This window comes from Lucilia cuprina, chromosome 4 (genome assembly GCF_022045245.1).
Source record: "Lucilia cuprina isolate Lc7/37 chromosome 4, ASM2204524v1, whole genome shotgun sequence".
Lineage (NCBI taxonomy): Eukaryota > Metazoa > Arthropoda > Insecta > Diptera > Calliphoridae > Lucilia > Lucilia cuprina.
In genome coordinates, this window is record NC_060952.1 from 42,394,457 (window position 1) to 42,466,545 (window position 72,089).

Genomic DNA, 72,089 nt, shown 5'->3' on the forward strand with positions numbered 1-72,089 from the left:
AAAGTCAAGTAAGCGCATTTGTAACTAGTTATTTTTTTAATAATGGTCAAACAAAAATAAGTAGTTATTCACCCAAAAAGTAAGTACTTACACTTTGCTATAACATTACTTGCTTACTTACTGGATATGTAAACATTTTGCTGGATTGTTTTAAATATTTAGAAATCGTTTCAAACACGACTTTGAGTTCTTGTTGTTAGAGTTTGGGAAGATCTTTAAGATTTATTCTAAGTTTTCGCGGTTTTGTACACACACAGAAAGAAAATTGCTTTTCAGTGTGAAAAACTAAATGTATGCTTTCTTTGGTAAAAAGCTTTAGTTTTCTGTTCCTAAGGCGTTGGATCAAAAACTTGGCTTTAATTCGGACAGTAATATACCCTGTAGAATTTTCTTGATTGTTGTATTGTAATCATTTTGAAAATCATCTAATATTCCTATTTTCTTAAATTTTAAAACCGAAATGATTCGGATTTTTTCATATTTTCTATTATAACTACTTGTTTGAGGACATTTACACTTTTACACAAAATAAACATCACCCTAATGTTGTAAACGTTAGCTTGAGTGTTTTCCATTTAGCTTGGCTTATTTCCGTTTAATACTGTGTACAACTATAACAACCCTTTCTACGAAAATTTATTTATTTTACCTCTTTGTCTCACGTGTGCAATTTTTTAAAACTTTTTTTTTAGTGTAAATCTCCCCAAAGATGATGAAGATTTTTTTGTGTTTGTGGTTGTTAAAGTTTTGCCATTTCCTCAATTTCCTTTTTCAAGCATTTGATGTTTTTGAATATTTCAAAAGCGTCCATTTTTTGACTAAACTTATAAGTCAATGAGCTGTTGTTGTTAATATTGATAATACATACTTTTTTGTCTGTGTTTTTAAAGCGTTTACAAACATTTTGCGATTATTTAGACCCGGTGTCGTCGTTACAAAAAGAAACTGTTATTTTTACATAGCTCTCAATTTGAGAGAATTTAAAAATCCTTCTAGCTGCTAACATAACTGTTGCGTCAAATGTATGTACGAAATAAAAAAAGAATATAGCAATAAAAAATAAACTTAAATAATAACGAAATCTATATGTACATGTAACAATCTTTTATAAGGATAACAAAAATAAATAAAATAGAATCTGAAACTAAGTAAATCGTAGCAAAACAAAAGAAATGATAACAAATCAATTTGTTAACAAGAAACAAATCCATCAAAGTGTGACAAATGAAAACTAATCAATATAAATAAAAGAAAAACTTTTTTTATATTTGTAAAGCAACAAAACTGTCAACTGTCAATTCAATTATGTTAATGGCAACGTTATTGTCAGTAGTACCAACTAACCATTCACTCAACCAAACATCCATCCATCCATCCATCCATCCGTTCACCAATAGAAAATATACATAAATTTAACCTTACTTCAAGTATATTCATTTATAGCTTAATGCTAAATAAATAAAGAAGCTTGTTGTCGTACTTCAAAGTATGTAAACCATTGCTTTTCATAAAATAATCCACTTTGACCCAGGAAACTGCTGTGTTGTTTTATGGTAATAGTCTTGTCAATTGTGACACATTGTCTTCTATATTTTTAGCCATAAGAAAAGGGTAAAAGCGTTTTTAGTGTTGAAAAGAAAATTATATTTATGTTTTGTATACACTTATAAATAAATCATTTTAGTTAATTAAATGTTTAGATGATATTGTCAATTTTTCCAAAATATTATAATTAAAATTTCTGCGCATCGTCGCTCTTATCGTAATGTTGTAAAAAAGTAGCATATAAGTGGAACTATTCGTTTGTTAACTTTGAAAAATATGCACGCAGAGAACAAACATGGTTCGGCATAGTTAGAACAACTATCATATGTTTTTGTAACAATATTTTGTTGCCATAACCTAATAATTGTTATTTTTGTTAAATTTCATCAATATTTTAGTAACTGAAAACATTTATATGTTTATAACAGTTATAAATTTGAGAATGATTCTCTGAAAAATAATTATTTCTACAACAAATAAATAATGATACTTATGTAAACATATTATATTATTTATAAAATTTTAAACTATCAAATAACCATTAAATGGTAGGTTTTTACATGTTTACCATATAATGTTTAAGATATATGTAAAATATGTTTACTATTAAAAATATTTTGGTATCGCCATTTTTATATCAGTTGTATGGTTTATCCGTACTAAATCGGATTAAATAAATTGTTAAACAAACGCAGTGTTAAAATAATTGTGAAAAATAAATAATATCTAAAAATATAATAGTAAACAATGTAAAATTAAATAGAAATATAAAATACATAAAATAGGGTACATAAAAATTAATAATTAAAAAAACATAATTATGTTTATATTGGCATGTGTGGATATATATTTTTCTTGGGAATATCAGTGCTTTGAAGTTTTGTGTTTGTTGAAAAGAAAACTAAAAAATAATTTGAATTTATGCCCAGTACATTAGATTAACAATATTTTGTTTCATATGTAACCATAATATGGTTACTTAAAGCCATGTGACTACTTGAAACCATAAAATGGTTACTTGAAACTACAATATGATGCTAAAATATCCCATTATGATTAATAAAACTATATTATGATGAAATATTCGGACTATACTTAATCATAAAATGGTTACTTGAAATTACAATATGATGCAAAAATTTCACATTATGATTAATAAAACTATATTATGATGAAATATTCGGACTATACTTAATCACAATATGATATCTTATTATACTAATAATGATCATAATATGATATTTCTTGATAGTAAAAATGATCAAAATATGTTTTAACTTTAACCATAATTCTAACCATAATATGTTGCTCTTAGATTATAGGTACCACAACTATAATTTTTCTCTGCGTGTACATACATATGTACATAAATACATACATACATACATACATACATACATACATACATACATACATACATACATACATACATACATATATATACATACATACATACATACATACATACATACATACATACATACATACATACATACATACATATACATACATACATACATACATACATACATACATACATACATACATACATACATACATACATACATACATACATACATACATACATACATACATACATACATACATACATACATACATGAATACTAGGGGTCAAATCAGGCCCGATCATTGTCAGTAGCTACTTGAACTTTTAACATAATTAATAGCCCTAGAAGTAGAGGTACAAAAAAGATATAAATTTCCTTCAGATTAAGCTAAATTTTTTATATGAGTCTGATAAACTCATGTAAAATGTCAGTCCAGTCCTGCTGGAAATCTCTCAGATTCTTACTTTTAATAATTTTAAACTAATCGAAAACTATACTTTTTCAAGGACTTATAGGTCCTTCTACAGTGGTGCATTACGGCCTTTAAGATATTACTTATGGTCGATTTACTGGAAATGTAAGACCATCATAGAGAGACTTAAATATTATATAACGAAGAAAACAACCTTGTTACCTTCTATGGGAGTGATTTTTAATGACTTCCGAAGAACGAAAATAGAAAAAATGTTTCTACACTTTTGTAAAATGTGTTTATTTCCCCTTATTGATCTTAATATTATTTAAGTTAAATTAGTTGCATTTTATAATACTACAATTTTACTTTCAAATATGTAACTTCTAAAAAGAACATATAAATTACTTCTCAAGAATAATCTCAGACATACCTCCTATGACACATGGAAAAGTTGATATAACTTAAAAATATAAGGACTTACAATTTCAAACGAATACTTAAAATATTTTTATGTATTGTATGATGCTAATATGGAAGGTGGGAATCTGTACATTCTGTCTATATTACTTTCTTGACTTACTTAGAGAAAAAACGAAAAGAACTTTAAAAAGAAGAACAGAGGTTCTCAGTTTCATTAATATCAACTTTTTTATATAAATTTGAAATTTATATTATTTTGAAGCAGAGGCTCTCAGTTTCATTTGATATTAATATCAACTTTTTTATATAAATTTGAAATTTAAAATCCTTTTACAGGAGAATAAGAGCTTTTAGAGGAGAATAAGAACTGAGTACACCGAGTAAATGCTATAGTTTATAGTTCACAGTACCAATAGATTTTTCACGTGTGAAAATTACTGTTGCACGATGTGTTAAGCCTGTGTTAAAATAGTCACTTCTGCAGGTATTTTCCTGTACTTCCATATAAATACTTACAGAAGAGGAGAGAGGTACATATCGATGTTAGTGGAAAATCCAACACGATATTACAATTAAATGTTTTCCTTCGAAATTTCGAAGAAGCACTAGCTCTTAAATTCGTAGTTTTGTAGTCGATAAAACAGAACAACGCTCACCGCATTACAGGGAAAACAAGTAGGAAAGTATAGTCGGGCATGGCCGACCAAATTTTTAAATTTTTACTTTTTATAAAGAAACTTTTATGTTGAATATTTTTCCAAAATATTTAAGCAATTTATTGATAAAAAAACTAAAATTTCTAAATGAGGCTTTATATAGGTCAAATTGGGCCTATCCTCGGTAAATTTGGGAAATGGATATATTTTTAAATAACAGTTAGTTTTGTTGAGTTTCATTACGATACAAATGGTTACAAGTCAATTTTAGACGTTTAAGACATTTTTTGAAGGGGGGTTTGTATGGGGGCTAGGGTCAAATAAGGGCCGATCCTTACGAAAATCTGCAGTGTCATAAATACTTATGTAAAACTTATTTATGCCAATTTTTAGAGAGATAATAGAATATTTGACGTAATTATGGCATAAAAAGTTCAAATCGGGAGGTACGGTTGTATGGGGGCTACCTGAAATAATGGACCGATTTCAACCATTTTCAATAGGATTCGTCCCTGTGCCAAAAAACCTGCTTGGTCCAAATTTCATCAAATTATCTTGAAAAATGCGGCCTGTACCTTGCTCACAAGGTTTACATGGACAGCCAGCCAGCCGGACAGACGGACGGACGGACATGTCTTAATCGACTCAGAAAATGATTCTGAATCGATCGGTATACTTTAAGGTGGGTATTGGACCAATATTTTTGTATGTTACAAACATCAGCACAAACGTATAATACCCTCCCCACTATAGTGGTGTAGGGTATAAATATTAAGCCGTAAAATCTGTAAGTAAAACAGACCTCTATACTGCCAGTTATGTTGTTATACATAACCATTATATATTTTGTTGTTCTATGTCTGTTGTTACAACAACAAAACAACTTTAGCCACACACCTCACACATATTATTTTGTGTGTGTGCGACAATAAAAAGAGTTGAAATAATTCTCATTTGGTTTATAACATTATATGTATAAGTATTTCACGTTGCATAGAATAATGCAGTTATGTTTTTGCGAATCAAATTGAAATTTGTAAATCGTGTCGCTTAATGTAGGTTTTTACTTTTTTAAAAACTGTAATTTTAATGGTTCAGACATTGAAACATATCTGTTGTTTGGATCATAATATAGTCATGTTTAACAAACAATATTATGATACAATATTTTAGCTCATTTTAATCATGACATGGTATTTTAAAATTGTTACCATAACCATGATATATTTAGACTACAATCATAATTTTAACCATAATATGTTGCTCTTAAAAAATGGTTACCACAACCATGTTTTTTCTCTGCGTGCAGTATTACTTGTAATTGCACTATAACTAGATTTTAATCGAATGTTTGCAAACACTACTATCTCTATTATCCACCAAAACTGTTTGTCCTAGTTCCAATGCAATTCACAGTTATACACACAGATACGCCAAAAGTCAAATTTTAGAAGTGTCATGTCATCCAATTTTAAATATCGATGCCTTCCGATTTTATGAAATTTGCACCAAGGTTAGTACTATTGGCTCTATCAGTTATCTGCCGGACTTAGATGGGGTCAAAGTTAGACATTTTGTTTGTACAGGGTTTTATTTATCTTTTCACTTATTGGCCCTAGCAAAAATTGCATATAGAGGTTTAGATAGAATTTTCAAATTTTGTCTATTTGTTTCCCCTATTTTTTCAAAATGTACATTATTGTTAATTTTTTGGCTTAAAGGAAAGCTTAGATCATTTTATAAAATTTCGACCGGTATATTTAAAATTATGTAAAAATAGCAAGCATTTTTATTACATATTTCAAAACCATAGTTATGGTTTTGAAATATGTATTTAGTTCAATGCCATTCAGTCATTAAACAACCAACTTTTCATAACATCAACCCAGTACTTTAAATGGCATTAATTTTATAGACCTGCTAGCAAAATAAGATTTGTTTATTAACTCTTATCAACTTTCTTATCATCCAATACGAATATGCTGAAATGAAAATATAATAATAAAAAGTTATGACATTTTTATGTCAGCTTATTTTATATATATTTTTCTTCTTTTAATTAAAAATCTAAGTCATAACAGAAAACACACTCTATCAAATGTCCCCACATAAATATGGTCGTAAATCATAATTCAAAAACAGTTATTAAAACTTAATATCGATTTGACAACACTTATTGATTAATTATCATTTGCTGCTATTCCTGACCTAATTTATCATATTCTTTGCCTTACTTTGCTTTACTTTAATGTTTTCTCTGTCTCTCTCTCTCTGTCTTTTGTTCTTGTTTTTCTCGTAATCCTTGGCAACCTGTTAACACAGCAATTTGCAGCATCTTTTGTGTTCTGTTGTGTGTAAAGGGGGGAAAGATTAATAAATCGTCCTTTAACTGAATATTTAAAGTTAATGAGTATTTTACTGTTAGTGATTTTGTACTCTCTGAAACTGTTACTCTCAACTGTTAACTTAAGAGGTTGCCAAAGGACTTCGCTTTTATTGAGAAATAAAGTTGAAAAGAAAAAATAAAAAAGCGGTTGTGCTATATAATTTACAGCAACTTATAGGAATATTTTACATGTTTTCTATGGGGTACATACTTACTTAGGTATATCTCAGGTAAGCTGGTGGTAGTTTTTACAATGGCAACACGTTGTTGCAATAGAATACCTTATTTTCATAGTTAACATTTTATGTGGCCATATTTTAAAATTTGAAATATTTATTTTCAATATTTTTGTTGATTTGGTTGTAAAATCTTAACTTTTGCGTTCCCCAATGATCATTTAGAATACATTTTTTTCATTTCAGCGAGTTTAGTATATTAGTCCTAGAAGGTTGTAAACTTTATTTCAAACTTTCCTAAAAGTTGTTAAAAATAGTTATTGATTTTATCTCAGCAATGATTCGGACTGGATTGTCTACATACCATTGGGGTCTAATAGCTTAAGGAGTCCAAATACATATAAAACGATTATGTAACTTAATATTCAAAATATATACATATTAAATGATATGCATCCACCCCGCTGAAACCGAAGTTATCAAAGTTTATTTTAATCTATAATCTGTCACCTTTCGCTAAGCGAAAACAATTCAAAATCCCTACCACACTGTAAGTTTTTGTCGATGCATCGGGCAAACCTGCCTTCCCGAGGGATACAAATGTATGCAAAAGTCTTTAAATTTTTATTTTTGGAATGAGAATATCAAAAATTATTTGGGGACATCCGCTTTGTTATGAGATTAATTGGGGACATCCGGTTGTGTAATTGGTTGGTTGGTTGATTAGTTAGTTAGTTAGTTAGTCAGTCAGTCAGTCAGTTAGTTAGTTAGTTAGTTAGTTAGTTATTTAGTTAGTTAGTTTGTTAGTTTGTTAGTTTGTTAGTTTGTTAGTTTGTTAGTTTGTTAGTTTGTTAGTTTGTTAGTTTGTTAGTTTGTTAGTTTGTTAGTTTGTTAGTTTGTTAGTTTGTTAGTTTGTTAGTTTGTTAGTTAGTTAGTTAGTTCAGTTGATTTTAAAATTCCTTAGAAAACGTTGATAAATTTCTACAATTTTTAGAGGCAACTGTGGAATGTTAAAATATCATGTGTATGTATGTGTAACATTAACATAACTGTTACTGTATTGTTGTTGTATTTTTATTTACATCTTTTCACTTCTTTATTCTCCCTTGACACATTGAGCCAATAAACTTGAATGTTACGAGTAAGTAACATTAGGAAAATACATTCTAAAAGGAAACACGAAGAGAAGAGACAAAAAGAACAACAACAATAGCTGTAGTTGAACATAAATGAGCAACAGTTGCTTTAATAAAACCAAACACCAGCAACATGTTTCACATAACGTTTTTATCCTTTGGCCAAAACAGCCACACAGTTTTTTCATTCAAAATAGCGCGCTTACGTTGTTGTTAGAAAATTGAAATATTAGCAAATAATTTAAAGAGTTGTTAAGTTAAAAATAATTAATTACAATAAATAAATTAAAACGAAGAGTGTAAGCTAACTTTTTGCAAGCAGTGTTGAAAAATCAAAAAATCTAGCAGAACAATTGAAATCAAACATGTTTACAATTGTTAAATAATTACGAGTCCTTATCACGTACTCTGTACAAATATTAGAAAAAAAATAACAAGAAAAACAAACAGAAAAAACAGTGTAAATTTGTATTAAAACATGTTATCATACTATTATTTCCGTTTTTCTACCCGGATAAGAAATAAAAAAAATGTGCTTATGTATGTATTATCTATTGTAGTGTTTGTTTTTATATCTTTACGTTTTTCTCTAGGTTCTTTTGAACATTCAACATCATTTGCAACTGGTGTTAGTTTAGTTGTTTCTCTTGGTTTTAAAGTAAAAAGTTAAAAGAATTTGAATAACAGCAACAACAAATAATCAGCAAACAAAGCCATTGTATTCAGCCATAATAATTATCAAGTTAATACACACATACAGACACAATTGCAAATTTATATATATACAGATTGCTTTACATTTCCCAGCAGTTCTATTCATTTTATTTTACATACTGTTTAGCTACTCGGTTAACTACTATACTAAAGCACTACACAATACAACAATAATACGACAATTTGTTAAAAAAATAAAAAATGCGCCATCATAAGCTCACGATTTTTTCAGCAAATTGTAACATTTTTGTTGACATGTGGAAGTCTTTATTATTTATTCAATCATATGATTGGTATCGGCCATTGCCCAAATGAAAATGAAATTTGTTGGAATATAATGAAATCTTGTTATACACAACTAAACTTTACATATATATAATGTAAAATATCATTAAATTAATGACAAAATTTCGTCATCGTGGTATGAAATTGTTTCATTAAGTGCACACTGAAAAAAATCCATGCTTAATATATACGAAAAATGTCGTACATTGTACGAATCGTTCGTTGTTTCGCACCACGAAATTCTTTCGTAGTATATACGAAATTGTACGAAATATTTTAGTATAATGCAAAATATTCTTGAAAAAATTAATTTACATAAATTGAAAAAAAGGAATTTTGAATAAATATGGTAAAATTTACGAAATATTAATTTATTCAAACATTTTTGTTCATTTTAAAATAAATTTTCTAATTTTAGTTCAAAATTATTCTCCACACGAATTTTCATTATTTTTTTATGAAAATAATTCGTGAATAATATTATACTTTTTCTTAAATTTTATAAAAATGTTGTAGTTTTATTTAATCATAATATAAGTAATATCATTATGTTTAATTTCGCTAATATTTAAGAAAAAAATATTACGAAAGGTTTTCGTACTTTCGTAAAAATAGAAAAGGGTTTTGTGAAATAATATTTCGTATTATACACGAATTTTTTGTAAATATTACGAAAATAGAAGTTACGAAATTTTTTTCGTAAAGTTGAGCATGGATTATTTTCAGTGTATCAATGAAACTTTAGAATATATGTAATAAATTGTTTCATTGCTTAAATGATATGCCTTCATTAATCCAATTATATATTTCATTAATGTAATGAAGATTTTATATTTTTACAATAAATTTTGTTTGTTAGTTATTCTATTCACTTATATATAATCTATTCTAAACGAAGTGAATGGCATCAATTACCTTTTAGTAATTTAAAACATGAACCATGAACCGTAGGGATTCACTTAGATATTTATGACCAACAACCACAATAAACAACTCTACAAATTGTAAGTTTGTTTATGAGTGCATTTAAAATTAACAAAGTTACCCATAAAAGTATAAATAAAATTATAAAAAAATATATTATAGGAGCTGAAAAGTTAAAAGCAAATACATAACTTAGGATAAGTAAAACATAATCCTAAATAAAAATACATAAAATAAATTATAAATATTAGTTTAATTTTTGTAAAGTCTTTAGCCCAACATAAATTTTCGGTATATAAACACCATTTTTTATTTGTGTTTTTTTTTTGTTTTTTTGGTATAAGAACCTGCCAGTTTTAATCAACACAATTTGTAAGGGCACTTTGTAAATATCTCTTTATACTTTGGTGAACAATTTCTGAGAATTTTTGCTAATTTTAGAAATTATTTACATTCTCAAGTGCTTTATAGGAAGTTTTTTTTTCTGTATTAAAACAAATGTTGTAAATATTAATTTATATAATAAGGAATACTTTAACATTAGATGTTTAGCTTTAAAGATTATTTTTTGAATAAACGTATAAGATAAGTTCTTAAGTGCCTTTGTCGAATCGGAAGTTAAGAATTTCCATCGGAAAATTTTCGGAATAATTCCCTGCGTACGTTCTTACTACTTACATCACTGTAGGGGAAGGGTATTTTGCGTTTTTGCTGATGTTTGCAACAACCAAAAATATTGGTCCTACACCTTAGCCTACAATCAGTTTTTGAGTCGATTTAGCTATGTCCGTCCGTACGTGTGTCCAAGTTAACCTTGTGCGTACCCTTAAATAGGGCTCTTGAACTCATAAATATTTTAAATGTTATTGTATCTCTCCGAAATCGGAAAACATTGTTTTGTAATGATCGGGATTTATTTGACCCATACATACAGATGGACAGACAGACAGACAGACAGACAGACAGACAGACAGACAGACAGACGAATATAGCTTAATTGACTGATGCTGTTATTGTAACTATAGACTATAAACTAGTGATGATCAAATGTATCGTCCTTGGAATGATTTTACATAGGTTGCAGCTGAAAAACACACAACCACGGCACCGGTATCACGTAGGATTGAATTTTAGGCTTTATGTATATGATGTTGGATGGTTGTACGGTTATGCGGGCTTTACCCATCTGATAAATTAGCAGTGTAATATAGATTGAATGTGCTATTTATCTCTTATAATTTGCAAGTTTTATACCTTTGTCCATTTCTTTTAATATTGGATGTAATTTTAAACTTAAGACTTAATCTTTCTTTAGAGCAATAAAATCATAAATTTGCACAAAAAAGTCCAACATTTTCTTAATATTTTAAATATTTCTTTTTGAAATGTCAAACTTTAGTCTACTATAATATAGAAAGTTCTTGACTGATCTTATTTAATTATTTATAAACTACTATAGAATAGGACTGGTGAAAATTTCATCCCATCCCTTTCAAAGTTGTTTCATCTGACAGGAAATAATTGGTAATCCTTCAGGAGCATTCATAGTTCTCATATGCATACATATATGCATTATTTGCTATAAACATTTAAAAATTAAGAAAATATTTTAACATCATTATTTTATCTTTACTTTAAAGCAAAGTATTTTTTCACAGTAAAATATTAAATGTATACAACTGGCCAATATCAATAATCCCTTTATTTATATTGTAATTGTTTACCGCAAGTTTTCAAAAGAATAAAATGAATTCATGGAAATCTGATATAAAGGAAAGTATTTTCCAGGAAATTTAACTTTAAGATTTTGCAACAAAGATAAGCAAATTTTATAATGTTTGTTGATAAATACATATAAATTAGTTGGTCAGCAGTTAAATTTTATTTAAATATTTAATATATTTAATATATTTTCTAATTCAATTTTCTTTGTTAAAAACAAAAATTTTCCATATTTTTTTGTTTTATACATATTTTTATTAAAAAATAAATTTAATTTCTCATACGCTATGTAAAACCTATGCGTGAGATTAATTATTAATCATACGCTTGTTTAACATTTGTTTTCTTCCATTTTTTTTATTACTCATACGCAGTTTTTATCATTTGGTTGATTAATTATAATTAATTACTTTGAAAAAAAATTGTAATTATTTCGTGTTGTTTAATTATATATTACGACTACAAACCATATGACAACTTAACTTCCCTTTAATTGTATTTAGAATATTAAATATTTAAATACTTATGTATATGTGGTTGTTTGTGTTTTTGTCCTATATTTGTTTTATTACTGATTAATTTCATAATTCTAGTTTTTTGTTTTGTTTCAATTGAAAGTATGAGGGTCATCGTGATATGAATATTTCAAACAATTAGTCGTACATTCATAAGTATTTTGTTTGTTCAAGGGTTAAAATAAATGTATTTTAAAACCTTTTATAAAAAAATAATAATTTGAATAATGGATTTGTATAACTTTAGGTATTCAAAGACTTTCTTTACTGTAGGAAAAGTATTAAACTTTTTTAAAAAGTTTTTTTTTACTTAAATAGTTTAACAGTTTAAGTGGTATTCATAACCTATTACCCTTCACCTTCGTGAGAAAGGTATATACATATAATTTGTCATTATCATCATTCCGAGTCCTTATAGATAGCGTTGTCATTTAAGCTATGTTCTTCTGTTTGTGTGTTTGTTAAAATACATTTTTGTAGAACAAAAGTATTTTTGGCATCCAAATTTCCAGCAATTATTTTAGATATGCTTTCAAATTTTTTTTTTGTTTAATCAGCAAAATTGTTCTATAAATAATGGATGTATAAGAAAAAATCTGTTACAACCTCTGTATATTTTTTTACAAAGAAAAGGGATGCATAACTACTTCTTTCGTAATATTTATGAAAGTTTCTTGCATAATACGAAATATTAGCTTTGTTCCTTTACTTGTCAAGTTTGCAGGTTTTTACCAGAAATTGTAAAAAAGAACTAATTTGAGCAATTAAAATTATTTTCTCTTTGCCAGAACTTGCAGGTTTTAGCCTGAACTTTTTTCCTGGCAAATAGAAAAAAATTGTCAAATAAAAGCAAAAAATCTTCGGGTTATTTGAAGAAATCGTACTTCAGTCTACCAGTATTATTTTTGCATCTCGGAAGTTAAGCGGTGGTCGAGATTAGATAGCTCAAGTACGTGAGCAAAGTGCAAGTATACTGATCCGAAAATTCCATATTCATAAATTGCCACTTGCTCATCGGAAGAACGTGCAGGTAATGAGTTGTTTCAAAAGCTCACCCAGTGGTTAAAAAATATCACCGGAAAATCCATATACCAGGAAGCACGGGTAGATGGTGAGTTGACACATAAACTTACCCAATGATTAGAAATAAAGCCAATATGGCAGGTATTCATGTAAAGTACTTCGTCATTCATTTGGGACTCAAATATACAGTCAGAACGACTAAAAGAACAAACAATTGGTGGATGCTGCGACTTTTTTATTTCCATATTCTTAATCAGCATAACAAATTATAGTGAGCTTAGTAAAAATTATTTAAAAGATCGTAGGCCTGTGTAATTTTGTTGGCTTAATGTTCAGATTTTAACAGACATTTCAAAATAACTAATTTATATTAAAAAAAAAAACAAAGAAAATATAAATAATTTACTATTTTATGACATACTTTAACACATAATAATATTGGTCTTACACTTTAAAGTATACCAATCTTCTCAGAATCATTTTCTAAGTCGATTTAGCTATGTCCGTCCGTCTGTCCGTTCATGTAAACCTTGTAATCAAACTACAGGTCGCAATTTTGAAGATAGTTCAATGATATTCTTGATCTTCTATTGTCTCAGGAATGAAGCCTATTGAAAATGATTAAGATCGGTTCATTATTTTACCTAGCCCCCATACAACTGAACTCCCCAATAGGGCTTGTAAACCTTGTAATCAAACTACAGGTCGCAATTTTGGAGATAATTCAATGGAATTTGGAACATGATCTTTAATGGTACCATAGACGAAGCCTATTGAAAATGTTTAACATCGGCCCATTATTTCACCTAGCCCCCATACAACTGAACCCCCGAATAGGGCTTAAAAACTACAATTCGCAATTTTGGAGATAATTCAATGAAATTTGGCACATGATCGTCTATGATAACGTTGAACCTGTTGAAAATGGTTTACATCGGTCCATTATTTCACATAGCCCCCATACAGGCCCAAATTTCACAAATGTCCATAATTTTATTCAACAATAAACGTCTTAAGTATTTATATCTGGGGCAAGATACAATTCAACTTAAATGCTTTATTATGGCAACTAAATCACATAATATTTTTGTAAAAGATGTAGGGTATTATATGGTCGGCCTCGTCCGACTATAATTTCTTACTAGTTTTCATTATTTTTTACAAAAATTAAGTTTTTCCCAAAACTGTAAAGCCTCTTAAAAACTACAAAAATGAAATACATACATATATTTTGTATTTTATTTAAAATGTTGTTTTCATAGTTAAATAGCTATTTATTTGTCTATGTATGTGATGATGACTATGTATGAATTCTATATTTTTATACTCTACACCGACATAGAAGGAATGCAATACGATTGTGCTGAATTTTGTAAATATTGGTTCTACACCTTAAATGTCCTTCCGTCCGGCTGGCTGTCCATGTAAACCTTATGTGCAAGGAACAGGTCGCAATTTCCAAGATATTTCGATGGAATTGGGAGCATACATTTTTTTTCGTCCCAACGACAAAGTCTTAATGGTTGAAACTGGTCCATTATTTCACCTAGCCCCCATACAACCCAAACTTCCGATACTTTCGATTTTCGTAATTATCGGACATTATTTGACATACAAAGTCCCCTTTAGAAAATGACTTGAAGGTCAAAAATTCACTTAAACACTAGTATCACAATGAAATCCAGCATACGGATAGACCCATTATCGCCTCCTTATAACCCCTCTTATAGAAAATCACTTTTTTCAATAAATTGTTAAAATATTTCGGAATTAAAGTAAACACATTTTTAACATACTCAATGGTGTAGGGTATCATAACGTCGGCCATACCCGACTATTCTCCAATACTTGTTTATGTACATATAAGTATTTCCTTTTCCTAATACAAACAAATATTAAATGTAAATCCTATTATAAATATTAAAAATATATTTTTTGAGTTATTATAACAATGAACGGATGTAGAATTACATACATACAGACATTTATAAATTCAAGAAACTAAATTTGTAGGTACATACATTTGCACATTGGATATATATTTCTATTTACGTTTTTTTTTTTAAATCTTATACTATTTAAATATTACAATCACAAACAAAATTTTATGTGACATATGTCATATGACACATGTTTATACATACATATATGAATACAAACATATTTTCAAGTATAGAAATGTATGTATGCGTAACAATGTTAAAATTTCTGTGGTAATTTGTAATTTTTAAATCTTTTTTGCAAATTCCTTTTACATATCTTTGTAATTCAACATGAAACATTTTGTAAAGACAAAAGTCGAAATATTGGAAGCATGAACGAAGTAAAATGTTATAATAAATTTAAAAAGAACAATGAACCTAATTTTTAAGGTTTTAGTTAGGAATTTGTTTTTTTTGTCATGCTTTGTTGTAGTAAAACAATATAAAGTTGTTGGAAATGAAAATTGATAATCATGGTCCTTAATATACAAATATTTCAATACAAGAATATTTGTATATTTTGGCCTATTAAAAAAAGTAAATTTAAATACATGAAAATCAAAGGGCTGTTTTTCTTTAACCTTTTTTTGGAAGGAAAATATTTTTAATTTATTATCCAATTAGCAAAAGGGTGACTTTTTTTAATAAAAATATTAAATTTTAGATATTTTGCTAAATATACATTTCTCAGTATTTAATTGTTTAAATTAGTTTAATATTAAAAATACATTAAATTTGTTTTTTTTCAACTAAAAAATACCATGCTTAGTATAACGAAAAATTTTGCACATTGTATGAAATGCTTCATTATTCCATTGTATATACATATGCAAATGAAATTGTACGAAATATTTTAGTAAAGTTAAGCATGGATTACTTTCTCTGTAGTTGCATCCATAGTGTGTCAGAATTGTAAAAATTCTTTTATATTAAACCGGAATATGTGAACTTCTGTGACTTTGGTGGAAATTTACGTATTTGGAATTTCCGGTCCAATATACGTGTACTTTGCTCTAGTGTTTGAGCTATCTAATCTCTGAACATTGCTGCCCTGTTGCTTAATTTTCGAGATGCAAAAATATTACTTTCGTTTACAACCACGCAGATTGGATGGTCTCTGTTGAGTTGGCAACAGCACCTAGTTATGTAACCTGTTGACCGAAGAACGAATTCACCAAATAAGTCAAAGTCTTGGTTCTTACACAGAAGAGATTGTTGTATGAACAGAGTTTTTTCAAAATATATTTGAACCAGGAAGAAAAATTCAATGGTATCACTTGAATAAGTATTTTTTATCCATCATCTTTAAACCCAGTACACTTCGCATTCACCCGACACATATATAGAGAACAACATCCGCCAAAGTCATTCTAGGTGTATGGGGTGCTAAGACCCGTATACCCTTTCATTCATCCTGTACTATATACATTTAACACTAACTCAGTTCCAACGCTTAGTCTCACAGTCACTCCTCTCAGCGGTATCTGTTATCACCGGCAATAGCACCAAACTTATCCCGAAATATAGACTTTACAGTACATTAGTCTTTTAACTGCAACTCATTCATCCCGCGAATTTTGGTTTTAAACCATAGCCACTACGTGGATCCAGATGGAACTTCAAACCAATTGACTGATGGCGTAGTCCTGCGGCAACTGGGCACCCGTAGTTCCAGATTATGTGGTTCTCCGATTTCACCCCATTCCAAAACATTCAAAAAAATGTCGAGAAGTGATATGACATCACCAGTTTATATTTTCGGTCTTGAGATAGAGAACTAAATAATGCAGACTAGAGATAGTGCTATCACCACTTTTTCCCGATATGGGGTCTTTCATTAAGGAGGGAGGTTCCGTCGTAGAGTTTTGAAGACAAACTTAGTTTTATGGGACTCAATTTTAAACATCCTTGACTACGACCATGTCATATGTTTTCCTATATGAACTAGCAGTTAAAAAATGACAGATTAATTAAAAAAAAAATCTGTCCCACTGTGCGCTTCTGAAAGTAGGTTTTTAATCAATTAGTTTAGTTTTTTTATTAGTTATACGAATTATTGAAGATTTGGATTCTGCAGATGGACAGACAAAAACACATATAGACGGATAGAAGTTAAACGACTTCACAAACGGACAGAAAAACATACATATTTAACCTTCTTACGAAGATGAAGAATATAAAAATCTGTTCTGCCCCCATTGTACAGTATGTAAACTTGTCAACCTTAAAAATAAACATATAGATTTAATATTGACTTTTTATTTGTTGTGAATAATTAAAATAAAACCATTATTATTACTCCTCTTTGTTTTATTACAGATCAAATAAAATTTCTTAATTAACTAAAGTTGTAAAAAATTACAAACAAAAGTGTTTTTACACAACAAAACTGTATAAACGATTTTTAATTGAAGGATGACTAAATAAAAACATCAATAAAAATCAACAAACTGTTTGCCAGCAATCAAATAAATACTAAAACAAAACAAATAAAATAAATAAAATTTAACTAAATTATTGAAAACCCAAATTTACTTAAATATTTATTGATATTTAAATTTTCAATCAAGCAAAAAAAAACAAAAAAGATAAATTTTAAATAAACAAATTGATAATGAAAATCATCAAATTAAACATTTAAAAATATATAAAAAAAATCTAGTTCTTAATTAAAAACAGCAAGAAATACAAAATATACAACTATTTGAGCAAAAGTCATAAATTAAAAGCTGAAAACTGTTAACCAAAGTAAAAGCAGCAAAATTTAAAAGTGATAAAAAGGAAACACATTGCTGCTTAAAAAAAAAATAACAATAAATATTTTTTTAACAACAAAAATAGATTTAAAGTGTTTTTTGTTGTTCATGTTATCAGCGAAACACAAAACAACGTCTAAATTGTAAAGCAAAACAAGCGGAAACGGAAATCTAAAATCAACAAACAGTATCAGTGCACTCACACCACTAACAGCAATAATAACAATACAATTGTCGCTTTTACATTGACAAATATTTTTCTCTATAAAAGATAAAGTTATTTAAAAAAGCTAAAACAAAATAAATTTAAAATTTTGTTTAAAATGAGAAAAAATTAAAAATTTTACCAAACCAGTGAAAAATCGTCATCAACATTAATTACATAAAAATTACTAAAACATAATTTTATGTTTTTTTCCCTCATCATATTATTCAATTTGAAAATAAATGCTCTAATTGCAGCACTCACTCTCTACCATGTTGTTGTAGTTTTCTAACGTTTACTAAAAGGTAAGTCCGTTACAAAATTTTCATTATATTCGAATTTATTTACATTTTTTTCTTGTTTATGTGTTGCACTTAAGCCACCAATTGTAATTGTAAAGAGTCAAACAGTAATTTGTTGATTTGTAAACTTTTCTAGTTAAGGGTTTATAATGAAATTGGATATGGAAATTTTTTTATATATAAGCTTTCTCTCAAAAGGTTTATTTTTAATTTTATTTGCTGTGACTGTGCGGTTGGGTAAATAGTTGTTTGATTAGGGTATTAAAATACTGAAACCGGAAACTCGGTCGGAAAGTTCTTATTTTCGGAAAGTTCTTATTTTCGAATTACTGGCCGGGAATCGATTAAGACATTTACGTCTGTCTGGACGCACCCGCATTTTGTAAAATATGTTAGCAGGGATGAAGTCTATTGAAAATGGTTGAATGGTTAGTTAGTTAGTTTGCTCGTTAGTTAGTTAGTTACATAGTTATTTGGTTAGTTAGTTACTTACTTAGTTATTTAGTTGGTTTACCCGCACTATCAAAACTTACTTGTAGTAGTAAGTACTTACCTAGCTCCATATTAGTAAGCAAATGTGGTGAGTACTTACCTCCATCGTCATCACTATGTTTGAATTGCAAATGTATAAGTAAATTTTATTTGTATTTCAAACTCTTATTTTAGTTTTCAATGTTTGTGCATGGTAGTTATAACAGCCTAAATAAACCAGCAGTTCGACGGGACAGTCCCGAACTGACCACTTAACCTACCACTTGTGGTGGCCCCTAGCCAACTGACTACCTAGGTGACCAACCATTTTAACATGGGCTTGTCCTACGAGGAAGTCAATCGTCACTCTACACCTATAAAAAGACAGTAAAGAGACGATTGCCTCCGCTCTCGCTTACAAAGGGGACACTAAAGTGACGACTGTCTTCATTCTCGTTTACAAAGAGTTTATTTGTGACGAAAGACCAAAAACATACGAATTGGAGTCAGCCAGGTGGTAAGATATTAATGGAACTAAAATTTAAAAATTTCAAGTGTCTACTCTCTAGAATACTATGGGACAATAATGTGGCTATTGACCCGAAAGATATAAATTTGAGTCAACCAGATGGTGGCATATTAGTAGAAAGTAATAAACATTTCTCCAAAAGATGGGTAAAATAACTACTTTCGGAAGTACAACAAAAAAAACAACTTTTAAGAGTATAATCTCTAGGTTACTTGAGGACAGTAAAGAGACGACTGTCTCCGCTCCCGTTTACAAAGAGGACACTAAAGTGTCGACTGTCTTCATTCTCGATTACAAAGGGTACATTCGTGATGAATGACCCAAAATATACGAATTACGATCATCCAGGTGGTTAACTATTAGTGGAAATTACTGTCTTTTTCGTATGCATTGACTCTTTGTCGACCTGCTGGGAAGATTCTTCAGCATTAACCCAGCAACTGTTTGTGATATCTCAAACAGTTCTACAAAAAATTATTTGGAAATCAACAAATTTTTCCTTGGTAAAAAAATGTTATATTTCTTCCATTAAAAAAATCTACAAAACCCAAGTTTTTCAACATTTATTTTTAAAAGACACGAACCATTTAGACATTAATCATTCAATCATTTGAACAGCCCACTCAGTGATTTGTCCATTAAATAGTCACTCTTCAATGATTTTTTCTATTTCTGTAATTCAAATGTCGCTGACGATATAGAAGTGAAAAGTGGTCAACAAAATATTGGCAATAAAAATATGGAGACAAAAAAGAATTCTCAATTAAAATTGACTTTTAAAACTGTTTTTAACAGTTTAAAGACATATGTACTACAAAAAAAAAAAAAAAAAACGCAATCGGACAAAAGCAAACAACAAAAATAAAAAATAAAGCTTACGAAAACTTGAATTGACAACAATTCAAAGTATTAAATATAATTTACATCATAAAATGACAACTAATCAGGTATTAAAATTATTTCCTTTTACAGGAAATTTTCTCCTTCATAGATTATGTTCTAAATATTGAGTAAAATACAAACCCATATCCTACATACAACTATATGTGTTATTGTACTTCAAATCGATTCATTTACAGTATTTTTCAAGCGAAAAAGTACGATACAATATTTATTTTCATCATTTCGTAATTTATGAGCCTTGAAAATGGCCTTTGAAATTTAAAATAAAAAATAACAACAAATTGAAAAGAAATTGAATAACAAAAACAGCAACATCAAATAAATGTTAAAAAAAATAAACAAAATAATAGAAAGAAGAAGCTAATGTTTCAGTTGCAATTTTGTTTTTGTTCTGTTCAGTCATCCAAATTAAGAGCATGATTTACCTTTATGTTAGAGTTTTTTTTTGTATTTTCCATTTTTTTCAATTCGAAAAAATAAAAGTTTACTGACCGTAAGTGATTTGTATGTGTGTGTGTGAGGGACAGTTAAGAAGTTTGTTTGCATGCGTGAGTGGATTTAGTACTCGTTTTTTACTTTCTGGTACATATTTGTATGTAACAAATGGTCTACAAGGAGGATAAGTATTTTTTTTTTGAAACCAAGTGGGACATTGCTTGTGGTATGTTGTTTTTGTTATTCCTTTTGCAACAAATCCTTCTATAAAAATATTCTGTATTCTTGGCAGATTTTCTGGCCCAAGGAGGAGGATAAACCTTTTTTTTGATTTCAAAAAAGGCAGCCTACTGATCGCCAAAGCTTTTGATGAAAGTGTTTGTTTTAAATGTGTAAATGAGTTTAAATTTTAAACCAACGCTAAAAATTATTTTATACGATAAGTTAATAAACAGTTAATGCTAAATGTTTTTAATGACATAATTAAAAAGACATAATATAAAATGTTTAAATATTAGCCATCTCAATTTTCATTAATTTAAAAATGATTTAATTGTTTCCATTTAAAACAAATTGATCCTTGGAATATGTATATTTTATTATAAATTTAATTTTTTATATATGTAATAAACCCAAAAAATATATAAATTTGAATCTGTACTCGTATGATTAATGGATTTTTTTCATTACGAGCATTAAATTTCATTGTAGCAAGTATTTTTGTTATTGCTGTCGTTGTATCCCTAGAAAATTGTATTTGCCTTTCTTGAAAAAAACACACACACACAAAATTATAAATATTATATTATTTGCTTGTTGGCATTCATTTATTCTCTATGCATACGTTCATACATACATATGTATGTAAATCTAGTGTATTTTACATTGTATTTAAATATGTATAAATTCTAGGTAATACAAACATTACTATGCATAACATCTTTTTTAAGGGAAACAAAAACAAAAAAAGAACAGAATAAAGTGTGCATAAATAAAATCCAGTTTAACAGCTTTAAAAAATGACAATAAAAGAAACCGAAAAACTTAACCGTGATTGTTTTTTATGCTAATTTTTTTGTGTTCATATGTTGAGACAATTGTAAGCTAAAGTTTGTATAACAAACGGTGTTATTATAAAGTAATTTAATGGAAACTAAGGAATCTACTTACACTACATAAAGTCTGTTAGAGACAAATATGAATTCGTGCTTAAATAAATATTCTACCTTATATCAAACAGATTATTCTAAGAACAAATATGTATTATGTTTTCTTTTTACTTTTGTAAGGTAAAACTAATATTTTTGTAATTTATTATCAATATTTTAAAAAATAGACGTATGCTTATTATTTAAATCTAATAATTAGTGCGTTAATCATTCGCAGTGTGCAACCACGCGTTGTGGCGCAGAATGGATTTTTTGAAAATAAATCTGGCTCTATAAGGATAAAATTTGACAGGGGCGTAGTCAAGCATTATTCGAGTTTAGGTTTTACGAAAGAAAACCTACAAAAGGGTTAGGGGCGACACTATAGCGGCTCAAAGTAGGGTACCTACGACATGTAAAATTTGTCCATTTTTTAGGTTCTATTCGATATTTAGCCCAGAAATGTTCGGAGAACGTGAACACCTATTTGGTATTTTTTAGTTCTTTAAAAGGCACTTCTTTTATTTTCCATAATATGGAGAATAGAGTAAAGTCCGGAGAGAACCTAAAAAGGACTACTTTTTAGTACTTTTTCATCCTTGAATTTTCTATAATATTGAATATAGAAACAAAAAAAATAAAAAAAAATAAATAAAATAGGCGTAAGTAGAGAACACATCCAGATTTCCAAAGCTGTTTCCCGTTTGTTCATCCCAGCATTGGAATTTTAAACATGACGCCAAAAGTTGAAAGTTTGATATAGAAATAGGGCAAATTTGGGTAGGAATGGAATGATATATTAAAAAATATATATTCAATGTTTTAATTCCAAAATATATAAAATTAAGAAAACATTTTTATGTGTAGTTGAAGGTAGTTTTTTCTTAATAAAAAATAGTTAAGGCACCCTCCTTTGAACCCTTATAGCGCCATCGTGGGAGCATTTGTAGGATCCATTTGCAAAACTTAAACTTTAGTCTTAAAATGATTTTGAAACATTTTGCATAAAATCAATCTTTTCAAACATATCCCTTCAAATGAGAGAATAAATAGTGCATGCAAATTAAGGTTCGGTTGCAAGCAAATCCCTATATAAGTACGTCAATTAAATTTAAAAACTGCTTAATATTTAATATTTGTATTATCGTTCAGCGAAACTTTTTATATCGAAGTGGAGATATGAGCCTGAATGGAATGATATCAACATTGAGAACGGATAGAAGCAGAATTTTTTCAAGCTTTGAATTTCTTCAAGATTTGATATTACAAATATTAAGTATTCGCCTAATTTATAGAATCACTTGAAATATTTTTTAACATGTAAACAGTTTTTTTCCATTATGATCTTAAAGATTAATTTTTTTTCATTTTGTATGTGCCTGAGAAAATTTTAGTTATTTTTCAAAAATGACACCGAGTTCACAGATACTAGATACATCTTTGGTATTTTTAACACATTCCAACTACTTACATAAAAATTACATTTCGTGAATATCCAGGATGGTAAGAATGATATAAAATGTTAGATTTAAATCTATGTATATTGCAAATAACAAGAAAGATTTCTGCTTGAAGTTTTTTTTTTATTAGGAACAAGATCCCTAATTCAAAGAAACACCTTCCATTAATACATATATTGATAAAACTGAAACACTTTCCACTATGCAATGGTGTTTTAGAGAATATTTAAAGTAGGAGAATTTGTAAAGAACCTATGCCTTGTACGCGCTTGAATAATCCTTAAAACTTTGAAGTTTTGAAAAACGACGGCTGATTTTATATATTTATTGTAGTTTTAATTTTTTCCTTAAAATACAAAAAAGAATTTTAGTAATACATATATGTATTTATTGTGTTTAAATAACATATATGTTGTGTTGTATCTATAACTTTGTTTAATTTATTTAATTTCCCAAAGTGCAACGAAAAAGAAAATTCTTTTACAATAAAAATTATTTATACTTTTATACGTTCAAGTGTTTGTATGTCATGTTTCTTAAAAAAAATAATTAATTTTATTCTTTAACCAAAAATCTGGACTATTTTAAAATTACTTTCGATACAATAACACTTTTGTAATAAACTCGTATCTTTTCTTTTTCTATTTTTAATTTTTCTTCATACTTTTCTCAATGTTGTAGCTAAGCGAATATTTTTATATTAAATTGTTTAATTTAGATATTTTCAATACGAGATTGTTTTTTATCATAAAAGTGGTTTTTAAGGCTTTCGAATGGATAATTTACAAAATTATTAAGTTAATCGTGGGAAATTCACACACATAAATATGGTGGAATAAAAAATCTTAATATAAAAATCAGAACCACCCTAATGCATGTGTATTTTAAAATTTCACATTGTAACACAAACACTTATTTTAATTAAAAACGTGTCTTATACACAACCGTCTACAAAAAAAAATAAAATTCAACAAAATAAGAAAAACTCACAAAAATCTTAAAATACAAGACAAAAAAAAAAACCAATAAAGGAACAATAAACACCTCAAGATCGACCAAGTTATAATACTATCTACAAATTTATTTGTATTAAATTTTTAGGCAATGAATTTTAAATATTATTTTCGAAATATAAATTTTATTTTCAGACCATTGACCATTTCAATTTAATAATTTTTGTTGTTTATTTAAAGAAATTTTTCTTTATTTTTTTTAAATTTCTTTAATGTTATTGTTTTCGACAAGGATGAAATATAATTTAATGTCTTGTGAGGTAGTTCATGAAACTGGCATTTTTAAGAAATACATATGTACACGTGATTGCGTATCCTTTTTAGAATTCTGTTGACATTTAAGTAAAAGGATCATGTAGTGTTTTTTTACGTATTGTTAACATCATTATATCTATTGTGTGTTTATTGGAATTAAGAGATTTTATACAGAAACATTTCCTTTTCATTTATGGAATTAGAAAATATACAGGGCAAATTGAATTACAAGTAATATAAAATATTTAAATATTTATTAAATATTTTAGATGATAAAAAGTTTATTAACACAGATATCAAGATGATTTTTAGGTTGAAGAAGGACAATCCTTGGCATTTTAAATAGTTTTTAATCCCTATTCATCATTTTAATTCGAAACGAAATTTCCCCGTTTGACAACTTTAGTATTCAATATCTGTCACTATAAAAACAAATTGCAAAAACTGAGTTACGATCACAATGCAGAATACCCACAAACGTAGAGTATTGAAATACAATTTAATTGCTTCTTCTTTTTCTTACGATTTCGTTTTTCATTTTTTGTGGGAACACCAATGTTTGTAACTAAATGCAAAAACGTAATCAAAATACAGAACAGGGTGTTTAGATTCTTTTAAATTTTAAAAAAATTAAATTTACTTTTTGTGAATTTAAAAAAATATAAATATTTTTTTAAGTTAATATAGAATAAAATAATATTTATTTAAAATACATTGTGGCGAAGGCCACTATTATTTACTTCAAGAATTTTATTCTTTGGTAAAGAAATTTAAAATTTTTTATATGTGAGAACAAAACCGACCCTATTAGGTATATGAAACATATTGTTACGTTTACGTTTAAATGTTTGTTTATTTCCCTTTGAAATAAACTGGATTCTCTTTATTGTAAATTAAAGCATTCAGTTAAAAAATAACAACAACTCTTTATTTACACAGTTTCACACACAAACACTTTTATAAATAACACAACTTAAACAGTTTATTTATATTTATACCCTACACCACTATAGTGGGGAGGGTATTATACGTTTGTGCTGATGTTTGTAACATACAAAAATATTGGTTCAATACCCACCATAAAGTATACCGATCGATTCAGAATCATTTTTTGATTCGATTAAGACATGTCCGTCCGTCCGTCTGTCCGGCTGGCTGTCCATGTAAACCTTGTGCGCAAGGTACAGGCCGCAGTTTTCAAGATAATTTGATGAAATTTGGACCAAGCATGTTTTTTTTTTGGCACAGGGACGAAGCCTATTGAAAATGGTTGAAATCGGTCCATTATTTCACCTAGCCCCCATACAATCGTACCTCCCGATTTGAACTTTTCATGTCATAATTACGTCAAATATTCTATTATCTCTCTAAAAATTGGCACAAATAAGTTTTATATAAGTATAAATGACACTGAAGATTTTCGTAAGGACCGGTCCTCATTTGACTCTACCCCCATACAAACCCCCCTTCAAAAAATGTTTTAAACGTCTAAAATTGACTTGTAACCATTTTAGTTTTTTTATCAATAAATTGCTTAAGTACTTTGGATTTATGGTAATATTCAACATAAAAGATTCTTAAAAAAAGTAAAAATTTTAAAGATATACTCATGGTGTAGGGTATTATATGGTCGGTCATGCCCGACTATACTTTCCTATTTGTTTTATTTATATTATGTATTTATCTTCAACACTCAAAAGTACACATTATTCTATTAACTTTACTCAATGAAGTTTTATTACAGACGATCTTCTTCGGGTTATTGCTGGCGATAGTTATACTTATGTATCATCTTCTAGACATTTCCAGAATATTCTGGACTTAAATCTTCCAAAAACTTCTAGCATTCATTTTCTGGTACATTTAGTATAAAAACAAAACATTCAATTTCCAGAACTGTCCGTTGAAATCTATTTAGTTTAAATACAATTTCGTAACAGTATATTCTGAGTCCTTATAGATAGCAGAATCGATAAAGCTATGTTGGTAAGTCTATTTGTCTTTCCGTCCGTCCGTTTTTTTCGAAATCAATTTTCTCAAGACAATCTTCAAAAATTCTGTCAGATAAAAAACTTGTCAAAAGCATGGACAAGTTTTTTATTTAAAATAAGTAAAATCTAGCAGAGATATGAGAAAAAATCAGAGACAACCTCTGAAATTTTAATCAAAAATTTATTTAACAACAAGAACAAAAAATTTTGTTCTTGTACTTGCTTGTTTATAAAAATAAGCATAGCTAGAACAACTCGTTATGAAGATGTGTGTTGTTATTGGTTAGAAACAGTATTGGAGTACTTTTAAAAGGGACTTTTTCCTTTTTCAAAAGAATCCGTAGTAAGTCAGAACGTAGAACCCGTAGTAAGTCAGAACGTATAAAAGGGACTTTTTTTGTACTTGCAATGTACAAAAATATTTGTTTTAGTCCTTAAAGTTTATCAATCGGCTAAAAATCAATTTCTGTGTCGATTTGGACCAAACGTCCTTTTCCGCGAAACCTCTTGAAAGGGGTTGAAATTGGTTTATTACAACCATTTTCACAAGACCTTTTGATTTGTGCTTCATTGGGCGTATATTCTACTATTTAAATATTCTTAATATTCGAATTTTAAAAAAAATTCCTTTTATGACTCTACATGCCAAAAATTACTAGATGTAACAACTATTTCGACCCTGATATTGGACTCATTTGGTGAATAAAAGAGAAAATGGATAAAATTTGGATAAAAGTCTCTTTTGACAAAAACACATCACAAATGTTGATCTGAACCCAAATTGAATAATTTAAGATCATTGTTGATGTTGATAATGAGCTTGGGAAACTAAATATCTTTGGTTGCAAAAAATACACATGAAACAACATTCCAAAGGGTCAAATGATGTCCCTGAATGCTTTAATGACTAACAGATGTGCTAATGATATAAAAATATCGAAATGCCATGAATTATTATGTTTAAAACTAATTTAAAAAATATTTATGAAGAAGTGTCTTTAGTTTTTTTTTCTTTTTGTGTATTTTAATCACATTTAACACAAAAATGTTAGAAATTGTTATTATATTTTTTTTTAATTTAAAATATCAGCGTGGACAATTTTATAACGATTCCACATACATATATACAACATCAGTTGCTTTAGTTTCGGCCACTAGTTTATGTAACATACTTTACTTTTTGTCCTTGTTAAAAATTGTGTTAATATTTTAATACTAAAGGCCTTATTCATAAATTTTTATTAAAGGTTAATAAATCATCTTTTCATACAAAATTTCTTTTATAAACCTTTAATAAATTTTTATAAATAAGGGATTTTGCATATACATAGGTAAAACTTTCTTAAGTTTTAAATGTTTCTTAAACAAAAAACATTCATAACTCATCAAACTTTATTGTAGAAAATAAAACCCACGGCATTAACTCACAAAAGGTAATCCCTTTAAGATTCCCATCATATCACTGTCAAAATTTCTTTATGCCCCCGTATCAATTTCAAATAAGAAATAAGAAAAAGAAGCCCTTTATTGTGACCCACGTACTACAAAAAAGTATAATAATAAAATTCATAATTTTTCCGCAAAATAAAACAAACATTATTCTATCTAAATACATACTACTACGTAAAATGTATAATATGTTTGTATTTTGAATGTTAAAATGAGGTTATGAACACGCGTATGCGAGTAAAAGAATATTAAAATAAATATGCATAAATACGTTTTTTTTCAAGGAAATTGTCAAAAAATGTTTTTTTGTTTGGAAAAAAATTTGCATAAAAGTAAAAGAGGAATAAGTACGATTGGAATGAGTATTGCGAATGTTTGAATGCGTTAAACCACGTAACAAATTGAAACTTTTCTTAAGTTACATTTTAAACTTTAAGCAAAATTTTCATTCTCTGGATATAAGTTTAAGTTATTTTATTTGTTTTATTTTTTTTGTGCCGTTTACAGTTGAAATTTAAATGTGGTTGTGATGGTAACCTCAAAAAGATACTAGAAGTTTGTGGTTTAAATGCTGTGAGTAGGTTTTTTTTTTGGTTAAAATATGTATATTTTTATATAAAAAAACAATTATATCAAAGTATAATATTTTTCCTGCAATGAAGTTTCATATTGCATATTTGCAAGATTTTTGTATTGTATTTATTTATTACAAGAATTTCTACTTTAATTGAATTATTTGTGTACATGAAATTTAATATTTGTATTTTATGTTTCAACTTACAAAAATTGTTATAATAAAATTTGTATTTAATGATTTTGGTAAAAAGAATTTATAGTGAAAATATTGTTTGTATAACAGATAAATTAAATTTATATTTTTATATAAAATATTTAGGTTTATTAATAAACAAGTAGAAAATTATACTGATACTCCACACCATGAGTATATTTTAAAAATGATTTGTTTTTCATAATAAACCCAGCAGTTCGACGGGACAGTCCCGAACTGACCACTTAACCTACCACTTGTGGTGGCCCTTAGCCATCTGACTACCCAGGTGACCGACCATTTTAACATGGGCTTGTCCTACGAGAAAGTCACTCTACACCCTACAAAGAGACAGTAAAGAGACGATTGCCTCCGCTCTCGCTTACAAAGGGGGCACTAAAGTGACGACTGTCTTCATTATCGATTACAAAGAGTTTATTTCAAGTGTCTACTCTCTAGAATACTATGGGACAATAATGTGACGATTGGCCCGAAAGATATAAATTTGAGTCTACCAGATGGGGGCATATTAGTAGAAAGTAATAATCATTTCTCCAAAAGATGGGTAAAATAACTACTTTCGGAAGTACAAAAAAAAAAACAATTTTTAAGAGAGTAATCTCTAGGTTACTTGAGGGAAGTAAAGAGACTGTAAGCTCCCGCGTACAAAAAGGACACTAAAGTGACGACTGTCTTCATTCTCGATTACAAAAGGTACATTCGTGACGAATGACCCAAAACATACGAATTACAGTCATTCAGGTGGTTAACTATTAGTGGAAATTACATTCCTTTTCGTATGCATTGACTGTTTGTCGAACTGCTGGGAAACTTTTATGTTGAATTTTACATTTCAAAGTATTTAGAGCCAGTCGGACAGAAATGTTTTAAACGTGTTTCTAACAGTGATTCTGAGTTAATGCTTTAAAATGGGCGTAGGACCAATATTTTTTTCAAAATTGACCTGTAGTTTGGTTACAAGGTTTACATGGACTGACGGACATAGCTAAATCGACTCCGAAAAAGATTCTGAGCCGATTGGTATACCTATACCCATAGGACCAATATTATTGTGCATTACAAACATCAGCACATGTCCAATGTACTCTCCCCATTAAAATGATGTAGGGTATAAAAATCTGCAAAAGTTCTGCGAAATGCAGTAAAATAAATAAAAACTTTTTGTATAGTATTTTTCGATCCAAAAAGACTTTATCTAAATAATTCAAAATAATATGTCTTTTAAATTACACAATTGGTATAAAACAATAAAAAAATGATAAAAACATCTGTTTCACTTCTTTCTATGTATGTAAACACATACAAAACAAAACTAATTCTAATTCTTCTGTCCCATTAAAATAGTAATAATAGCGAATTTGATTATATTTATGTCCAATATATACCCGAATTCATTTCCTTTTGTTGCTTTTTCATCCTATTACTACTTAATTTTCCATATTAAAAACTTAAATAAATAAACTAATAAATATGTACGTTTCTTTATTAAATTATTTATTAATAAAACCAAAAATGTTTAAACATAAAAATAAAACAATAAACAAACACTTTAAAATATTTACTTAAATAAAAAATTCATACATGCAAATAAGTGTAAATTTCTATGTCAATCATGAATATTTATTAAAATAATAGTTTGTTATTAGAAAGGCTCCTAATATTTTACTGAAATTTAGCCCATGACTGTGCCGATTGAAATTTGTAAATAGAGGGTATATATAAACATGTCATTTCTTATGTAACACCAAAAATATTCAGGGTTCTTATGAAATTCTGAATCGACTAAGTAAAGAAAGTCGTAAAAATTCCTCACAAAATTTTAGCATGTAAATAATATAAAACGAATCGCAATACAAACGTAGATCTGTATCGGTCCAAAATAGTTCATAGCTCTTACTTAAATCTCTTAAACGCACGAATTTCATTGATAAATAAATGTGTAACACCAAAATTTTAATCTAAGACCCAACAAAGTAAAAGTATATTCTGGGTCCTTGTGAAATTCTGAGTCGATTTATGTCCGTCCGTCTGTGTGTCTGTCTGTGTAAAACACAAACTAAATATTTGAATTATATTCCTTTGTGAGTTGTGAGTGAGTTGATATTATTCTCATTTGCTTTATAACATTATATGTATAAATATAGTAGTTAAGTTTTGTGAATAAAATTTAAATTTGTTAATCGTGTAGTATAAAGTAGGTTTTTATTTTTTTTTAGAAACTGTAATTTTACTGATTCAGTAAGCAAAATAAATTTCATTTCGATATATATTTTTTAACGACATTTTGATCACAGTTGATCATAATATACTCATGTATAACAAACAATATTATGGTAAATAATAATATTATGATAAAATATTTTATCTGATTTTAATCATAATATGATATTTTAAAATTGTTACAATAACCATAATATCTTTAGACTACTATCATAATTTTAACCATAATATGTTGCCCTTAGAACATGGTTACCACAACCATTTTTGTTCTGCTAAAATGTTTTCGAACTGACCTAATATTAATCATACTTTTGATATAAAGTTATCAACATCGTTTCAAAAATCACTTAAACTAATTTAGTTTATTATAAGTATTGACGTCGAAATAAAACTTGACAGATTTCAAAATTAGTTCCATACATTCATAAATGTTAGTATACTCATTACGAAAACAAAACTTTTGTCAAGTTATCTAGAAATTAGATAGTTAAGTAGATTTTAATAAAAAGAAGTTTGCTGGTGGAGGGTATTAAGGGTTCGGTACTTCCGAATATAACACCCTAACTTGTTTTCACCTAGATTCGTTCGCTCTGAGGGGGGGCTTTAAAGATAATAATTGTGTATGTATGTTAAAAAAATTTAGTTTATTCTGTAATTTATAATTTTTCCTTTATATATTTAATTCCCTATAAGATCTCTAAAAAATCTTAAAATTCGTTTCAAAATAATCGAAATTGCAATTTTAAAATGTCACATTATTGCATTATGGTACGACAAAATTCTTATTTTGTGTTAGTTCGTGTTTTCGTGTAATTTATTCATGGAAGCAATAAAAAGAAGTAACTTAATAATAGACAAACATAATTATGACGTATAAGATCGAAATGCAATAAATAAGTAACATTTCGCCCCACATTATTCTATATTTTCTTTAATAGTTTAGTATAACGATTTAAGTGTAAATGTATTTACAACTTTAATGAAAATTTTCAAAATTTTAAAAGTGGGCGTGGTCAATTTTTTTTAATAATTTTTTTAACAGTAATTAAAAGATTATTCAACATGTAAATCAAAATCATCAAATAAATTATGCATGGTCTTGATATTACCTCCCACATACATTTAGTTATAATCAGGGCAAGGATTTCTATGCAAATGTATATTTTTAGTCAGTTACTCAAAATAACTTTTGACTAGTTTTCTTTTCGAATCAAAGAATTTGCTTCAAGATGGCATCGATTTGTTGTTGCATATTTTTTAAAGCAAAATATGCATAAATTGCATATTTTGCTTTAAATTGCATATATTTTGCATTTTTTCAACATTTTTATAGCATAATTTTTTCTAAAACTTTTTTTTTTTGTTTTTTTCTGTATTTTACATATTTAAAACAAATTTGGTATTTACTTTAAATTTTTTTTAAATAAATATTAACAAATTTCTTTGTTAAGTAGTCCGTAAATACCTGTATATTTGTTATACAGGTTATATGATCTGAATATCTATTAATATGTACCTTCACAAAGAAATATTTTTTGGTGCCTATTTTTCACATTTTTAGTGCATATTTTCCAATTTTATAGTGCTTATTATAAGCGCATATTTTTTATTTTTTTAGTGCATGAAAATCCTTGCCCTGGTTATAATCAATTATTTTCTTGATTTGTTTAATATATATTTAAATGTAGAATTTATGTTTTCGTTAATATTAAGTGGAAATTTCTTATACACATTAAACATTTTTTTGTGTTTCTGTTGAAACCTTTTAAATGCACTTAAAATAATGCTAAAAGCAATGTTGACAACTTTGGTCAAATCATTTATTTACTTTTTTTTTCCTCTCATCATACTCTTCATAATATCAAAGAAAAAATGCCTAATTTTTATGTCAAGTTATTACTTTTTTTATTTCCTTTTTCGCTGATTAAGTAAATACATACACAAACATACCCCAATCCTCCACTTAAATATACTCATACTAATACAACATTACAGCTGTCACTAAGTGTAGGGAGTATTTTTCTGAGCATTTTTTTCTATCACGGATGATAAGTACATAATTTTTGATGCAATTGGCTTTATAAAGTACTACAGTTACTGGAGTCAAGGATGTGAGTAATATTTTGGACAAATTTTTTTATCTCTGTTTATAAGAAATTAAATGTTCTAATATGATTTTAAATATATTTGAGTTTATATTTTCGGTGTACAAAAAAAGCAAAAAAAGTACTTATTTAGTACATTATTAAAAATCCCCATTATCATCACTGTTTAACGGGTACATTTAAGATTTTTGTTGATGATTGTCGTTACTTCTTTATATTTGTTAAATCGTTTGAATTGACATTGGACGAAAAGTTGTCAAGTATTCTTTTTTTCATCTCTCTATCTATATTTAAAAGCTTTCAATTTCAATACCAGCTATAAGGCCGGAATATTACTGAAAAGAAAAAGGAGACGAAAAATAAAAGTCATGAATACATTTGCATTCATTTTGAAATGTAAATGTGGCATCAAATTTCACATGCTTATATGTATTATTCTACTAATTTATCTGTCGGGTAATGTCAATTATTGAATGGCAGATAGACCAACATGTTTGTTCCTTAAAAATTTAGTGATGTTTTCTTGAAATAAATAAATTACTTATTTACGTATTAGATGAATTTATGTTTGTATACATTTTAATTAGAGAAAAACAAGTATGAATGTATAGTCGGGCATAGCCGATCATATGATACACTACACCAGTCAGTATGTTAAAAATGGGATTATTTAAAAAAATAAAGCATTTGATTTGTTTTTTAACTTTATTCCGAAATATTTTGGCAAAAAAATAGATTTTTTACAAAAGCACTCAAAGGAGAGTAGGGGAAAATATGGGTCTATCCATGTGTACTCCAAAGTTATTTATGTAGAATTTAAAAGTGTTATTAGTGTTTATAGGTGAATTTTTACCTTCAAGTCAATTTGTGAAGGAAGTTTGTGTGAGGGGTAGGGTCAAATGAGGCTCCATAATTACAAAAATCGGTAATGTTATTAAAAGTTCTATAAAACTAAGTTTTGCCCACTTTTTTGACATAATAGAACATTTAACTTAAATATGAGCCCAAAGGCCCTATTTGGGGCCTAGGCGAAATAGTGGACCGATTTTATCCATTTTAAATTGGGTTCGTCCTTCATCCAATTATCTTGAAAATTGCGATCTGTACCTTGCGCGCAAGATTTACATGGACAGCCAGCAAGACGGTGGGACGGACATAGCTTAATCGACTCAGAAGCCGATTGGTACACTTTAAGGACGAATATATTGGTATGTTAGAAATATCAGCACAAACCCAATATACCCTCCCCACTAAAGTGGTGTAGGGTATAAATAGAAATGGAATACATACATTTTTTTTAGGTTTTCAGTAGTTTCAACAAAAAATCAATGCATCTCAAAAAGACAGTGATTTCTGCTAGGCTGCCTGGTTGGCTTTGTTTCGCTTTTCATCACGGATATACTCTTTGTAAACGAGTGTGAAGACAAAAGTCGATTAGGCTATTTCTCTCTGTGTGTTTTTTAAAATCAGCTTCCTAAAGACTCCAGATATATATAGTAAATATTCTGATTCCCTCTATATAGCAGAGCCTTTTAAGCTAGGTCCGTCTCTTCTCTTCGAAACCTAAATTTTCATCAGTACTGTCAGACATTCTTTACAAATAAGACTGTGTGTTATTATGGCTAAAAACATGTAACTATATACGTCAGGTACCAAATTGGTACCCAATAACTTCTGTTGTCAAATTATATAAATTCGTACGACAATACTATGTTGTCAGACAACGCAACGTTGTCAAAATTGCAACAATTCATTGTCAAAATCTATATTTTATACATATTCATTGTCTAAATGTTTACAAACGTGGTAAACTCACTATTGACAACGGATTGTATTAATTTCGTTTTCTACCGGATTTTTCCTCTGTTCATTCAGCCCGTAGTAAAATTTAACATTTTTGAACTTGTTCCTTCTTCATATATTTAATATAGAAACAAAAAATTAAGCTGTTAGGACTCGGAGTAAATGCGAACTTATAAAATAAATCATTTTGGTACTTTAACTTTCATTAAAATGTACTTTTTAAATTTTTTATAATATTGAAAAATTAAGCTTGTAGATCCTTTAGTAAAGAATAACTTATAAAAGGGAATATTTTGATACATTTTCGTTCTTCATAATGTACTTCATAATGTCCAAGGTGATTAAGAACCTATAAAAGAGGTTTTTTTTTTCAAATGTTACTTTTTAATAGCGGGGCTTTTGCTATGATAACAGTCCCCTTTAATTGGAACCATTTATTTTCTGAAAAATTATAAATTTATATACTTTTTAGTACTTTTTCGTTCTTCAGTTGATACTTTATAACTTTTTTAATATTATTAAAAAAAATTTATATTACAAACAGATATGTTAATTTGTATAAATAATAAACTTACAATTTGTTTAGATGATATTTAAATATAATTTTTAAATAAGAAAAAAAAAACGATTCTTTTAATATTATTACTTGACATTATCATAAAAAAGAAACAAATAAACTTGAGTACTTTTGTATAAACAAATTAAATACATAATTTTAACAAAAAAATGTATGCAAATTTATAAATACTTGGCATACTTTTTAATAATATGTTTTTCAAAGAATTATACTTAATTCCAAGAATTATAAGATTTGACCTTTGTACGGAAATTATGTTATTAAACAATTAAGTTATAATAAAATAAGAGATTTTATTTAAATTTCTTTGTATATATTTTATGTTAAAATATTTTATTATATTTTCCCTCTGTTAGTGTATTATTTAAAAGCTATTCAAATGTTTTGAAAATATTCAAGTATGTAACATTTTATAACATCGATAAACAATACTTAACGAAAATCGTATTAATTCCAAGTGAACAAACAGCGTGCCACAAAAGATTTAAAAAAGTTTCGATAGAAAGAAATGCAGAGAGACAGACAGACAGATTCATTGCTTGTTTATAATCTTCACATAATACTATTTTTGTTCTAGTCATGTCAATTTTACTCTGACTTTGACTTAGGATAAATGTGTTTATGCTTAAACGATACTTATGAACATCAAAATCAAAGGATAAACGAAGGAATAACTTTATACCCAGCAATAACTTACATTGAAAGATAATGAGTTAAAAAGCTAAAAAAAGAAACTTTGCACTACTCATTCGTAAGCATTTTAACTCAATATTTTAACAGGGTGATAATATTAGACGCAAGTACAAACTAGCTTACAAATAACTTCTTAAATAAGTACTTACAAATAACGGGTTAAAAAGTTGTTTTGTTGAAAAAATTGATCATACAGAATACGCACCTGGACTTCTTGTTTGTTCCCAGCAGTTCGACGGGACAGTCCTGAACTGACCACTTAATCTACCACTTGTGGTGGCCCCTAGCCACCTGACTACCCAGGTGACCGACCATTTTAACATGGGCTTGTCCTATGAAGAATTCAATCGTCACTCTACACCCTACAAAGATACAGTAAAGAGACGATTGCCTCTGCTCTTGCTAACAAAGGGGACACTAAAGTGACGACTGTCTTCATTCTCGTTTACAAAGAGTTTATTTGTGACGAAAGACCAAAAACATACGAATTGGAGTCAACCAGGTGGTAAGATATTTATAGAACTAAAATTTAAAAATTTCAATTGTCTACTCTCTACAATACAATGGGATAATAATGTGACGATTGACCCGAAAGATATAAATTTGAGTCAACCAGATGGTGGAATATTAGTAGAAAGTAATAATCAATTCTCCAAAAGATGGGTAAAATAACTACTTTGGAAGTACAAAAAAAAAAAAAACGTCTTTTAAGAGTATAATCTCTAGGTTACTTGGGGACAGTAAAGAGACGACTGTCTCCACTACCGTTTACAAATAGGACACTAAAGTGACGACTGTCTTCATTCTTGATTACAAAGGGTACATTCGTGACGAATGACCCAAAACATACGTATTACGATCATCCAGTAGGTTAAATATTAAAGGAAATTACTGTCTTTTTCGTATGCATTGACTCTTTGTCGAACTGCAGGGTTAGTTCGCTATCACACTCACAACTTCACTATATCTCCATAACCATTTTCTTACTATGTTTGTAAAAAACAGTTACATCCAAGCGATAAGTGTAAATAACAATGTAAAACATAAAATAAAGTACTTACTGATTATCTGATTATCATGCAGGCGGTAAATAGTAGTCATTTAAAATTAAGTGGTCATATACGTATAAACCATTGTCGAGTTTTTGCTGGGTAGTTACTTGTTAAAGTTTATCTGTATATAATTTATGGGGTATGTGTAACAGGGATATCAAACTGATGTGACCACTGCGATATGCACATTCGATCCGAGTATTTTTTGCGTAATGTTAATAATTTAATTTATTAAAATAATTGACTTCCTTGTACAACCTTTCAAATGTTATAAATAATTTGTAAAAATTTAAATAATTATTGCGGTACACCCTAACAAGCTACTCAGTCTACTGATTGTTTTTATTGTTTTTGTATGTTCGTTATGGTATGTCTATTTAAAGGATATTATACTTAAATATACTTTATGTAATTATTGAAACTTGTTACAAACCAGGATAATGATATGATGGTTTAGAACTATGACGATGACGATGGTGATGATGATTATTATTTTATACTTGTTGCTTGCTGTTTAACAAAATGATTATAAACAACTGTTAACATTTGTTACTGTTTCTCATATTCATAACATTTCAGTTAGAGATAATGAAGACACAATTATTTAATAATAGAATTTATAGTTAGAGAAATACATAACTGAGACAGTCAGAAAATTAGTGAAGGCATGTTATGAAAATTTTAAGATATTTTCATTTAATATCAAATTTATTGTATTCAGTAACTTTTTCACCTATCAGCAAAATGATGATATCAATTATGAAATTTGTAAAAAAAATACTTGATTTCCAATTAAAGAAATAATCAAAATGATTAACATTAATAATTGAACTAAAATTTAAAATTAATCAATTGAGTAAATTAATTATTTAATAATACGAAAACTTAAATTAGTTTATTAATTAAATGAATTAAAAGTTTTCTTACAATTTCTTAAAAATCAATTAAGTCTTACTTAGATTGGTTGCTATGTATTATTCGAAATGTATCACAACTCGATCCATTCCTTAGCACGGTCTAGCTCATAAAATGGCATATTCACCCAGTAAAATATATAAAGTATAGTCGGGCATGGTCGACCATATAATAATTTTTATGTTGAATATTACCATAATTCCAAAATATTTAAGCAATTTATTGATAAAAAACTAAAATTTCTAAATGGGGCTTTATATAGGTCAAATATCGGTCGATCCTTGGTAATTTTGGGAAAAGAATATATTTTTAAATAACAGTTAGTTTTGTTGAGTTTCATTGCGATACAAATGGTTACAAGTCAATTTTAGACGTTCAAGACATTTTTTGAAGGGGGGTTTGTATTAGGCTAGGGTCAAATAAGGGCCGATCCTTACGAAAATCTGCATAGTCATTTATACTTATATAAAACTTATTTGTGCCAATTTTTAGAGAGATAATAGAATATTAGACGTAATTATCGCATATCTTGAAAATTGCGGCCTGTACCTTGCGCACAAGGTTTACATGGTAAGCCAGAATTTGAAGATTCTAGATCTAATAATTTCTTAAATATACGAATTATCCAGTTTAATACATGTTTTATTAGTTTCCCAGTTAAACGAAATTTTGTATTTAATTCATATGGGAGGTGCCACGACCCCCAATTGGAAGTCCACCCGTTATACTTTAAATGTGCAGATGACTGTCCTAGTTCTTCAAGTAAAATTTAAAGATCCTACCTTTAATAGTTTCTCAGATATACGATTTTTTCTATTTTATTCAGATGAAAGTCCTCTATTTTTCGTTTAGATGAATATTAAAGTTCTTCGTGCAAAATTTTAAGAATTTAGTTTTATTAGTTTCCCAGATAAAAGAATGTTTGTATTTAATTAATATGGGAGGAGCTGCTCCCTTCTTTGGTAGTCCGCCAATTTATTACCCAAAATGTTTACATGGATGTTAAAGTAATTTGTGCAAAATTTACGTTTACAACTGTAATAGTTTCCAAGATAAACGATTTTTTGCATTTTATATATATGGGAGGTGCCACGCCTCGTAATGCTAGTCTGCCCACTTTTGAAACTAAATTTATAAGAATTTTATATTTTTTTAATATGGGCGTGGCTCCTCGCCCACCTGAAATTTCAAAATAAAAATGATCCTATTACCAATTCCAGACATACAGGCATACGCTGTGAAAATTTCAAGAAAATCGGCTCAGCCGTTTTGTAGTCTATAATGTTAAAACATACAAACAAACATACATAGAGAAAATCAGTAAATTCGGTTTATAAAGGGCTGCTATATTTATATATTCAATTGTATTGTATGTTTGTATTCCTATTCACAATTCCTAGACATTATTTCACTTAATTAATTTCATATATTAATACAAATTCATAAAACATATTGTTTTTCTTTCTAGTCCTAATTGAAACTAGTAACTAAATGAATTGTGGTATTATTAACAAATTACGAAAAGTGTCTAGTTTAATGATGATTATTACAAATGAAATTAAGATTTCTTAAATGGCCAGTAGGCAAATAAACAAACAAATCATTTATAATTCTCCAACTTCCCCAAAAACTTTCTAAATAAATATTTACCAGAATTTATTAAAAGAACAACGACTAAAATACTGCTACTTGCTCAATTGAACCAACGAAACAACTGTCTTTTCATTTTCAACATATTTGTTTTATTTTCTTTTCCCTTATTTAATTTACATCGTTGTCTTCATTACGTATTTTTTCGCTTAGCATCAATAACAATAATTTTGTTGCTATAAAATTTACATAATTATAGCGGAAACAATATGGTTGTGCTTGGATGTGTATATTATTCATTATGAATATATCCGTTTGTTGAGATGGATAGAATGTGAAAAAGACTTTTGGTTTTCATAGCAACGGCTGAATGTATGAATAAATTCATATATATTTTGTTGATTTCTTTATTTGCAAATAAAGTCTACTTTTAAAATTTTTGTTGTTTTAATTTAGTGAAAAGAAAATTTTTGTATTTTTTGATTATTTATTATTTATGTTAAATTTAATATACATATAGATTTTTATATGGATTGACATTTTAACATGTGTTTATGTAATGTCCTTGAGAAATTTGTGAGGTAAGAGAAAAAATTATTTCCAAGAAAAGCATTTTTCATATCTCTATGCAGTTTCTAGCGCCTAATTCAATCAAATGAAAAATAAAATGCCTAAACTCAAAATAAAGTACTTCTTCTGATTATATGTCTATTATAAGTTTTATAAGAGTACTTAAAAGTAATGCAGATAGTAAGTTGTAGTCATTGAAAGGTAATGTTATGTAAGTATAAGCCTTTACTATTACTATATTACTATATTTATTTTTAAAATAATGTCGAAGGACTTGAGCATAATAACACTATATGACCTCTTTAGACGCATATAGCCGTAACGCGGTTTGGTTTTGTAGAGAGGTAGTTTTTTAAAAGCTTTTACATAGTTAGTTAGTTAGTTAGTTAGTTAGTTAGTTAGTTAGTTAGTTAGTTAGTAAGTTAGTTAGTTATACGAACTGTTGTTCGGCTATGAAAATGTTATTCAGTATGATGCTAAGCTGACGAGTGCTATTTGGCCGGATATGACTATTAACGTTCAGGAGCGAAAATCCAATTGTCTTCGTAAAAAGAAAGAAATTACATATTTCCATTATTATACTCAGAAATATAAATTTAGTTTTAATAATTAATTTTCTTTATCCAATGTGTCTGCTACATAAAATTTTCTTCCTTAAGCATACAAATAACTTAAAATAAATTAAACCCAATTAAAAATATGCTAAAAATCAATCTACGAAATCAAGGCTTATTAATTTGTAAATTAATACAAATTAAACAGTTTAAGAAAACAGAATTGAATAAGAAACTTATTATTTACGGTAGATTAGTTAGCACTTAATATAAACAATTAAATATTATCTTTTAATACAATGCTTTAAAATCCTAAATTTATTGATTTAGTAAAATATCATTTTAAAGAACTTTTCAACGTTATTTTTTTGTAGCTAAAAATATTATCGATTGAATTAGATTTGCCAATGGGTATTTAATTTCGTTTTAGTTTTTTCTTTAGTTCTATTATAAATACATTAGTGCGGTAAAGAATTTCTTATATGATTTTGCTATCGTGTAATTTAAAATAAGTCATATGTTTGTATATGAAACATTTGTGGTGGAACGTGTTGGCGTATTTAAAGTTCAATTTAATCATTTAGTTAAGTAGATTGTGGGCGACTGTTTAGTAGTTTTCGATATTGTTTTAGTTAGGTTTTGAACAAAACTTTTTTCATCTCATAAACTGTTCAGTAAATTGATTTTTATTTAATTAATAAATTATAATCAACCAATGCACAATTATATTTCTAAGTTTAAATATGGAAAACTTCCCAAGATATACGATTTTTACTTTGTATATACATATTTAATATCAGTGCTACATTTTGATGTCGTGATATATGAATTCTTTTGAAAATACTTGAGACTATATATATAGGCGGACTTTTGTAAGGTGTACTTGACGGCACCCATATGAAGTATAAACAAGTAAGAGTTCTATATTCGGCTGTGCCGAATCTTATATACCCTTCACCATGCTGTGTTAAAAAAACAGTCAGTACCAAAAAGTCCTCTTTTACATCACTTTCATCTGGCTCAACATGCTCCCCCCGGGGGCATGTTACCTTGGTGAAGACCTCCGCCTTGGTGTTATTGCAATCCCGGGTTATAAAGAGGGCCCAATACCTCCAGTCTGACCGGGACTGAAAAATTGGTTGTCTCAGTCTACCGCTTGGCTTAGTCCTTGCATAGATTGCCAGAGGTTTGACCAGAGCACCGCATAATCTGGTACTACGGTGGCCAGTTGCCCGCAGGACTATGTCCTGGCTGGTCAGTTGATTGAAGTTCATTCGGGATCCAAGTAGTGGCTGTTGGTTGAACCCAAATTCGCGGGAAGAGTATAAGTGGCGGTTAAAAGACTAATGCATGATAATAGTCAATATTTCTGGATAAGAGTTCGGTGCTGTTGCCGAAAATCAACAGATACCCCACAGAGGAGTGACTGTGGGACTAAGCGTTGGAAATGAGTTGGTGTCAATTGTATATGATACAGAATGAATGTAGAGGTATACGGGCCTTACCCCACCCGTATACCTTTCTCAAGTCTACCCTGTGGATTAAAAAGACCACCGTGAGATAAGGCCGACACGGCAGGTGCTCACGTTAAAACTCTCGACAGTCTGGCTCAACATGCTTAAATTAATGTTTCTAGATTCAATATTATAGAAAATTTAAAAAGTATCTTTTACAGAACGAAAAAGTACCAAAAAATCCCCATTGATTTGTTCTCGTCTAATCCGGGCTCTACATACATAATTTCATGTTTCTGGGTCCATTATTATAGAAAACTCAAAAAGTATCTTTTGAAAAACGAAAAAGTACCAAAAAGTTCTCTTTTATGAGTTCTCACCTAATTCAGACTCTACATACTTAATTTCATATTTCTAGGTTCAATATTAGAAAAAATTCAAAAAGTACCTTTCAAAAACAAAAAAAAGTACCAAAAAATTCACTTTTTCCGGTTCTCACCTCTACATACTCTACATACGAAAAAGTACCAATTCTGAATCTATTTCGTGTTCCTAGGTTTAATATTATAGAAAATTCAAAAAGTATCCTTTGAAAAAGTAAAAAGTACCAAAAAGTTCCCCTTTGTGGCTTCTTATTTAAGCCAGGCTCCACATAATTAATTTCCTGTTTCTAGCCAATAAAAACACACTAGTGCTGCTTTCTCTCTGCTACTCTTACCTGCTGCTCCCGCTCTGCCTTGTTTTTATAAACATGCGTACAATAACAGAATATACCGTATGATTATCTATTTTGTTTTTGTTTATTGCAATTTGAATGAAATTTTCAGAGGTTATCTCCGATTTTTGCTCATATCTCCAGTATTTATGGACCGAAGAAGATTCGGATCTCGCCGATATCTGGGGTTCTCTGACTAAAATTCATATACATATCTAGAAAACTGTTAGAGCTCCATTATTTTAATATCGTAAAGTATTTTTTGGATATATTGATTTTAGGGTATAACTAGTTATTTATAAAAAAAGTTTCTCAATATATAACATTATAATTAATTTATTACTAATTAAATAAACCACAAATCAATAACATTAACAAGTACACTTGGTTATTGAAATTAAACATTAATAAAATTAAAATAGAAGTGAAATTTTACATAAACCTGTACATAAGTATGTATTATAGAAACAAAAAACAAATTGTCACAATTTATAACTCGCTTAACAGCGACTGATGGAAAGCTTAATAACTCTGACAAACTTCATAAAGATTGATTGATTGGTTAAGTTGACTAATAAATTAGAAAGTATTTATATAATATATTACTAGACTACTTCTGCGTAATTAGAACCATATGTTGTTGTCATTGAAAAGGATGTAAATAGGTGGTAAAAGTATGTTAAAAGTGGTTACAACTGTAAATTGTTAACAAGTTTTTTAACATTTTCATAACTTTAATTCATCGTTCTCGTATCAAGTTTTATGCTATTAAACTTAAAAAAATAAAATGATAAATAAAAGAAAAAATATTAAAACTTTATAACAACGTTATACACCTGCATTAATACAAAGCAAGTGTTCAGACATTCATGCAAACTATGAATGAACAATTGCTGTTATCATGGTCTAGTATTTGTTGGTGCTCATATTGAATAAAATGTTGGTACAATTGCACAAAAACCTCTTTTCATTTATAGAGTAAAAACAACGTAGATATATATACTTACCCCACTGTTTGTTTTCACGCTGGTCGCATCGTTTGTGTATAACCACGAAAATTATAGCTTTAAGAACTTGACATTAATTTGGTAAATGGTTAATTTTTGGCCAAAACGTTTTTTATGTACATATACGTTTCGAATTCTTGGAAAAAGAACTCAAAGTGCCTATCGAACGCCAATCATAAGGGACCCAATGAATATTGTTTCTTGGAAAGCCGTATGAGCAGATGGTGCTTTTTCGTAATTCGTACTTTTAAGTGGCGAAAATATGTAACAAAGGTGATTTTGATACTTTTACAATTTTTGAACTAATAAACAAACACATCTCTCAAAATTATGGGATACCTGTTACTTTTTTTAAATTCAGTCTACTATTTGCTACTTATTAGAGGAAAAAAGTGCCTAAAATGGGAAAACAGGAAATTTAATTTTATTCAAACTCATTGAGCCAATTTTTATAAAATTTAAAACACACAATATAAACTAATTATACCCTACACTACTTTAGTGGGGAGGGTATATTGAATTTGTGCTGATGTTTCTAACGTACAATAATATTGGTCCCGTACCCATCATAAAGAATACCAATCGGCTCTGAATTTTCTGAGTCAATTTAGCTATGTTCGTCCGTCCATGTAAATCTTGTAATCAAACTACAGGTTGCAATTTTGAAGATAATTTAATACAATTTGGTACATGATATTCTATTGTCCCATGGACGAAGCCTATTGAAAATGTTTAAGATGGGTCCATTATTTCACCTAGACCCTATACAACTGAAACCGCCGAATGGTTTTTTTAAGTTCATAATTATGTTTAATATGCTCGTATGACGACAAAAGGTTGCAAAACCAAGATCTAGCCTTAATGACCCTCATGAACTTTGTAATTATATGGCCTCGTTCGACCCTAGTTCCTATAAAAAGCCCCCTTAAAAATTTGACTTAAGTGTCCACAGTTTTCTTCAAAAATAAATGACTTAAGTATATCTAATGCAAGGTACAATACAACATAAATATTTTATTATGAAAACTAATTTACATTTTACTTTTTATAACAGGTGTAGGGTATTATAAAGTCGACATTATCCGACTATCATTACTTGTAAATTATTATGGAATTCGTGTACTATAGGACCAAGTTCGGGTAAATTGTTTGGTACTTTTTGAAAACACAATTAGGGTTGAATGAAGAACGATAGAGTAAATGACGAATAATAACATCGTGTTATAAGACACGTTATCTTAAATTCAGTTATCTTAAAATTTTTTGAAGTCGTACATATAATATAAACATGCATACAAAGGATTATGTAAAGTAAAGATATAACTATTACCTTTTTTGTATTTTAAGTCATAATTTTAATGTTCACAAATAATTAGAAAAATCATTAAATGTAAACCGTGTGAAAAAACATACATGCTGACTAATGAATTAGATAGTATTTATATATTTAGAATTAGATAGTATTTATATAACACATTATTAATAAGACGTTATTAAAGTACTTCTATGTAGCCAGAACGATATGAAGCAGTTAGTGAAAATTATGTTAAATAGTAATTGGCAGGTTTGGGGGGTAATGACTATATTTTCAATTACAATTACTTCAAATGTAATTGGAATTGAAGCTTTATTAATTACAATTACTTTTAAATGTAATTGAAGTATTGCCAATTACAATTATTTGTAATTGTAATTGAAGTTTTGACAATTACAATTACTTGTAATGGTAATTGAAGTTTTTCCAATTAAAATTACTTTTAATTGTGAATTTTGTTCCTTATAATTACATGTAATTTGTAATTAGTAATACCTTAATTACAATTACAAGTAATTTTAATTGGAAAATTTCAATTACAATAACAAGTAATTTTAATTGAAAAATTTCAATTACAATTACAAGTAATTATAATTGGTTATTGCTCAATTATACATTACAAGTAATTGTAATTGACCATGTAATAAATTACTTTGTGTAATCATTACCCCCATGCCTGGTAATTGGTTACAATTGCAATTCATTATTATGTTTTTGCTGGACTTGTATGTAGACATGTTATTACTGTTGACATTGTATACATTTTACATGTATGTATATATGAATGTGATATCACAATTGACGATTTGGCTGAAAAATAACTTTATTTTTTAATAATTTTTCTATTGCATAATTATTTCCATTATTCATATGTATGTATTTATTTTCATAATTGAATTCAAATTTATAAAAATAACTTTATTTTTTAATAATTTTTCTATTGCATAATTATTTCCATTATTCATATGTATGTATTTATTTTCATAATTGAATTCAAATTTATATTTTTTTTTTATTTAAAGTTGACAAAAAATGCCAATGCAATAAACAGTATAAAACGAATAAAAATAACTTTTTATTTTTAGCATATTTTTAGGCATTTTAGGATCAATTAAAATCTTCTTTACGATCGTTCCAAGACTCTTCTATAATTCTTTTTATCGCATCGTAGAAGATTCATTAAGACGATTGTGTAAAGATTCTGTTTATCGCATCGTAGAAGATTCATTAAGACGATTGTGTCAAGACTCTTTTTAACACATCGTAGACGATTCATAGAGAAGAGTCGCGGCTGTGACACAGTTACTCCCGTTGCGTTGAACTTTCGTAATTGGAATACGATATCGTGGAAGATTAATTTAATCGCCACCTCCAATCGCGGAAGATCCTTTTTTGAAAGAAAATGCTAGCTGGGTTTAGAGAATCAACAAGGTTATTTAACAGTTGTCACTGCTTTAACCATGAAATAAACATTTTTTAAAATATTTTTCTACCTTATATAGGTAGATACATAAATACATAAATATGTATTTTTTAAGTTTTAATTTTATTTCTAAAGTGCAAATTCCCATCACCCACAAATTTTCCACATTTTGATATTATAGTCCCTGTGGCTGCATACTTGTGTCTTAAATATTAAATTCTATGATATTAAATTCTATGACTGTAGACTTATGGCCTTATTCTTAAACGATGTTTTATTTTATAAATGATTTATAAATCAAATTTCGTATAGAAATGTTACTACCAGGTTAACGATAACTGGAGGTGGTAGCAATGGGCGTTATTATACTTTTTTCTTATATCAGTTTCCATTAATCTAAGATTAATAATATGTAACGAGTTTAATAAGAAAAAATAAAAAAAGCCAACCAATTACAATTATAATTTCGAACGTGTTTGCATGTAAATAACATTATTATTGAAATAAATATGTAAGCTGTAACCACAAGGACATTAAATACATTTTACAATTCGATTTAAAAATTTTAAAATGTCTGCTTCTATGTGTGTCAAATATTCATTCATTTATTGTTCTTTTGTAAAATGTCCTTGTGTTGTTATAGCGTCTACATGTTTATAAATGATTTTTTAAGTACATTTCTCTTTTTAATATGTATCCCACAATTTTGATTAAAATCATATACAATGTATTTTTTTCTATTTATTCTTGTTGTTGTTAAATTTATGTTGTTTCGTATATATGGTTCGTTGTTTTTGAATGAGTTGTTTGTATTTTTATGAACCTGATATCTAGTTTTAGGCGCATATGATTGGTAAAGAATTCGTTAAAGGAAAACAGACCAATGAAAACGAGGCTTGTTGAAACTTTTGAAACAAATTCGAATGATTTTAAAATATTTTTTGCTGCTAAAATAAAATTTGATTTCAGTCAGTAAAAAAATACTATTTCACTATGCTTACATAAAAGAAGTGTGATATAGTCCTGGTAATAATGTGTTATATAAATCAGAGAAGGAAGAGCGTTCAAACTGATTTCCCTCTCGAGTGATATTAATTCGAGCGAAATAAATTGTTTACTTTCTTGTGAATTTATCTTTTTTTCTCGTGACTTTTAAATATAGATCTCACGAGTGATATGTGTAACATACATGTGCATTTATGTATATGCGTGTGTAAACTTTAAAGAGTTATAAAGTTCGTAAATTTTTAAAATGTGGTAAATTTCCAGAAATTTCATTATGATTTTATGCCTTTTTACGATTTTTGTGCACGTGTGTAAATAGAAATAGCAATTGTTATTGTAATTGAAGTAAGAAATAGGACATACGATGTGTCAATTAGGTTTTTGTATTAAAAACATTTGTTGATGCAATTTATTTTGTTTTTTTTTCATAAAAATTTACAGGTCAATATTATTTTGATTTTTTTTTAATTTTTGTATTTTGTAAAAATAATAATATTGCATGTAAATAAAATTGCATTAACAAATTTTTGATATTAGTGTTTTTTCTAATGTAACATCATAATTGCATCATATATGCAAGTTTTTGTTTTGCAAACAAAAATTTAAATTTTTAAATCATTTGTTTATCGCCATAAACCCTTTTTCTCCGCACACACATCCATCTTTCACATACATATGTACGTACATCCTTCTTACTATTTTTTTTTACCACCGCCATTAAACCGGTTTTCGTGCACACATTTTCTGTATGTGAGTTTTATTCAAATTCTATTCATTTTGATATCTCTTGTGAGAGAAATTAAAAAAAAAACAATATATGTAAATATCGCTCATGAAGATCTCGCGAGATTAAAAATAAATCTCGTGAAACTGAGTTGTAAAACGTGAGAAATAAATAAAATTGTATTCACGAGTGTATAAAATGCCTACTTAAAATGCTATTGTATAAGTAATTTTTAGAATTTTAACACCTTATGAATTTTTTATTAAAATTTGTTGCTTGGTATGTATTAGAACTATAATTTTTGCTTTTAAAATCCAAAAATACAAACATATTTTTAAAAACCATGTTATCGCCCGAAATTTTGCCAGGATGCATTTTTATAGCTAAATGTTTAAGTCTAGAAGCATAGATGGAACTTTAAAATAAAAGAAATTAAGGACAAAAGTAAACATTTAGAATAATGAGGTAAAACACAATGTTTGAGGCTGCGTTTGGTCCGTATAAAAAACCCTTGTCTTTGGTGCAACAAAAGATCAGATCCGTAATAATGCCATAAATTTCTCCCTTATTCGGGTATATTTTTATCAACATTGTATCAAGTATTTTGTATTATTAAGGCCGTTTTGGAAATATGTTGAAGAACTTCATTTTTACAATTAAACAAGTACATGTGTGAACTTCAATTTTCTTCTTAGTTCATATAATACAGATGAGCTCTAATATTTATACATGTGTATGGGTGTAAATATAAAACATTATTTGCAATTCATGTCCTTTTATGTTAACGTTGCTAAAACAGACAAATCTATACATACAAACATTCATATTTATTTTACATACACATTCATATGTACCCCGCAATTGATTAAACCCAGCAGATGACTGAACAACTTTCGTTAGAATCTAATAACACATAATTGTTAAATCAACTCACAATGTAATTGACCAGTTAAATCAAAACTGTGATACCTTTTCTGTATCAAATGCATCTAAAATTTAGAATTTATCAGGCTCGATAGTAATGAGTCCATTAGCAATTACAATTAAGAATTTTATTGTATATTTGATCAAAAAGTTGCAAGCAAGTTACAATTTCTCGCTTTGAATAATTGCTGATTACAATTACTTGTAATTGAAATATTGCAATTACATTTTTGTAATTGTAATGGAAGTACTGTTAGTTTCTATAACATGAACTATAAAAAGAAATTTTTAATTGGTAAAACTTCAATTACAATTACCTATAATGTAGTGTAATTGAAAATGTTAATTTTTATGAACACAAAGTAAATCATTAAATGATCAGTTACAAATACTTGTAATTACAATTGAAGTTTTTCTTATTTCAATTACTTGTAATATGTTATGAGTAAATAACCAATTACAGTTACTTTTGATGATAATTAAAGTTTTGCCAATTACTATTATGTAATTGTAATTGAAGTTACCAATTACAATTACTTGTTCCTTTAAATGAAACAAAATTCACAATTTTCAAGTAATTGTAATTGGAAAAAACTTTAATTACTTCAGTAATTGTAATTTACAAAACTTTAATTACAATTACAATTAATTGTTATTTGTAAAACAACAATTACTATCAAAAGTTAATGTAATTGGTAAAGCTTCAATGACAATTACATTTTAAGTATGAATTATATAATTACCCCTCAATCCTGGTAATTATCATCAGTCAGGCTAAAGATTACTGACAAATAAAATTAATTTTTTAACTAGAAATGTAGTTAGTGACTGATAGACAATTGTCGCTTTTTAACCTGCAGGTTATGCATTCGTACATACACATATTCATTGTATTTGTATTATGTACGGCAGTGTGCGTATTTTCATCTATATTAAATAATAAAAAAAAAAAAATATAATGCCCTAAGCATGACGCGTTCCTTGTACATATTTACAATAAAAACAAGTAGGAAAGTATAGTCGGGCATGGCCGACCATATAATACCCTACACCATGAGTATATTTTTAAAATTTTTACTTTTTATAAAATTTTTATTTTTGTAAAGAAACTTTTATGTTGAATATTACCATAATTCCAAAATATTTAAGCCATTTATTGATAAAAAACTAAAATTTCTAAATAAGGCATTATATAGGTCAAATATGGGCCGATCCTCGGTAAATTTGGGAAAAGGATATATTTCTAAATAACAGTTAGTTTTGTTGAGTTTCATTGCGATACAAATGGTTACAAGTCAATTTTAGACGTTTAAGTCATTTTTTGAAGGGGGGTTTGTATGGGGGCTAGGGTCAAATATAGGCCGATCCTTACGAAAATCTGCAGTATCATTTATACTTATATAAAACTTATTTGGGAGGTACGGTTGTATGGGGGCTAGGTGAAAAATTGGACCGATTTCAACCATTTTCAATAGGCTTTATACTTATATAAAACTTATTTGTGCCAATTTTTAGAGAGATAGCAGAATATTTGACGTAATTATAGCATAAAAAGTTCAAATCGGGAGGTACGGTTGTATGGGGGCTAGGTGAAAAATTGGACCGATTTCAACCATTCGTCCTTGTGCCAAAAAACATGCTTGGTCCAAATTTCATCAAATTATCTTGAAAATTGCGGCCTGTACCTTGCGCACAAGGTTTGCATGGACAGCCAGCCGGACAGACGGACGGACGGACGGACATGTCTTAATCGACTCAAAAAATGATTCTGAATCGATCGGTATACTTTAAGGTGGGTATTGGACCAATATTTTTGTATGTTACAAACATCAGCACAAACGTATAATACCCTCCCCACTATAGTGGTGTAGGGTATAAATACTATATAAGTATTTATTACTATTTGATTTTGTTTCTACTTTTCTTGAATATTTCATCAAAAATGTAAAGAACATATTTTTTTCATTTGAAAAACATACAAAAATAATAAAATAAATAAAATGGATATCTTATATTTTAAGAAATTATATAAACTGTCAATACGTTTGGGTTTGTTAAGTTGATAAATGAAAAAATCAAATATTTAATCAGGATTTTAAACTACATATGTATTGAAGCTAAATACTTAACTTGCTTGTGGCTTATTCAATGAAATCTTTCGTTACTAACGTATTTTTTTTTCAAATTTTGCCCTAGAATTCAAAAAAATCGCCACTATCCCAGCAAAAGGACGATACTGCCAATTTTGACTTTAACTTGTACCGTACTTAGAAATTCCTTTAGCCATTTTGAAAGTTCATAGAAATTAATAAACTGATAAATATTTGATGACACACAAAAAAAAAAAAAAATATTTAGCAACATCCTTAAATTAAATGTAATATTTGCCAATAACGAGCTTTTATTTATTTAATAATAAATACAAAAAACTCAGGAAAATATTTGTAATTCAATATTATATGTGTTTTGCAAAAAAATCTCAAAGTTAGCAAAGGCTAAGGGTTTTTATAAACGGTCATATGTTACAATGTGTTTTAAAAAAGATGACAAACGAAATTTAAAACTTTTAAATACCCTTTGAACTTTAGTTTTAAAATAAAAATAAATAAGCCCATAATGTTATTTTTATTTTGTTGAAATTTCAACGTTAACAACGGTTTTAAATAACAATGCTTATGTATATGTATGTATACATGTGTGGGTGGTCTGGTTTGTATAATTGAGCCCTTAAATGAGTCGTAGGTTGGGTTATAAGCAGCGAACTTTAAAAAATTTAAACTGGATAACTATGTAAGATTTATCTACTACGATTCTATAATGGACTGAAATCTCAATTATAGCTATTGTTTAGTATTTCTAAGATCAAGTACACTAAACAAAGCTTATTTAAAAAATGTTCTGTTTTATTTAAGATCCAAAGTGATATGAGATTAATAATGCCATAAATTACAATATTTGCTAATTTTAAGAATTTTGTACTTTATTTAAGTTGATAACCAATATTGAATTTCGTCTAATCTAGTCTACAGTCTAGTCTATAGTCTAGTCTATCGTCTAGTCTATAGTCTAGTCTATAGTCTAGTATATAGTCTAGTCTATCGTCTAGTCTATAGTCTAGTCTATAGTCTAGTCTATAGTCTAGTCTATAGTCTAGCTTATAGTCTAGTCTGTAGTCTAGTTTATAGTCTAGTCTATAGTCTAGTCTATAGTCTAGTCTATAGTCTAGTCCATAGTCTAGCTTATAGTCTAGTCTATAGTCTAGTTTATAGTCCAGTCTATAGTCTAGTCTATAGTCTAGTCTATAGTCTAGTCTATAGTCTAGTCTATAGTCTAGTCTATAGTCTAGTCTATAGTCTAGTCTATAGTCTAGTCTATAATCTAGTCTATAGTCTAGTCTATAGTCTAGTCTATAGTCTAGTCTTCATTCTAGTTTTTAGATGATTCTAAAGTATTTATAATAAGTTCTTCAGCAATGCATAGTTATAGACTCGTTCATAGAAACGTATGAATTCTGGAACTCGTTGATAAATCTCCAAAACATAAATTTAATAAACTTAATTTCGTTATGTAGAAGTGGGTTTCACTTGAAAATAAATAATTTCTAATATTCGAGATAAAACTTTGTTTGTTATTGGAAGAAAAATATTGTAAAAAAATTATTATTAGAACAACATACATTCATTTCCCTTTTATTCGATTAACCGAATAATTTTGAAATATCCGATTGTTAACCGGCCAACTTAAAACCCCAAATAATTATTTGTCGAATAAACCGAATAAGACAAGACTCGTATAATTGAATACTCTAGTATTTACATTTTATGTCTGTTCATTAACAAAAATTTTTTACAAATTATCACAAATTGTTCTTCTATTTCAATACAAAAAAATAAATATTAGTCTTGTATATTTTACTCCACATGATTATATTTATATTCTCACTATTTTTTTTCTTTTTTTCCATTCCAGGTGAGTACATTTTTTTCTCAATTCTAAGTATTGTGGGATAATAATTTCTATTTTTTTTTTTAAATCCTTCAAGTAAGTTTATCTTTATTTAATGATACAGAGAATTAAAAGCAACCATTTAAAATAAAACTTTATCTTCAACTATTTAATCGATATTTAAATTAAATAATTTTCTATCTAAATTCAATGAAAATTATGTTAAATATAATTAGTTACCACCCACTAATAAAAATAAATGGGACAAATGATTTCTTATGAAAAAGAAACGCTTCAGTTTAAAACAAATTATCTGATTTATTGTGAAATGCTATTGAAATTCTTGTCTGTTATGTTATAAAATGATTTCTATTTTAGATATAATTACAAACAACTTAACTAACAGTCAATACGAACGACACTTATTGGACAACAATTTATATTGACTTCATTTCACTGACAGGTTGATTTTTTTATTACATTATTTTATTTCGTCGTTATATTTAAATATGTCCTGAAGATAGTTATAGTTAGACGACTCACATATTTCGATATTAAGTCTAACAATAATAAATGTCAAATAATGTCAAATGATAATAAATATTTATTCATTTTTTTTCTATTCGTCTTTGGTTATTGTGATACATTAGTACATTCTATATTAGAAATTGCATAGAAACAATTTTATGAATATTTATTTACTTAAATAAATAGTTGAAGAAAATATTGAAAGTATTTGGAGATAGAACTAGAAGATTTCTATTTACTGTGCAGTGCTATTTTTATTAATTAATTAAAGCAATTTTTGATTCTGATCTATATTATGTTTAAAATTAAGTTTATTTATAACGTATAAGAATTTAACAGGCAAAATTCTTCCATGAATTGAATTATTGACATGTCTATAGACTAGTAAACTATATATTGTCTAATCTATTGACCAGTCTATTTTAAAGACCAGCCTATTGACTATGTTATGATTGAATCTATGAACTGTTCTATTAACTATAGTCTGTTAAACATACTACTAACTAGTTTATTTGTCTATAGTCTAGTCTATAATCTATTCTATAGTCAAGTCTATAGTCTAGTCTAGAGTCTAGTCTATAGTCATGTCTATAGTCTAGAGTATAGTCTTGTCTATTATTCTACACCATTTATTAGACGAATGCGAATGTAATGTCAAGTCTATAGTCTAGTCTATTTAGACTAGACTACAGACTAGACTATACACTAGACTAAAAGAGTCGCAGATAGGAAACAATTTTCTTCGGGCGAATGTCTCATTTATGATCAGAAAATGTGCTCATATGTGATCACTTTATTATTGCATGTTCTTCATTAACCGAAGAGTAGTTTTTCAATTAGTTTACAGTCTAGACTTCTAACTTGACTATGGGCTAGTATATTGACTTGTCTGTGGGCTAGTGAAAAGACTAGCCTACTGAATTGACTAGTAAGTTAAGTGACTTCTTGACAATACTATTAGTAAGTCCATTAACATATCGATTTTTTATGAAAAGGAGCGCACAAAAAGACCGACACCACCATAGATGTATTGCTTCGGATTTGGTGTAGTTTCAACCTAACCTGTTTACTGATTCTTCCATTGACTAATATTTTGAATAGTCCATTAAATAATATGTGCATTAGAGTGTGGATTGTTATATTGACTGATGATATCAAACATGGTTCGACATGGTTACTATAACAATACTATGTTAACTGTAACAACATACTATTATTAAAAACATATAATTGTTAATTTATTTCGCTTTAAACAATATTTTAATAGGTATAACATGTTTTTTCTCTTTAACATTGTGATATCCTAAGAGAGGAACACGTAATCCATCCATGCATTACATGAGAGTAATCCCAAAACTACTCTCTTGTTTAAATTGTGGGATGACACGATCCGCAACATGGTCCCATGTAATGATATGGACCATGTAGTTTTCAAAAAAAAAAAATAAAATAAAAAAATAAACATGATCCATGCCTGTATTACATAGGACTAGTAAACGTATCATGTACTCCTATTAATTTTTACAGGGGAGTAGTTTTTGGTTTACTTAAATGGATCATGTACTCAAAAATTTTTTGCAGGGATGCAGTAAAGTTTAGTTAGTTATCTTGCTGATATATTTTCAGTAGGAATTAAAGACATAAATGTTTAGAGTTTCACCACACTTCTGAATCATAACATATTGTAGGGTGAAAATATTCAAACAATCACAACACAAAGTGAACAAATGTCATGACAAACTAATAGAAGAAAAATGTAAAAGACAAGATAACAGCAACAATAACTAGCTATAACACTTAACGCTTTGAAACGGAAACACTATTTTGACACTTGTAACTTCCGCCGGACTACTACTGCTACCCTAAGTTGTCGACTTTTCCTTAACAATTCTTAAGATTGTATGCGAGTATTTATACAAGTGAACATTTTGTGTAATGTGAATAAGTGTGTTGGCATGTTTAAGTGCTTGTGCTTGCAGTGTTTGTTTATGAAATGATAAGAACACTTTTTCACAAAGAATCTACAACAAGTTAAAGTTCTGACAATAATAAAATAAAAAGATGGTTGTTGCTGTTGTTGTGAAAAAGTCAACTACAAAAATACTGTCCTTTTTTTAGAACACGTCTACATATTGATGATGTTTGATAATAAAATCGTTTTCGAAAACAGTTTTTTTGTGTGTCACTTGGGTTGTTTTAAACTTTGTTCAATTTGATTTAGTTTTTTTTGTTTTGTTATTTAACCACAAACTATACACTTTTTCCTGAACTGTTGGTGTTCATTATATCTATTTCTTGAGGCATAAAGGAAATGTCTTGACATTTTTGTTTAAAATCTGTTTTTGTTTAGGCATTATGTTTGTTTTTGCTAACTATATAAAAAGTGTTAAAAATATAAAAAATAATATAAAATGGTGACAGTACATTTAAATTAAAATTTAATAGTTATTTTTTAGTATTCATTCACGATATCATGTCTATGTCGACAAATTCGTTTGTATAGTATAAACAAAAATTATTCCATTTATTATTAATTATCTTTTTATTTTGTAATTTATGTTTAGGAATTTTACAAGATTAATAATAAAATGTTTACCATAGTTGTTACGTTTCTGTTTAGTTTTTTCTTCTTTTTTTTGATAATGATATTTTTGATAAATATACAAAATTAACTACATATGTATGTAAGTCAAATAATTTTATATAATCAATCTGCCCGAACAGCTGAACCTAGACTACATAGTAAAATTCTAACAGATGTTGTATTTTCGATTGTATAATTAGACCTAATAAGGGATTCTTTATAATTCAAATATTTAGAAAGTTTTCTTGATTATATAATACACAAGTAGTGATGAAAGAAAATTGTTGAATTTATTTGCATCTACTGCTAAAAAGCAGTAGCGGGTAGACATGTGTAAGAAATGTGATTTTGGTATCATTTTTTTCTTTTTATAACATTTTAAACATATTATGATTTTTGTAAATACATCGGACTAACATACTGTTAAAATTGACCAGACGCTCTTTTTTAATCCTTTAAAAATTTTGCATAAAACTGCAGAAAATAAATTAAAATGTCACACACTGCAAATAATCCACTTTACGAATATACATTTTTTCATAACATATACGAAAATGTAGTGCATAATATGTAATACAATTTTTTAAAACTAATTACCACTATAGTGGGGAGGGTATTATGCATTTATGCTGATGTTTGCAACACCCTTCTGTCCTTCTGTCTGTCCGTCCGTCCGTCCGTCTGTCTGTGTAAACTTTGTCCATATAAAACAGGTTGCAATTTTCAAGACAATTTGATACAATTTGGCACATACTCTTTTTTTGATCCACGGATGAACGCTATTGTAATCGGAATATTTTTCAATATAATCGTAGCCCGAATAGGGCTTATAATGGCTGGCCGGCTGGCTTATTTTTTTAAATAATCCCCATTTTTAACTTACATACTGACTATACATTCATACTTGTTAGTCTTTAATCCGTTCACCCGTAACTTTAAGTTTTACAGCCGTGTCTACCCATATCTAATATAATCGTTTAATTGATTAGATTATATTTGTGTGTTCTCGTAAATGCTGATAACCGTGGTATCATTAGCTGCTTCAAATTTGAGATTTTTGACACAGTCTGAATAAACGAGGAGAGGCTGGGGAATTTATTTATCTTTTCTTTTATGAATAATTCTAATTATTATCATTTTTGAAAGGAAAACCACTCGTTTGGATAATAATTTGGTAAACTAATATTAAACAAGTAAGAATGTATAGTCGGGCGTGGCCGACCATATGATACCCTACACCAGTTATGAATATTTTGCAAATTTAACAATATTTATTCCAAATTTGCATTTTAAAATTTATGTAATTAAAATAAAATATTTTTTAATTTATTTTGCATTCTACAAAATCAATTAGTACTATTTCGTATTTTCGTGTTTAAATTATTTCGAACAATATACAAAAATATTCATTCTTGCTTAAAAAGCGTCTAATATCCCCATCATTTTGGCAACTGTCAACGCAATTGAAGTGTCAATTGAAATACATAACGGACCCAACGATTCTAGAGTCAAATATAGCCCGACCCACTTGAAATTTGGTAAAAGGATTTTTGATACCTCTAAGATTTTACAACGAGATTTCAAAATACACAAACTTTTGAAATTTTATTGTCATCGAGTTCATCTAATTACCATGACTTTTATCCCAAAAATTATTTTATATGGAGAAATGACAGACTTATTTTGATTACGCTCATACTACTAGAATGATTAAATAAATAATATTTTAATGTCTTTTAAATGTAGAAATTCTGCTGTTAATGTCATAACAATGAAAAATAACAAACAGATAATAATATCATTCATTTGGTAAATAATGAATAAATAAATGAGCAAATAACTTAAGTGAGTGAGTGACAGAAGAAATGAATGATGTCTGTCATTAACAGTCACTTGTTTAACTTTATTCTTCAAGACATTACAAACATTTACATCAATGTGCAATACATACGAAATTTATTTCTTTAATAATTTTCTGTTATGTCTTATGTTCTTTTTATTCTCGATAAAACCGTAATACATTAATTTCAATATCTTTTCACACTCCACAAATATGTCTGAAAGTGTGTAAATAAACACAAACCATAACTACCATGCGGTCAAAACAATTTATTACTATTTTAATAAAACTACTTATGAGTATGTTTCAATAACTCTCTGTGTGTGTGAGTATATTTTTTGTATGTGCGTAATTGTAATCATAATATTCTGGTTTATTTATTTACACTTACACACAAACAGTTACACTCTCAATTGCATTTGCCCAAACTCCCACAATAATAAATAGTTAAGTTATTTTGACAACAATAAGGTTGTTCATTAAATTTTAAAGAAAAAATATCGATTTAACTTTCATATTAAACACACTGTTTTCTGTGTCAAGTGCAAAATTTTTATAAATTTATTAATGTATTTACATTAAGGTGGCCCGGTATTTGTTGAGCTATGCCAAAGGATAAAAAGGTCCTTTTTATGGTATTTCCTAATTTTTCATATTTCACACAAAGAATAAACGCCGCTTCGAATGGCATTTTTAGATAGGAAGAGCAAAAACTAAAATTTTGGGGCCACCTTAATGTATATATATATACACACATGTGTGTATGTATCTGTATTTTCAAAAACATTATTAAGATTTTATGTTGAGATGTGTTAAAAGTTGCCTCAAACAATTTTATACTTATTCATGTGTTTACTTACACTGTGAATATTATTAGTTATTAATAGTTCTTTTTTTTTTTCTTAAGTGGTTTGTTTTATTTAAACAAGGAGTAATTCTCATATCTTGGTATGTGTTAACACACACTTATACATATGTATGTACATGAATTTTTATGTGTTCGTATGTATGTGACTATGTTTCATTAAGTTGTTGTTAGTGTACAATATAAATATTAATATTTAAGTGGTATAATTCTTAAATAGAAAATGAGAAAACGATGTTTTCTTAAAATGATTGTATTTGAATTTTTCAATTTTAATGTTGTTAAAAATGTTTTATTTTATATTTATGTTTCATTAAAACTGATGGCTATAATTTAACACTTATTATACATGCTGTTTATTAAGAACATTTAATAAAAGAGCAAATACGTTTTTTAAAGTGGTCAATAATTATAAGGAACTTGTGAACGAATTCAACTGTGTATGTTAGTTTATTAATATAACATGAAATTTTCGTATTTGATATCAATAAGAACTATGTTATTTACAATTCTGAAAGTCTATAAATAATAAAACATTATTTTCAGAACACCTTATACATGTTTAATAAACATTTAATTATTCAAACCCTAATATTACTTTATACCATTAAGATTATTGCACACAACTGATTAACGTATAAGTGTTAATAAATGTAAAATATTGATCATACGCACTAGGTTACAAATATACATAAATATTGAGAAAGTCATTGTTTTTGTTTGGAAGAAAATAATTTATATTATTATTAATTTTCTATCTAGGCACTTAAAATAGCTAATATGTATCTATTTAAAAAAAAAAAACTAAACCTAACTTCTTTAGAATCGTGTAATCCAAAATATTGATAATACCCAGTTTAAAGTATACAAATCGGTTCAGAATCACTTTCTTAGTCTAGCTACATATGTTTTTTTTTTGCTCGTCCGTCTGTCCATGTAAACCTTGTGCGCATTCTACAGGTCGCAATATTTAAGACAATTTGAAATAAAATTTGACACTCTAGTAAAAATGGTTGAAATAAGTCAAGTATATTACCTAGCTCAAATACAACCGTACTGAATAGGACTTTTGAACTTATAATTATATAAAATAATATATTTAGTATTTAAAAATTGTGGCAAAACATAGTTTTATATATTTCTAAATGGTACTACCTATTTTTGTGTCATTTCACCCTAGACCCCATATAAATTCCCCTTCATAAAATTACTTTAATGTCGAAAATTATCTTATAAATACTAGTATCACTATGAAATTTGGCGCAAATATATTTTATATACATATAAATTTCGACAATAAATGTTATAAAAATCGGCCAATTTTTTGTGTCGGTGTTAACCTTGTGTATACGTTGTAGCAATTTTCAAAATAATGTGTTAAAATTGGTCAAACTTTTCTCTGAATCCCATGTTTCATTATTTCGGCCTTACTGTATATGTTTTTATACCCACCATCAAAAAGTAACATATCCAAATATTGGTCATAGACCCACAAAAATATATATATTCTGGGTCCTCATTAAATTCTAAAACGATCTAGCCATGTCTGTCCGTCTGTCCGTTGAAAGCACGACAGAGTCCGAATAAAAAAACTAGAAGGTTGAAATTTCACATAAATATTTTTTGTAGGTAAGATTTGTTTGGTATTGATTGAAATGGACAATATCGGTCCACGTTTTCGGATAGCCCCCATACAAGTGGCCCCTCGAAGAGTAGCTTTAACTTGTTTAAAAATACGAATATAGCGATGACTTATGATCCAAAATCACTGTGCAAAATAAGGTCCCCTTCAGAAAATGACTTTAACGCTCATTACTGGCTTAAAAATACTAGTATGTAGATGAAATTAGACATAAGTAAGTTTCATACGAGTCAAAATCTATCTAAAAAATTTTATGAGGTTTGTTCCATTCTATCTCTCATATAAGGTCCCCTTCAGAAAATAACTGCAACGCTCATTAATCGCTTAAAAAACGAGTGTAGCGGTGAAATTCGACACAAATAAATTTAATATGAACCAAATTCTGTCTTCCAAATTTTATGAGGATTGACCCATAATTGACCTACCCCCCTATGTAAGGTTACCTCCAGACATAAGTAAGTTTCATTCGAGTCAACGAGGTTTGATGTTGGGTATATAAGATTCGGCATAGCCCAGTATAACACTCTTACTTACATATATTTGTATCTCATCAAAAAGTCGCACAACTATGTTTTATGTCAGCCTTAATGACCTTGATGGATTTCATAGTTATCGGGGCTTATTTAATATTATTGGAAATTAATTATGTTTAATATACATAATTGATGTAGAATATTATATGGTCGACCACGCCCGACTACTTGTTTTTTTCTTAAGATCTATTAAAAATACATTAATATGGAATTTCTAATATGATTTAGCTATCGTGTAATTTAAATAAGACATACTACATATGCATGTGAAACATTTGTGTCTAGAGTATGTCAATCATTTAGTTAAATATATTGTGGGCGAGGTGTTAGTTTATTTTTTCTTCCCCATAGAATGTTTAGTAAAAATCTATATTAAATTATAATTAAATGAAAGTCAATCTGTGCACAATTATCTTTCTAAATAGACATATGGAAACCTTCCCAAGATTTACGATTTTTAAGTTGTATATACATTAGGAGGCCTCGTTTGTTTGGGGGAAAAATAAATGTAAATATTACCAACTAAAATTCAAGTTTAATTGATACAGTTTTTCAAAATTTTCATCCTTGCCTCTATTTTTTTTCATGATTTTTTCATATTTTTTTCCAATGAAATATTGGTATCATGAGAAAGTTTCTTGGAAAACTCTTTTTCATTAAAAACACAATTCGACAAAAGTTTAGTTGTCACTTTTTAATAATACTTTCTCAAAATTATGTTTTAATTGCATTCAATATATTTCTTTTTTATTATTAAGCCGCTGGGAAATTAAAAAATAATTCACCATAAATCTGCATTAGTCTGCGTGAAAGAAATATAAATGATAATTTAATTATGAATTTGCATGGCTTTTATGTAGACACAGGCCAATGAAAAAAAGTAGTATAAAAAACCAATTTTCCACCAATTAATCTTTTAACGCAAATACATATATGTTTATAATTATATTAAAAATTAATATATTCATATTGCGATTTCCGGATTCAATAAATATCTAAAAATATATTAAAAATGTTCGAATTGGTTTTCAGACTTCCCACAAACCTTCATTTCGTTGGCAGATGTAAAAATAAAATATCTGCATAAGAATTTTTACGTTTAATTCTGAATTTAGTAATATTTTTTTTCAAATTCACAATCGAAGTCGTATCATTGTATCTCACAAAATTTTTTTGAAACAAAAACAAATTAAAACTTAAAAACTAACGACATATTACGATACAACCGTACAACATTGATTGTGAGGTGGACAATTGCTTATTTACTACCAGACTGGGATAATACAAATAATGTTTCAAGGCATTTTACAATTTCTTGAATAACTTTTAAATCATAAGATTTCAAAAATGAAACCAAACTTATTTAACTTTTGAAACAAAAATTCCTTTTTCCACTATTGAAAGACTTAAGAACGGCGCATATTTTTTATTATTCCAGTCTTGTAGTAAATAGGAAATAAAAAAAACATATATGTATATGAGAATATGTATGTATGTATATTTTACATATATTGTGTTACAAATAACCTTTGTTTGGTGTTAAAAATTTTTCACATCGGACCAAGCTTTTTATTGTATTTAATTTTAAGTTCATGTCTTATATTTATAAATATATTGAATGTAATGTGAAATTGTGCAAAATTATTATTGTATTTATATAATTTAATAAAAGAAGATTTAAGGATATTAACAATATCATAAATGTATGAATGTTTAAATATGTCATTAGTAAAGTTAAAATATACAAAGTGAATGTTAACAAATGAATAAATATATAGATGAATCTATGTAGGAAGGATTACTTCGATAATTTTCCCATGTTACATTATATTTTCCATTACAATTGCACTTGAAGTAATTTTAATTAATCTTTTAAGTACCAACTACAATTAGCAATTGTTTTTTAAGATTATCAATTATTATATTCACCAGTTTCAATTACTTGCAATTGTAATTGAAGTTTATTAAATTACAATTATTTTTAATTGTAATTTAAGTTTTGCCAAATACAATTACTTTTAATTATAATTGAAGAATTTCCAGTTACAAGTACTTGCAATTGTAAATTTTGTTCCTCATAATTGCATGTAATTTTATAATTAGTAATACCTAAATTACAATTAAGTAATTGTAATTGACCATGTAGTGAATTACTTTGTGTAATAATTACCCTTCATGTCTGAACTTCAGTTACATGTAATTGTAATTCATCATAATGTAATGAATTACTTTGTGTATTCATTACCCCCATGATTGCAATCTGAAGGGTGGTAATGATTGCATATCCCATTACAATTACATTTGAAGTAATTGTAGTTAAACTAAAGTTTGACAATTACAGATGTAATGTAATTTGTAACTAAGTTTAGTTTTTTAATTGTAATTTGAATTAAAGACTTTTTATTTATATATTTTTTAAAGTAATTGTAATTCATCATGTAATTAAAGTTTGATACTTGCAGTCGTAATGCAATGTGTAACTAAGCAATTACATTTAATTGTAATAAACTAAATTACAATAATTTGTTACTGTGAATTTTTCCTTACAAGTACATGTAATTATACATTATTTACAAATAACTGTTATTGAAAAACTTTTATTAAAAGTAATTATAATTGGCTATTACCTTTTAAATATTTGTTTAATACAACATCACACTTTTTTAAAATTAACATTGCAATTGTTCCACTGCAATGCGTACAGACATACAAACAAATGTACATAATTATCAATTCATCTACGTAGTAAAAAAAATCAATTAATGTTTAATTGCAATGTATTGTAACATGAAGTAAAAAAATGGCAGAGCTTAAAGTACATTTATTGTAAATGGCAAAATAATGTTAAAAAAATACCAAATTGTTAAATCAAAGATGCAAGAATGGGGTAAAACGTAAATAAACTATTTCGAAATTATGTAGCCAATAAAATATTTTTAAATGTTTGGTAATAAGTATTGTAGATAATGTAGTTATTGCATACATTACTTGGTAATAAATAGTATTTATCAATAACATTTCTTACACTTTTTGAATCGGATTTGTAGGCAATTGTCTATTGTGTATGTCTAATAAGGAATTAGTTTGTGGTTCTAACGCAAGTTAAAAGTTTTTGAAAGAAATGTTGATATTTAAATTTGTGTAGAATCCAGAATATTTGGGTAAACACGTTTGTAGCTACTTACATTTTTCACCAATATTACTTGCCTTCTTGCTGGCTAAGTAAAGGTTTTGTTGGGTTATGTTTAGTTAAGACATGTATGTTGTTAATTTTTCCATATAATTTGGTAATTCCTTAATTATTTCAATAATAAATGTTCAATTTCTATTCATCACCTTCATGTTCATCAACAACAATAGTATGTACGCTTCATTATTATGCATTTAAGCATTTAAATCTAATACTTTTTGTCCTATAGATGTTTCCTAAATTATTAGAACAAGTGTTGGCATGTGGCAATCAGACACCTACTATTACCTGAAAAAAAAAAACAAAATGACATTGTATTCATGTTCTTAGAAAAGACTCTTTTTTGTTCGAATGTGATGAAGCACATCAAATGAACATTCAATATGTTGCCATACAAAGCTTTTGTTTTTTAAACTCATACAACAAACCACAATTTTTCCAATAGATTTGAACATTTCAAATTTTTTGCATCAAACACATACATACATGTTTATTCAAAATACGGTGTTTCTATACAAATATAATTGATCCATTGTTGGAGTTCCTATATAGACCATAATTCGGAAAGTGTTTTTTTTTTTTGTTTTTATTTTGAAGTTTTTCATATATTTAATGGTTTTAACTTTGATCTTACGACCATATTTCAGTTTTAGTTTAGATTTCGTTGAAAAATAGTTATCATTTAAAAATATTAATAGTAAACATAAGATACAAAAATATTAAATTAATTTAATTTTTGAGTGCCCTGATAGTAAGCTATTTCTATTGGTCTGATGATCGTGAGTTCATCTACCAGTTTTTACATTCAACGATTTCTACATACTACAAGTACCAATCTTCACTTTTTTGCCATTTTTAGAATTTGTAATTTTTACATTGGTAGTATTATTAACAGTGGTGCTTTTGAATCCTATTTCAAACAACTTATCAATGGCATGTTGATGAAATTGAATTGATATTGAAAACAAATAAAAATAGAACTCATTGAAATTGTATGAAACTCTAGTCATTTTTTGTTGCATTCATTCTCCATGGACAATGTCAAAAGTTTCAAGTACAGCTGGTAGTGAGTATGTACAATGTATTTTTTTTTTAATACATTTCTCGGCTTTCAACCAAATACTTTATAGTATTGTTTTTATCATGTAGCAATACATACATATGTATGTATACTTGTTGGATTTTATGACTTTTGAATTTGAGTTTATGCATGATTTTACAACATTTTGTATATACGAGCGGTAATAGAACTGGGATATAAGTTCAGTTGTTATTCTTTTAAAGCTTTTCATGACAAATACAATGTTAGTTTTAACATTTCGAGCTATTATTTGGAAGCAACAGTTTTATCTTTTTAGAATTTAGAAAATAAGACGGTCCAAAAAAATAAAAACTTTAAAAATCAATTTAAATCGATTTTATGTATTTCTAGTTGCTGAAACTTAATCTGATATCAGTTTCACTTTATAGTCCATAATTTTCTCGCAAATTTTCATTGAATATTTTAGACATATATTATACACATTTTATATAATTATAAAAATATATTCACGTTTAAAGGTTAGTTTTTGATTTTTTCGATGTCTTTACTATGGTTTCAAGAAAATTTTGCAAAATTATATAGTTTAATTTTGTCTTTCACTGTTTATGGGTACACATTATTTGATCTTACTTAAACTTCAGTTTTGTGAATTTATATATTCTGAACTCTTTTAAGTATACGGGACACCGATACCGGTGTCCGAAGATTTTTTACATTTTTCACAGCTACAATCAATGGTTATTTCCAAAAAAAAAAAAATACGTTACTTTTTAGAATTTGATTCTAAAAAGAATAATATCCTGTTACATCCTTTATCGAAAATGATCAATGTACGTCAAAATAAAGCGTGTGGTGAAGTCATTTCCATAAAAAATATTGCGGTTTAGTTTTGTGCATGAAAGGGTTAAAAATTTAACAAAATATTGTTTTGTTTATCAACATTTTTAAAATTTATAAGAATATTTTCCAAAATCTAATTTTTGCAAAAATAATGTTTAACAAAGGTGTGACATCACCAGTTAACACACTTCAATCGTCCGAAATTGTTTCATGATACATTTGTATAACTTAAAGTTATGTTTTAGATTGAGAGACGGTACTACAGTGATAGACAATTGTTTTTACGCAACATGTTTTCTTTTATTTTTAAAGCCATTTATTTATTGTAAAACTTTTTTAGAAACTGGATTGAATACACCATAGTTATTAAATAATAGAAAAATATTATAAAATATTTGTCTCTAATAAAAATATTAGACAAAAAATTAATTTTCATTGAGACATTTGTTTGTACGCAGTCATGTAATTATTACTTTTACGAGACTAATTGAATTCTTTTGAGCGAGTATTGGGTTTTAGATATAAAATTAATATATTTTATAGCCATACGAATTAGAAAAATCTTTATAAAGATATATTATTTGTAGAAATTGCGATTTGATCACTGTCTAAGCTAAATTAGGAAATATTTTATCAAAATGTCAAAATTTAGGATTATTTTGAACAAGATTTTTTAATATTTCCTAATAGATACTCATGTTGTATTAAAAATAGCATAAAACTATGAAAAAATGTTGAAAAATGGCTTCCTTAGAGAGAGTAATGTTACCAAAAAAACTAAAAAATCCCTATTCTCTTAATGAAATAAAGACAAAAATTATACTACTCTATTATCATTCTTGTATCCTTGATATGTTCATTACTGTGTTAAGAATTGTTTGTAAACCAAGATTTATTAAGATTCACAAGGACAGAAAACTGCGCTCTCCATAAGGCCCGATATCGGATATGAATACCTTCTAAAAGTTAATATTTTTAAGTGAAAATAAGTTAAACTTATATTGTCTAAGGCGCTACAATAACGTATTGTACGAAGGGCTTTAAAAGTTGACCTATACAAAATCTAATGAAATTTATTATGTCAGTAACAGTTATGAAGGTCCTACTAAATGTTATGATAAAAAAAGACAAATTTATTGCTAAAAGAGCAAAAAATATTACAATTTTATATTATTATTATTAATATTTTGTAACGAAGATAGTATCAAACTATTTCTCAAACTTTTTTTCTTAAAACACTATTTACTTTCTTTCAAAAGTTAAAAAATATGTTGCGTACAAACGAATGTCTATCACTGTAGTATTGACCGTCACTTCCTGTAAAATTAAAGAATTGAATACTTGAGGCACTAGTAATACTTACATCCATAACGGATTGAGCTCAACTCAAGCTCATTTTTGTATTATTTCAATCTTTAACATTCTTAAATCAATCTTATTATATCGAGTCGTGGATTCGTTCTTGAATTAAATATTTTGTTTTTGGTTTAGAGCAAACTCTACTATGATACCGCTTCGGATGAATTTGATTAATGATAAATCAGTTCATTTTTTAAGTGTACTTACTATTACAATATTCGGATCAACACAATAAAAACTGCAATTATAACCGCCAGCAATTTAACTTCATTTAAACAATTGATTTCTGTTCATTGCAATGTTTCTGTTGATTGTTATTTTAACCCTTTTCGCCGTATCGATTACTTAACAACCATGTACATTTATTTAATTGGCTGCAGTTTAAAGATGAATTAATTGTAATAAAAACAAATTCACGGAATATATACTTAAACTTTCTTACTTAAGGCGACAAAATTATAGTTATTTCAGAATAAAAAGTTGATTCTGTTTTTTTTTTTTTTTGATTTAGTGTGTATTTGTGTATTTATTGATAATTGAACTGTATAAGATAATAAATATCAGTGAAAATATTTCGTTTATTACGTTAAATACCACAAAAAATTTCACTGATTGACATCTGTTATTCCATAAAATTCTTGCAAATGGGGGTGTCATTTATAAAAAACATCTGGCGTTTCAATAATAACTCCTTGTGTGAATTTTTAAATTTTTTGTCAAACCCTTTAGGCCTTGTTGTGCATATTAAAACATGAACTATATAAAATTTTTCCATATGTACGTTTTTTGTGGTTTAAATAACCACAACGGCAGTTTGTGAAAATCAAAATTCAACGATGACAATTATATATTAATTTTGTACAGGATTTTGGTTTCATATCAATTATTAATAGTTCCCAGAATTTTTTTTCATTTACTTTATATAATGCAATATAATTCAAAAACTCCTAAATGGTAAAATTTCTATTAAGAAAGTAAGATTTTTATTTTTGGTTCTAGATAAAAAGCGAAAAAGCACTAGAAAGTCCTCTTTTATTTAATAGGTTTAATATTAACAAAGTACCTATTGAAAAACGTAAAAGTACTTAAAAAGAGTACATTTTCATTTCATCTGGATCCTATAGGTATGATTCTAAGTTCAGTAAGTCAAAATTATAAAAAAATCTTTTTATACAGTTCTTTATTCACTCAAGAATCTGAATATTTAATATTACGTTTCTTAGTTCTATATAATAGAAATTCATTAATTTCCTTTTGATAAACGAAAAAGTACCAAAAAAGTCCCAGCCTTTTTAAGAACGAAAATCGCCACTTTATTTCTTACAAATAAGACCTCATTTTTGTTAATATTAAATGGCGATCTTCAGCATATTTGATGGAATTATTCTGGATGTCGCAGATATCTGGAGTCTTCCAAAAGTTTATGGTACCTTTATGAAAGTCCCCATCTTGGTGTTATTACAATCCCGTGGAAAAGAGGTGTTAGAAGTTTCTCTAGTTTGCCGGGACTATTAATTGGTGATGCCAATTCCCTGCTCGGATATTCCTTGGAATGATTTGTCATGGGATCGGACCAGTGAACCACATTATCTATTACTACGGTTGGCCAGTTGCCACATAAATTTGTGCTGGCTTGGCAGTTGTGCTAAAAAGACTGATGCACAGTAAAGTCTATATTTCGGCGCTGTTGCCGATGACAACATTTACCCCACAGAGTAGCGACTGTGGGACTAAGCGTTAGAAATAAGTTGGTGTTAAATGTATATGTTACAGGATGAATGAAAGGGTATACGGATGGAACTCATCGTATACAAGTGATACCATTATCCAAGTATGAGGGCAATAACTCAAAAAGCATAATTTTTTTATTAAAAAAATATTAAAAAAATAAAACAAAATTGGGAAGGTGAAAAGTTACACTCATTTTAATACTACCGTCCAAATTTGACAACCTCTAAGTCTGGCAGTTATTGGCAGATACAGTTGAAAATTTGTTTCTAACCTACTGTTGTTGACTTACCTTGTTGTACCCCAATTAGAAGGCATCGATTTAAAATTTTGGGTCCCTTGACATGTAATTGCCGATGTATGTACCTTATAGAGTTGGGAAATTATATTATAGAAATGACAAACGTTTTGACTAACTTATGTATGTATATCTCACAAACGTGTAGGGTATAAAGAGTTGTCGCCATCCCTTTCTCGTAATATTATACATACATATATACATAAATACACGTTTAAAACGTTTATTCAAATATTTGGTTTATTGCGTTTTAGGCTAATTGCGTTATATTTTACTAAATTACGTTTTAAGCTAAATTAAATCATTCAGGTTAAACCTTTTTGTTTCTATTATTTATCATTTATTAATTTTCTTTGTATAGCATTTTAATTGCATTTAATAGCTTAATTATCATTTTCAATAGATTTGCAAATGTGTCTTACAATTACACACTGCTACATAATTGAAAGTGTGCAACTTTTCTAATAAGTAAATGATTTTACTGCCTTCATTTGTATGTAGATTATTACTTTCTACTAATTTGATCCAAAATTATTTTCGGTCATAAAGTCAAGTTAATCTGTATAATTTTGTATTGAAATGTTCAAAAGACTTTGAAATATCAGACACTCAAACAATTATTTTATGAATATTATCAATTATGTATGAACAATTGTATGGAATACATTAGTAAATTAACGTATGTATGAAGATTAAGGTGGCCTCGTTTTTATGCAGAAAAAATATGGTTTTGCTACCGATATTATAAGATATAAATTCACAAAAAATTTTGTCATATGGTCAATATTTGGTGAGCTAGATCAAAGTTTATAAAGGTTCTAGTTAAAAATTTGTTCTTGGTTTTTTTTTTCATATACCATTCAAAGAAATTACATTTTGAAATTTGAAAGAAATTCTAACTTAGAATGAGTTAAATTTTTTATTTTGGAGTCACCTTAATTCCACATATGTACGGAATTATTGTCATTGTTATATTCAAAATTTAATTATGAAATTTGTAATTTTCCTCTTATTACATTTATAATTTTTGGTACTCCGGGTTTTTCACTTTGTTTATAAACTGGGCAATGTATATTGATCACTGCTAGGGTAAGGGACATGCGATATCTTAAATATCTCTTAGAAGAAAAAATAACTTAATGCCTAAAGTTAAGCGTGTTGTATCATAACTTTGAAAAATACTAGGTATACTGTTCGAATTTAATTAATTGCAATACTAATGCAATAAGTTATTATAAATACCAGTGAAATGCAAAGCTTATTTGTTTCAACAGTGTTCTTACTTACAAATTTTAGTTTATTGTATTCCAAAGTCTGGTATTTAGTATTTGTTTTAATTGCAGTTGTTCTGCTAGTTTTAATATTAGTTATTAAATTTTTGTATTTTTTTTAAGCAAAACAAATATATTTTCTACTGTTTGTTATTAAGTTTTCTTTTGTCTTTTATATAATTACTAGAACAGCTGTGGCATGTCTATCTATGGTAATTTTTGTATTTGGGGTTTCCATTTTCTATTATAGTCTGTTTGTCTGTTTGGATATACTTAGATAGATCAGGCATGGAAATTTAGAATTGGTAATCAATTTTTCCAAAAATAGCACTTTTTAGTATTAAAAGTAATGAATTATATTTCATAGCCTACTCGCAGGTTTATGGATAAAACCATTGACAAGTCTATAGACTAATTTATTTACTTATCAGTGAAATAGTTTGTTTACTTTTCTATGGATTAGTGTATTTCCTGGACTAAGGTATAGTATACTGGACTAGTTTACTGGATAATTTCTTGACTTGTATATGGACTTGTCTATTAATTCATTATATATTGCCTGGTCTGTGGACTAGTATGCTGACTATCCTTACTGATATTTAGTCTATTGATCAGTCATTTTATTAAACTATGACCTAGTCTATGGAATAATCTATTCAACAGTTTACAGGCAAGTCTATTGACAAATTTATTTTTTATTCTATTGAATTGGCTATTGACTAGTCTATTGACATGTTTGTAGACTAGACTATTAGATAGTGTATAGAATAGTGTACGAACCAGCCAATTTACTTGCCTACTGACTAGTCGATTGATTAATCTA